The 72,089-nt window shown below is 35.6% G+C and overlaps 2 protein-coding genes across 2 annotated transcripts; one reads left to right on the top strand and one right to left on the bottom strand.

Moving 5' to 3' along the window:
* The first annotated feature begins 28,341 nt into the window (after nucleotides 1-28,341).
* On the top strand, nucleotides 28,342-32,071 carry LOC139890777 (probable protein phosphatase 2C 73). The gene is made up of 6 exons (XM_071873691.1): nucleotides 28,342-28,572; nucleotides 29,189-29,441; nucleotides 30,943-31,251; nucleotides 31,325-31,442; nucleotides 31,553-31,776; nucleotides 31,851-32,071. The coding sequence occupies exons 2-6, from the start codon at nucleotides 29,241-29,243 to the stop codon at nucleotides 32,064-32,066; spliced, it is 1,068 nt and encodes a 355-aa protein (XP_071729792.1). The 5' UTR covers nucleotides 28,342-28,572; nucleotides 29,189-29,240; the 3' UTR covers nucleotides 32,067-32,071.
* Nucleotides 32,072-32,702: 631 nt separating this feature from the next.
* Nucleotides 32,703-37,262, bottom strand: LOC139890776 (conserved oligomeric Golgi complex subunit 6). The gene is made up of 11 exons (XM_071873689.1): nucleotides 36,828-37,262; nucleotides 36,673-36,725; nucleotides 36,295-36,442; nucleotides 36,100-36,207; nucleotides 35,880-35,947; nucleotides 35,618-35,741; nucleotides 35,122-35,268; nucleotides 34,757-35,020; nucleotides 34,143-34,427; nucleotides 33,439-33,585; nucleotides 32,703-33,342 (listed from the first exon to the last, which is right to left on the bottom strand). The coding sequence occupies exons 1-11, from the start codon at nucleotides 37,047-37,049 to the stop codon at nucleotides 32,836-32,838; spliced, it is 2,073 nt and encodes a 690-aa protein (XP_071729790.1). The 5' UTR covers nucleotides 37,050-37,262; the 3' UTR covers nucleotides 32,703-32,835.
* Between the last annotated feature and the right edge of the window lie 34,827 nt (nucleotides 37,263-72,089).

Here is a 72,089-nt window from a genome sequence, read left to right as displayed (position 1 = left end):
TCAAAACATTGTATACGTGTCTATGGTATCTCAAGATTACATAATATACAATACAAGTTGATTAAGTTATGGTTGGAATAGATTTGTTACCAATTTTCACGTAGCTAAAATGAGAAAAATTATCCAATCTTGTTTTACCCATAACTTCTTCATTTTAAATCCGTTTTGAGTGAATCAAATTGCTATGGTTTTATATTGAACTCTATTTTATGAATCTAAACAGAAAAAATATAGGTTTATAGTCAGAAAAATAAGTTACAAGTCATTTTTGTAAAGGTAGTCATTTCAGTCGAAAGAACGACGTCTAGATGACCATTTTAGAAAACATACTTCCACTTTGAGTTTAACCATAATTTTTAGATATAGTTTCATGTTCATAATAAAACTCATTTTCTCAGAATAACAACTTTTAAATCAAAGTTTATCATAGTTTTTAATTAACTAACCCAAAACAGCCCGCGGTGTTACTACGACGGCGTAAATCCGGTTTTACGGTGTTTTTCGTGTTTTCAGGTTTTAAATCATTAAGTTAGAATATCATATAGATATAGAACATGTATTTAGTTGATTTTAAAAGTCAAGTTAGAAGGATTAACTTTTGTTTGCGAACAAGTTTAGAATTAACTAAACTATGTTCTAGTGATTACAAGTTTAAACCTTCGAATAAGATAGCTTTATATGTATGAATTGAATGATGTTATGAACATCATTACTACCTTAAGTTCCTTGGATAAACCTACTGGAAAAGAGAAAAATGGATCTAGCTTCAACGGATCCTTGGATGGCTCGAAGTTCTTGAAGCAGAATCATGACACGAAAACAAGTTCAAGTAAGATCATCACTTGAAATAAGATTGTTATAGTTATAGAAATTGAACCAAAGTTTGAATATGATTATTACCTTGTATTAGAATGATAACCTACTGTAAGAAACAAAGATTTCTTGAGGTTGGATGATCACCTTACAAGATTGGAAGTGAGCTAGCAAACTTGAAAGTATTCTTGATTTTATGTAACTAGAACTTGTAGAATTTATGAAGAACACTTAGAACTTGAAGATAGAACTTGAGAGAGATCAATTAGATGAAGAAAATTGAAGAATGAAAGTGTTTGTAGGTGTTTTTGATCGTTGGTGTATGGATTAGATATAAAGGATATGTAATTTTGTTTTCATGTAAATAAGTCATGAATGATTACTCATATTTTTGTAATTTTATGAGATATTTCATGCTAGTTGCCAAATGATGGTTCCCACATGTGTTAGGTGACTCACATGGGCTGCTAAGAGCTGATCATTGGAGTGTATATACAAATAGTACATACATCTAAAAGCTGTGTATTGTACGAGTACGAATACGGGTGCATACGAGTAGAATTGTTGATGAAACTGAACGATGATGTAATTGTAAGCATTTTTGTTAAGTAGAAGTATTTTGATAAGTGTATTGAAGTCTTTCAAAAGTGTATAAATACATATTAAAACACTACATGTATATACATTTTAACTGAGTCGTTAAGTCATCGTTAGTCGTTACATGTAGGTGTTGTTTTGAAACCTTTAGGTTAACGATCTTGTTAAATGTTGTTAACCCAATGTTTATAATATCAAATGAGATTTTAAATTATTATATTATCATGATATTATCATGTATGAATATCTCTTAATATGATATATATACATTAAATGTATTTACAACAATAATCGTTACATATATGTCTCGTTCAAAAATCATTAAGTTAGTAGTCTTGTTTTTACATATGTAGTTCATTGTTAATATACTTAATGATATGTTTACTTATCATAGTATCATGTTAACTATATATATATCCATATATATGTCATCATATAGTTTTTACAAGTTTTAACGTTCGTGAATCACCGGTCAACTTGGGTGGTCAATTGTCTATATGAAACATATTTCAATTAATCAAGTCTTAACAAGTTTGATTGCTTAACATGTTGGAAACATTTAATCATGTAAATATCAATCTCAATTAATATATATAAACATGGAAAAGTTCGGGTCACTACATAACATATCCTCCAACGTTTGGTTCGTACGCTCGGTTTAACCGTCCGTTTGAGGATGATATGACGTGCTCATTTTCAATTGAGTACCCATATCTTCATGAAACTTATTCCAAAACCGAGACGTGAAACGAGTATTTCGATCCGAAACAATAAATATAGGAACCCCATGTCTCGATATCACCTCCTTGATAAACAACTTGGACAAAGTCTCCGACGATATCGTTTCACGAATGGGAAGAAACAAAGCACTCTTCGTCAATCGATCAACGATCACCCAAATCGTATCATATTGGGTTCTCACCGTCTTTGGTAACTTGGTAATGAAGTCCATGGTAATCTGCTCCCATTTCCATTTCGGGACATCCAATGGTTGTAACTTACCGTACGGCTTTTGGTGTTCGACTTTAACTTGCAAACATGTGACGCATTGTTCAACATACTTAACAACATCACGTTTTATGCTCGGCCACCAATACTCCTTCTTTAAATCAAGGTACATTTTCGTCGCGCCCAGATGAATGGAATACTTTGACTTATGCGCTTCATCAAGTAGCACCCGTCGGTAATCACCCATCTTAGGCACCCACACTCTTCCTTGAAAAGACAACAAATCATGCGGGCCTAATGAAATGTCCCGTTCTTATTGATTAAAAACGTTCCATATTAATTGATTTCGTTGCGAGGTTTTGACCTCTATATGAGACGTTTTTCAAAGACTGCATTCATTTTTAAAACAAACCATAACCTTTATTTCATAAATAAAGGTTTAAAAAGCTTTACGTAGATTATCAAATAATGATAATCTAAAATATCCTGTTTACACATGACCATTACATAATGGTTTACAATACAAATATGTTACATCGAAATCAGTTTCTTGAATGCAGTTTTTACACAATATCATACAAACATGGACTCCAAATCTTGTCCTTATTTTAGTATGCAACAGCGGAAGCTCTTAATATTCACCTGAGAATAAACATGCTTTAAACGTCAACAAAAATGTTGGTGAGTTATAGGTTTAACCTATATATATCAAATCGTAACAATAGACCACAAGATTTCATATTTCAATACACATCCCATACATAGAGATAAAAATCATTCATATGGTGAACACCTGGTAACCGACATTAACAAGATGCATATATAAGAATATCCCCATCATTCCGGGACACCCTTCGGATATGATATAAATTTCGAAGTACTAAAGCATCCGGTACTTTGGATGGGGTTTGTTAGGCCCAATAGATCTATCTTTAGGATTCGCGTCAATTAGGGTGTCTATTCCCTAATTCTTAGATTACCAGACTTAATAAAAAGGGGCATATTCGATTTCGATAATTCAACCATAGAATGTAGTTTCACGTACTTGTGTCTATTTTGTAAATCATTTATAAAACCTGCATGTATTCTCATCCCAAAAATATTAGATTTTAAAAGTGGGACTATAACTCACTTTCACAGATTTTTACTTCGTCGGGAAGTAAGACTTGGCCACTTGTTGATTCACGAACCTATAACAATATATACATATATATCAAAGTATGTTCAAAATATATTTACAACACTTTTAATATATTTTGATGTTTTAAGTTTATTAAGTCAGCTGTCCTCGTTAGTAACCTACAACTAGTTGTCCACAGTTAGATGTACAGAAATAAATTGATAAATATTATCTTGAATCAATCCACGACCCAGTGTATACGTATCTCAGTATTGATCACAACTCAAACTATATATATTTTGGAATCAACCTCAACCCTGTATAGCTAACTCCAACATTCACATATAGAGTGTCTATGGTTGTTCCGAAATATATATAGATGTGTCGACATGATAGGTCGAAACATTGTATACGTGTCTATGGTATCTCAAGATTACATAATATACAATACAAGTTGATTAAGTTATGGTTGGAATAGATTTGTTACCAATTTTCACGTAGCTAAAATGAGAAAAATTATCCAATCTTGTTTTACCCATAACTTCTTCATTTTAAATCCGTTTTGAGTGAATCAAATTGCTATGGTTTCATATTGAACTCTATTTTATGAATCTAAATAGAAAAGTATAGGTTTATAGTCGGAAAAATAAGTTACAAGTCATTTTTGTAAAGGTAGTCATTTCAGTCGAAAGAACGACGTCTAGATGACCATTTTAGAAAACATACTTCCACTTTGAGTTTAATCATAATTTTTGGATATAGTTTCATGTTCATAATAAAAATCATTTTCTCAGAATAACAACTTTAAAATCAAAGTTTATCATAGTTTTTAATTAACTAACCCAAAACAGCCCGCGGTGTTACTACGACGGCGTAAATTCGGTTTTACGGTGTTTTTCGTGTTTCCAGGTTTTAAATCATTAAGTTAGCATATCATATAGATATAGAACATGTGTTTAGTTGATTTTAAAAGTCAAGTTAGAAGGATTAACTTTTGTTTGCGAAAAAGTTTAGAATTAACTAAACTATGTTCTAGTGATTACAAGTTTAAACCTTCGAATAAGATAGCTTTATATGTATGAATCGAATGATGTTATGAACATCATTACTACCTTAAGTTCCTTGGATAAACCTACTGGAAAAGAGAAAAATGGATCTAGCTTCAATGGATCCTTGGATGGCTCGAAGTTCTTGAAGCAGAATCATGACACGAAAACAAGTTCAAGTAAAATCATCACTTGAAATAAGATTGTTATAGTTATAGAAATTGAACCAAAGTTTGAATATGATTATTACCTTGTATTAGAATGATAACCTACTGTAAGAAATAAAGATTTCTTGAGGTTGGATGATCACCTTACAAGATTGGAAGTGAGCTAGCAAACTTGAAAGTATTCTTGATTTTATGAAACTAGAACTTTTGGAATTTATGAAGAACACTTAGAACTTGAAGATAGAACTTGAGAGAGATTAATTAGATGAAGAAAATTGAAGAATGAAAGTGTTTGTAGGTGTTTTTGGTCGTTGGTGTATGGATTAGATATAAAGGATATGTAATTTTGTTTTCATGTAAATAAGTCATGAATGATTACTCATATTTTTGTAATTTTATGAGATATTTCATGCTAGTTGCCAAATGATGGTTCCCACATGTGTTAGGTGACTCACATGGGCTGCTAAGAGCTGATCATTGGAGTGTATATACCAATAGTACATACATCTAAAAGCTGTGTATTGTACGAGTACGAATACGGGTGCATACGAGTAGAATTGTTGATGAAACTGAACGAGGATGTAATTGTAAGCATTTTTGTTAAGTAGAAGTATTTTGATAAGTGTATTGAAGTCTTTCAAAAGTGTATAAATACATATTAAAACACTACATGTATATACATTTTAACTGAGTCGTTAAGTCATCGTTAGTCGTTACATGTAAGTGTTGTTTTGAAACCTTTAGGTTAACGATCTTGTTAAATGTTGTTAACCCAATGTTTATAATATCAAATGAGATTTTAAATTATTATATTATCATGATATTATCATGTATGAATATCTCTTAATATGATATATATACATTAAATGTCTTTACAACGATAATCGTTACATATATGTCTCGTTTAAAAATCATTAAGTTAGTAGTCTTGTTTTTACATATGTAGTTCATTGTTAATATACTTAATGATATGTTTACTTATCATAGTATCATGTTAACTATATATATATCCATATATATGTCATCATATAGTTTTTACAAGTTTTAACGTTCGTAAATCACCGGTCAACTTGGGTGGTCAATTGTCTATATGAAACATATTTCAATTAATCAAGTCTTAACAAGTTTGATTGCTTAACATGTTGGAAACATTTAATCATGTAAATATCAATCTCAATTAATATATATAAACATGGAAAAGTTCGGGTCACTACAGTACCTACCCGTTAAATAAATTTTGTCCCGAAATTTTAAGCTGTTGAAGGTGTTGACGAATCTTCTGGAAATAGATGCGGGTATTTCTTCTTCATCTGATCTTCATGCTCCCAGGTGAACTCAGGTCCTCTACGAGCATTCCATCGAACCTTAACAATTGGTATCTTGTTTTGCTTAAGTCTTTTAACCTCACGATCCATTATTTCGACGGGTTCTTCGATGAATTGAAGTTTTTCGTTGATTTGGATTTCATCTAACGGAATAGTGAGATCTTCTTTAGCAAAATATTTCTTCAAATTCGAGACGTGGAAAGTGTTATGTACAGCCGCGAGTTGTTGAGGTAACTCTAGTCGGTAAGCTACTGGTCCGACACGATCAATAATCTTGAATGGTCCAATATACCTTGGATTTAATTTCCCTCGTTTACCAAATCGAACAACGCCTTTCCATGGTGCAACTTTAAGCATGACCATCTCTCCAATTTCAAATTCTATATCTTTTCTTTTAATGTCAGCGTAGCTCTTTTGTTGACTTTGGGCGGTTTTCAACCGTTGTTGAATTTGGATGATCTTCTCGGTAGTTTCTTGTATAATCTCTGGACCCGTAATCTGTCTATCCCCCACTTCACTCCAAAAAATCGGAGACCTGCACTTTCTACCATAAAGTGCTTCAAACGGCGCCATCTCAATGCTTGAATGATAGCTGTTGTTGTAGGAAAATTCTGCTAACGGTAGATGTCGATCCCAACTGTTTCCGAAATCAATAACACATGCTCGTAGCATGTCTTCAAGCGTTTGTATCGTCCTTTCGCTCTGCCCATCAGTTTGTGGATGATAGGCAGTACTCATGTCTAGACGAGTTCCTAATGCTTGCTGTAATGTCTGCCAGAATCTTGAAATAAATCTGCCATCCCTATCAGAGATAATAGAGATTGGTATTCCATGTCTGGAGATGACTTCCTTCAAATACAGTCGTGCTAACTTCTCCATCTTGTCATCTTCTCTTATTGGCAGGAAGTGTGCTGATTTGGTGAGACGATCAACTATTACCCAAATAGTATCAAAACCACTTGCAGTCCTTGGCAATTTAGTGATGAAATCCATGGTAATGTTTTCCCATTTCCATTCCGGGATTTCGGGTTGTTGAAGTAGACCTGATGGTTTCTGATGCTCAGCTTTGACCTTATAACACGTCAAACATTCTCCAACGTATTTAGCAACATCGGCTTTCATACCCGGCCACCAAAAATGTTTCTTGAGATCCTTGTACATCTTCCCCGTTCCAGGATGTATTGAGTATCTGGTTTTATGAGCTTCTCTAAGTACCATTTCTCTCATATCTCCAAATTTTGGTACCCAAATCCTTTCAGCCCTATACCGGGTTCCGTCTTCCCGAATATTAAGATGCTTCTCCGATCCTTTGGGTATTTCATCCTTTAAATTTCCCTCTTTTAAAACTCCTTGTTGCGCCTCCTTTATTTGAGTAGTAAGGTTATTATGAATCATTATATTCATAGATTTTACTCGAATGGGTTCTCTGTCCTTCCTGCTCAAGGCATCGGCTACCACATTTGCCTTCCTCGGGTGGTAACGAATCTCAAAGTCGTAATCATTCAATAATTCAATCCACCTACGCTGCCTCATATTCAGTTGTTTCTGATTAAATATGTGTTGAAGACTTTTGTGGTCGGTATATATAATACTTTTGACCCCATATAAGTAGTGCCTCCAAGTCTTTAATGCAAAAACAACCGCGCCTAATTCCAAATCATGCGTCGTATAATTTTGTTCGTGAATCTTCAATTATCTAGACGCATAAGCAATCACCTTCGTTCGTTGCATTAATACACAACCAAGACCTTGCTTTGATGCATCACAATAAATCACAAAATCATCATTCCCTTCAGGCAATGACAATATAGGTGCCGTAGTTAGCTTTTTCTTCAATAACTGAAACGCTTTCTCTTGTTCATCATTCCATTCAAATTTCTTCCCTTTATGCGTTAATGCAGTCAAGGGTTTTGCTATTCTGGAAAAGTCTTGGATGAACCTTCTGTAGTAACCAGCTAGTCCTAAAAACTGGCGTATGTGTTTCGGAGTTTTCGGGGTTTCCCACTTTTCAACAGTTTCTATCTTTGCCGGATCCACCTTAATACCTTCTTTGTTCACTATGTGACCGAGGAATTGAACTTCTTCCAACCAAAATGCACACTTTGAAAACTTAGCGTACAATTCTTCCTTCCTCAATACTTCTAACACCTTTCTCAAATGTTCACCGTGTTCTTGGTCATTCTTTGAGTAAATAAGTATGTCATCAATGAAAACAATGACAAACTTGTCAAGGTATGGTCCACACACTCGGTTCATAAGGTCCATGAACACAGCTGGTGCGTTAGTTAAACCAAACGGCATGACCATAAACTCGTAATGACCGTAACGTGTTCTGAAAGCAGTCTTTGGAATATCATCTTCTTTCACCCGCATTTGATGATACCCGGAACGTAAGTCAATCTTTGAATAAACAGACGAGCCTTGTAGTTGATCAAATAAGTCTTCGATTCTCGGTAGTGGATAGCGGTTCTTGATGGTAAGTTTGTTCAACTCTCGGTAGTCGATACACAACCTGAATGTACCATCTTTCTTCTTGACAAACAAAACAGGAGCTCCCCACGGTGATGTGCTTGGTCGAATGAAACCACGCTCTAAAAGTTCTTGTAATTGGCTTTGTAGTTCTTTCATCTCGCTGGGTGCGAGTCTGTAAGGAGCACGAGCTATTGGTGCAGCTCCTGGTACAAGATCTATTTGAAATTCAACGGATCGATGTGGGGGTAATCCCGGTAATTCTTTTGGAAATACATCAGGAAATTCTTTTGCGACGGGAACATCATTGATGCTCTTTTCTTCAGTTTGTACTTTCTCGACGTGTGCTAGAATAGCATAGCAACCTTTTCTTATTAGTTTTTGTGCCTTCAAATTACTAATAAGATGTAGCTTCGTGTTGCCCTTTTCTCCGTACACCATTAAGGGTTTTCCTTTTTCTCGTATAATGCGAATTGCATTTTTGTAACAAACGATCTCCGCTTTCACTTCTTTCAACCAGTCCATACCGATTATCACATCAAAACTCCCTAACTCTACTGGTATCAAATCAATCTTAAATGTTTCGCTAACCAGTTTAATTTCTCGATTCTGACATATATTATCTGCTGAAATTAATTTACCATTTGCTAATTCGAGTAAAAATTTACTATCCAAAGGCGTCAATGGACAACTTAATTTAGCACAAAAATCTCTACTCATATAGCTTCTATCCGCACCCGAATCAAATAAAACGTAAGAAGATTTATTGTCAATAAGAAACGTACCCGTAACAAGCTCCGGGTCTTCCTGTGCCTCTGCCGCATTAATATTGAAAACTCTTCCACGGCCTTGTCCATTCGTGTTCTCCTGGTTCGGGCAATTTCTAATAATGTGGCCCGATTTTCCACATTTATAACAAACTACATTGGCATAACTTGCTCCGACACTACTTGCTCCGCCATTACTCGTTCCGACACCATTTGTTCCTTTCGTTCTATTAACCCCTGGTCCGTAGACCTCACACTTCGCCGCGCTATGACCATTTCTTTTACACTTGTTGCAAAATTTGGTGCAGAACCCCGAGTGATTCTTTTCACACCTTTGGCATAGCTGCTTCTGATTGTTGTTGTTGTTGCGGTTATTATTGTTGTTGGGATGATTGTTGTAGTTGCTGTTGTTGTTGTTGTTGTTGTTGTTGGGCCGTTTGTTGTAGTTGCGATTGATGTTGCGATTGTTGGGATAATTGTTGCGATTATTGTTGTAATTGCTGTTGTTGTTGTATTGGTGATTCTTATCACCGTTTTCCTCCCACTTTCTTTTGACTTGCTTCACATTGGCCTCTTCAGCATTCTGTTCTTTAATTCTTTCTTCAATTTGGTTCACGAGTTTGTGAGCCATTCTACATGCCTGTTGTATGGAGGCGGGCTCGTGTGAACTTATATCTTCTTGGATTCTTTCCGGTAATCCTTTCACAAACGCGTCGATCTTCTCTTCCTCATCTTCGAATGCTCCCGGACACAATAGGCACAATTCTGTGAATCGTCTTTCGTACGTGGTAATATCAAATCCTTGGGTTCGTAACCCTCTAAGTTCTGTCTTGAGCTTATTGATCTCGGTTCTGGGACGGTACTTCTCGTTCATCAAGTGCTTGAATGCTGACCACGGTAGTGCGTAACCATCATCTTGTCCCACTTGCTCTAGATAGGTATTCCACCATGTTAACGCAGAACCTGTGAAGGTATGCGTAGCGTACTTTACTTTGTCCTCTTCAGTACACTTACTTATGGCAAACACCGATTCGACCTTTTCAGTCCACCGTTTCAATCCGATCGGTCCTTCGGTTCCATCAAATTCCAAAGGTTTGCAGGCAGTGAATTCTTTGTAGGTGCATCCTACACGATTTCCTGTACTGCTAGATCCAAGGTTATTGTTGGTATGTAGCGCAGCCTGTACTGCGGCTATGTTTGAAGCTAGAAAAGTACGGAATTCCTCTTCATTCATATTCACGGTGTGTCGAGTAGTCGGTGCCATTTCCTTCAAAATAGTTAAATGGAACAAGTTAATCATACAGAATATTAAGAGTAGTTAATAGTATTTCGTAGCATAATATGAACTCATTTATAAAAGCTTTTTCTTCATATTAGCGTTTTATAAGTTTAAATTCGGGTAGTACCTACCCGTTAAGTTCATACTTAGTAGCTAATATACAATTCAACTACTACAATTCTATATGAAAAACTGATTATAATAATATTTCGCGTTCAAACTTTTATACAATATTTTACAAACTTACAATACCGCTTATTTTACATAAAGCATGAAATATAGCACACAATAACTTTGATACAAGATAGTTGTGAAGATAATTCTAGCTAGTACACAAGTCGTTCAGCAAAGGCAATAAAGACACGTAATTCATACGTCCAGAAACAAGTCATGCATTCTGGTTTTACTAGGACTACTTCCCATCCTTGGTCTTGTGCAACATAACCGTTATGGCCGTTGATAAGACAGCGTGTTGTAACGTCATCAAAGGGACGAGGGTTACGTAATGTCCAACAGTCCCGTAATAATCTAAAAACCTCATTTCTTACCCCAATTACCGACTCCGTCACTTGTGGAAACGTTTTGTTTAATAGTTGTAGCCCGATGTTCTTGTTCTCACTTTGGTGAGAAGCGAACATTACTAATCCGTAAGCATAACATGCTTCTTTATGTTGCATGTTAGCCGCTTTTTTTAAATCACGAAGTCCAATATTCGGATATATTGAGTCAAAATAATTTCTTAACCCGTTGCGTAAAATAGCATTTGGGTTCCCCGCAATATATGCGTCAAAGTAAACACATCGTAACTTATGGGTTTCCCAATGTGATATCCCCCATCTTTCAAACGAAAGTCTCTTATAAACCAAGACATTCTTGGAACGTTCTTCGAATGTCTTACAAACTGATCTCGCCTTAAATAGTTGTGCCGAGGAATTCTGGCCGACTCTAGACAAGATTTCATCAATCATGTCTCCGGGTAGGTCTCTTAAAATATTGGGTTGTCTATCCATTTTGTGTTTTTAAACTGTAAAATAGACAAGAGTTAGATTCATAAAAAAATACTTATTAATACAAGCAATTTTTACATATATCATAAAGCATAAGAACACTATATTACATATATTACACCACACGAATACAACTATCTTATTCCGACTCGCTCGTTTCTTCTTCTTCGGTTTTGGTCCGTTTTGCCAAGTTTCTAGGGATATATGATGTTCCCCTAATACGAGCCGTTGTTATCCACATTGGTTTAGAAAAACCTGGTGGTTTAGAGGTTCCCGGGTCATTGTTACAACTTAAGGACTTCGGGGGTTGACGATACATATAAAGTTCATCGGGGTTGGAATTAGATTTCTCTATTTTTGTGCCCTTTCCCTTATTATTTTCTTTTGCCTTTTTAAATTCAGTTGGGGTAATTTCTACAACATCATCGGAATTCTCGTCGGAATCCGATTCATCGGAGAATTGGTAATCCTCCCAATATTTTGCTTCCTTGGCAGAAACACCATTGACCATAATTAACCTTGGTCGGTTGGTTGAGGATTTTCTTTTACTTAACCGTTTTATTATTTCCCCCACCGGTTCTATTTCTTCATCCGGTTCCGATTCTTCTTCCGGTTCCGATTCTTCTTCCGGTTCCGACTCTTCTTCCGGTTCCTCTTCGGGAACTTGTGAATCAGTCCACGAATCATTCCAATTTACATTTGACTCTTCATTATTATTAGGTGAGTCAATGGGACTTGTTCTAGAGGTAGACATCTATCACATAATATCAAACACGTTAAGAGATTAATATATCACATAATATTCACATGTTAAAAATATATAGTTTCCAACAAAATTTGTTAAGCAATCATTTTTCAAGTAAACACGGTCGAAGTCCAGACTCACTAATGCATCCTAACAAACTCGATAAGACACACTAATGCAAAATTCTGGTTCTCTAAGACCAACGCTCGGATACCAACTGAAATGTCCCGTTCTTATTGATTAAAAACGTTCCATATTAATTGATTTCGTTGCGAGGTTTTGACCTCTATATGAGACGTTTTTCAAAGACTGCATTCATTTTTAAAACAAACCATAACCTTTATTTCATAAATAAAGGTTTAAAAAGCTTTACGTAGATTATCAAATAATGATAATCTAAAATATCCTGTTTACACATGACCATTACATAATGGTTTACAATACAAATATGTTACATCGAAATCAGTTTCTTGAATGCAGTTTTTACACAATATCATACAAACATGGACTCCAAATCTTGTCCTTATTTTAGTATGCAACAGCGGAAGCTCTTAATATTCACCTGAGAATAAACATGCTTTAAACGTCAACAAAAATGTTGGTGAGTTATAGGTTTAACCTATATATATCAAATCGTAACAATAGACCACAAGATTTCATATTTCAATACACATCCCATACATAGAGATAAAAATCATTCATATGGTGAACACCTGGTAACCGACATTAACAAGATGCATATATAAGAATATCCCCATCATTCCGGGACACCCTTCGGATATGATATAAATTTCGAAGTACTAAAGCATCCGGTACTTTGGATGGGGTTTGTTAGGCCCAATAGATCTATCTTTAGGATTCGCGTCAATTAGGGTGTCTATTCCCTAATTCTTAGATTACCAGACTTAATAAAAAGGGGCATATTCGATTTCGATAATTCAACCATAGAATGTAGTTTCACGTACTTGTGTCTATTTTGTAAATCATTTATAAAACCTGCATGTATTCTCATCCCAAAAATATTAGATTTTAAAAGTGGGACTATAACTCACTTTCACAGATTTTTACTTCGTCGGGAAGTAAGACTTGGCCACTGGTTGATTCACGAACCTATAACAATATATACATATATATCAAAGTATGTTCAAAATATATTTACAACACTTTTAATATATTTTGATGTTTTAAGTTTATTAAGTCAGCTGTCCTCGTTAGTAACCTACAACTAGTTGTCCACAGTTAGATGTACAGAAATAAATCGATAAATATTATCTTGAATCAATCCACGACCCAGTGTATACGTATCTCAGTATTGATCACAACTCAAACTATATATATTTTGGAATCAACCTCAACCCTGTATAGCTAACTCCAACATTCACATATAGAGTGTTTATGGTTGTTCCGAAATATATATAGATGTGTCGACATGATAGGTCGAAACATTGTATACGTGTCTATGGTATCTCAAGATTACATAATATACAATACAAGTTGATTAAGTTATGGTTGGAATAGATTTGTTACCAATTTTCACGTAGCTAAAATGAGAAAAATTATCCAATCTTGTTTTACCCATAACTTCTTCATTTTAAATCCGTTTTGAGTGAATCAAATTGCTATGGTTTCATATTGAACTCTATTTTATGAATCTAAATATAAAAGTATAGGTTTATAGTCGGAAAAATAAGTTACAAGTCATTTTTGTAAAGGTAGTCATTTCAGTCGAAAGAACGACGTCTAGATGACCATTTTAGAAAACATACTTCCACTTTGAGTTTAATCATAATTTTTGGATATAGTTTCATGTTCATAATAAAAATCATTTTTCTCAGAATAACAACTTTAAAATCAAAGTTTATCATAGTTTTTAATTCACTAACCCAAAACAGCCCGCGGTGTTGCTATGACGGCGTAAATTCGGTTTTACGGTGTTTTTCGTGTTTCCAGGTTTTAAATCATTAAGTTAGCATATCATATAGATATAGAACATGTGTTTAGTTGATTTTAAAAGTCAAGTTAGAAGGATTAACTTTTGTTTGCGAAAAAGTTTAGAATTAACTAAACTATGTTCTAGTGATTACAAGTTTAAACCTTCGAATAAGATAGCTTTATATGTATGAATCGAATGATGTTATGAACATCATTACTACCTTAAGTTCCTTGGATAAACCTACTGGAAAAGAGAAAAATGGATCTAGCTTCAATGGATCCTTGGATGGCTCGAAGTTCTTGAAGCAGAATCATGACACGAAAACAAGTTCAAGTAAGATCATCACTTGAAATAAGATTGTTATAGTTATAGAAATTGAACCAAAGTTTGAATATGATTATTACCTTGTATTAGAATGATAACCTACTGTAAGAAACAAAGATTTCTTGAGGTTGGATGATCACCTTACAAGATTGGAAGTGAGCTAGCAAACTTGAAAGTATTCTTGATTTTATGAAACTAGAACTTTTGGAATTTATGAAGAACACTTAGAACTTGAAGATAGAACTTGAGAGAGATTAATTAGATGAAGAAAATTGAAGAATGAAAGTGTTTGTAGGTGTTTTTGGTCGTTGGTGTATGGATTAGATATAAAGGATATGTAATTTTGTTTTCATGTAAATAAGTCATGAATGATTACTCATATTTTTGTAATTTTATGAGATATTTCATGCTAGTTGCCAAATGATGGTTCCCACATGTGTTAGGTGACTCACATGGGCTGCTAAGAGCTGATCATTGGAGTGTATATACCAATAGTACATACATCTAAAAGCTGTGTATTGTACGAGTACGAATACGGGTGCATACGAGTAGAATTGTTGATGAAACTGAACGAGGATGTAATTGTAAGCATTTTTGTTAAGTAGAAGTATTTTGATAAGTGTATTGAAGTCTTTCAAAAGTGTATAAATACATATTAAAACACTACATGTATATACATTTTAACTGAGTCGTTAAGTCATCGTTAGTCGTTACATGTAAGTGTTGTTTTGAAACCTTTAGGTTAACGATCTTGTTAAATGTTGTTAACCCAATGTTTATAATATCAAATGAGATTTTAAATTATTATATTATCATGATATTATCATGTATGAATATCTCTTAATATGATATATATATACATTAAATGTCTTTACAACGATAATCGTTACATATATGTCTCGTTTAAAAATCATTAAGTTAGTAGTCTTGTTTTTACATATGTAGTTCATTGTTAATATACTTAATGATATGTTTACTTATCATAGTATCATGTTAACTATATATATATCCATATATATGTCATCATATAGTTTTTACAAGTTTTAACGTTCGTAAATCACCGGTCAACTTGGGTGGTCAATTGTCTATATGAAACATATTTCAATTAATCAAGTCTTAACAAGTTTGATTGCTTAACATGTTGGAAACATTTAATCATGTAAATATCAATCTCAATTAATATATATAAACATGGAAAAGTTCGGGTCACTACACCTAAAGTAATGAACTCCGTTTGCCCCACGATTCGTTCCTCATGCTTGTTGTGAACGTAAGCCTCTATTTGAATCTCATCAAGCTTTACAAGAAAATCATTAGCAATAATCATACGTAACAATCCCAATCGTAACGCCAGATGTTGACTCTTTCGACTTAACATATCCGCGACCACATTCGCCTTACCCGGATGATAAAGTATTTCACAATCATAATCTTTCACCACATCCATCCACCTACGTTGACGATAATTCAAATCTCGTTGAGTAAAAAGATGTTTCAAACTCTTATGATCTGAATAAATCGTACACTTGACACCATACAAGTAGTGGCGCCAAATTTTCAACGCATGAACCACCGCCGCCAATTCAAGATCATGAGTCAGGTATCTCTTTTCGTGTTCCTTTAATTGTCGAGAGGCATAAGCGATGACTTTACCCCTTTGCATGAGAACACACCCGAGCCCATTTAAAGAGGCATCACAATAAACCGTCATGTCTTCTACCCCTTCCGGCAACACTAACACCGGAGTTTGACACAACTTCTCTTTTAACAATTGAAAAGCAATTTCTTGCTCGTCTTCCCAATTGAACCTTACGTTCTTCCTTGTCAACTTCGTCAAAGGAGAAGCAATCTTAGAAAAGTCTTGGATAAACCGACGATAATAATCGGCCAATCCGAGAAAACTTTGGATTTTCGTAGGCGTAGTCGGTCGTCCCCAACTCTTCACCGTTTCTATCTTCCCCGGATCTACTTGAATACCTTCTTTTTTCACAATATGACCAAGGAATTGAACTTCCCTCAGCCAAAATTCACATTTGGAGAATTTAGCATACAACTTCTCCTTCCGCAATGTCTTCAACACTTCACGCAAATGGTATTCATGTTCCTTCATACTCTTAGAATAAACAAGTATGTCGTCAATGAACACAATTACCAACTTATCCAACATAGGTTGGCACACTCAGTTCATAAGATCCATGAATGCCGCCGGTGCATTCGTAAGACCAAAAGGCATAACTACGAACTCAAAATGCCCATAACGCATTCGAAAAGCCATTTTCTCTATGTCTTTCTCACGGACCCGTACTTGATGATAGCCGGACCGTAAGTCAATCTTAGAAAAATGCATTGCACCTTGGAGTTGGTCAAACAAATCGTCAATCCGAGGCAATGGATAACGATTCTTGATCGTCACTTTGTTCAACTCCCTATAATCGATGCACATCCGCATACTACCGTCTTTCTTCTTCACAAATAAAACCGGAGCACCCCATGGCGAGGAGCTCGGTCGAATAAAACCCTTTTCAAGCAACTTTTGGGTTTGATTTAACAACTCTTGCATTTCCGTCGGTGCTAAACGATAAGGAGTTTTAGCAATGGGGGTAGCCCCAGGAACCAACTCAATGCAAAATTCAACTTGTCTTTCCGCCGGGACACTCGGTAACTTATCCGAAAAAATGTATTCAAATTCGTTAACCACTGGAATTTCACGAATGGGTGGTGGCTCGTCACGAGTATCAACTACATGGGCAAGAAAAGCCATGCCACCACTAACAAGAAAGCGATGTGCCCGTGCATAAGTGCATATCGGCACAAGTCTTCTTCGCTTATCACCATGAATAATTAACTCTCCCCCACTAGGGGTCTTCACACGAATGAATTTATCATGGCATGCAATATCGGCTCTATAACGATCGAGCCAATCCATACCAACAAAAATATCGAAATCACCCAAAGTCATCGGAATGAGATCGATCTTAAACGTTTTGGTACCAAACACAACATTATAATCATTACAAACATCAACCCCTAGCACCGTCTTACCATCCGCTATTTCGACTTCTAACGGATGACTTAACTTAGCTAGCGGTTTATTTAACTTAGGCACAAATCTTGGAGACACAAACGACAAGTTAGCACCACTATCAAAAAAGCATACGTGCCGGACTAGAGTTAACCATGAAAGTACCTGAGACAACTTCATTAGATTGCTTGGCTTCGTCATTTGTCATCAAATAATTTTGCCCCCTTGCCGTGCCCGCCGCCTTCTCTAACCTCTTAACATGATCACCCCGTAAATCGGGACACTCTGGCTTCTTATGCCCTTCTTTACCGCAATTAAAACAAGTGAGCTTGGTTGTGGACGATGGTTTCGGGCACTCACGAGCCATGTGCCCCCTTTGCCCACAATTGTAGCAAGCATAAGTAAAATCACCGGAAGCACCCTTCCTCACACTACCAACACTCTCGGAGCCCTTCTTGTGCTTGTTGTTGGAAAAGTTCGAATAACTAGTGGCTTCAAACTTCTTTTTGCCTAAGGTAAAGCCACTCTTTCTCAAGATGAGCGACTCGAAACCTTCGGCCATATCAAACAACTCATCAAAACTCTTCACCACGTTCACACTAATCTTTTCTTGATAATTGTCATTCAAGATTCGGTAAAAGTCTTCCTTTAACATTTTATCATTCCCGACATACTCCGGGCAAAATTGGGTTTTTGACAAGTAAACGGATTTAAGAGTGTTCAAATCCATCGACCCTTGCCTCAAGGAACACAACTCGTCCTTAAGCCTAGTAAGATCGGCCGAATTTTGGTACTCTTGGAAAAACTCCTCCTTAAACTCGTCCCAAGTAAAATCCATGCATTGCTCTTCACCATAAACTTGGATTTTCGCATCCCACCACAACTTAGCATCACCTCTTAACATGCTACTACCATACCTCGCCTTTTTATCAAGAGGGCATTCACAAGTTCAAAAAGCCCCCTCCATATCGGAGATCCACCGGGAACTCTTTAACGGGTCTCTTTCACCCTCAAAAGTAGGAGGTTGAGCATCTTTAAAATTCTTATAGAAAAAGACTCATCTCCTGACATTGTCCCCTTGAAGGACAACTTTAATTTGCTCATTTACTACGTTGACTAATTGCTCGTCAATCGTATCTAGAAACATTTTCTTAACATCTTCAAGGAAAGACGCATGATGACTTTTCAAAATGGCCTCAACTTTGGCCGTGAATTCGGGGTCCTCGCTCGTGCCCCCATTCTTGGTGTCGTGTCCATTTCTCATCTTCATTCTATAAAACAAAAGAGGTTATACAACGAATGAAAAGACATGACACGCATATATATATACACGTATACATCGTACCACCCCATCTTGCTCAACAATCATCGTACATCGCTTGTTTGACACAATTTGCACCCGTAATAATGGTAGCTAGTCATTACTATGCGAGCACATCGCATTAACTCACTAGTACAACGTCTATCTCGCTTGATGATTTCAACTACAACACAAAACAATTAGTGCAAGGTTAGATCACATGAACCTAAGCACTAACAATTCCCGTTCCGACCTGAAGTCCTACAAGTCCCGCATAAAAGCGCATACACAATAAAGTCTAAGTCTAGGTACCTATCTCAAGTCGCCTAAATCCCTTAGACTATGCTCTGATACCACTTGAAACAACCCAACCCGTATTCCATACGATAAATTTTTTTTTAAAAAAATAATACACATTTATGCTCCAATTAAATATGTAAACCATTCCACAAGTTCCATTTAAAACGTACCAAAATTTAAATGTTTACAAAGGCACGAAGGCCATTAATTAAGTTTAATACAAGTTCGACCCACTACAAATGATAGTTTATAATTCAAACGACACTTCGAGCATGGTTTGGGGCTAAACTACCCAAAACGTTAGGCCAACTTCCAAAAGCTCCAACGAAACATTATCAAAGGACACCTAGTGCCCAACAACCCCTTTTCCCTTATCCGAACCTGCATCTAAAAAGATAAACAATGAGAGGGGTAAGCTAATACTTAGTGAGTGCAACAATTATACGATTACATGTACAACCTACTTACTTGCAATCACTTACGCATTTACCGCATACATGCTAGCAATATAAATAATCATACTATCACATGTATAATAATAAACCTTCCACCATACGAGCTAGCATAGCAATAGCATATAGTTTAAACAATATAATATGCTACAATCCACACACAACCATGGTTAACCAATCGAACGAGGGAACGGTGGTTAAAGACCGTCGGAGTTCATAACAACCATTAGTGCACTTAACACTTCGTACACTAACCCCACGGGTGGCATCTTAACACTTCGATACTTCACCTCAGGTGGTGTCTTAACACTTCGACACTTCACCCCGAGTGGTGTCTTAGCACATCGACACTTCACTCGTTACATCTCCCGAAGTGGCATCTTAACACATCGATGCTTCACTCCCGAGTGGTGTCTTAACACATCGACACTTCACTCGCCATGTGAAAAGTGGTGTCTTAACACTTCGACACTTCACAACTCATACTACACAAATAAATACGTCATATATGCACGCATATAATTATTCCACTCACCTTAACACTTCGATGATGATTTAATGCTTCCGTATGCTTCGAGCAAAGTACCTAATACATAAGTACACATTCAATACACAACTAGTGGAATTAACCACACTACTCACTCTTGAGCATTTAATGACCCAATTTGCATTAAATGGCTCAACTACACCAAAACCGCCCATAAATGGCCAAGACTCAACTTTAATCACTAAAGCTAGTGAATTAAAGTCTACTAACCTCAACTAACACAAACTTGGGGTATTTCATACCCATTTCACCCAATTAGGTCAACTAGTACTCATTTGACCCATTTTAAATACTTAGACTCACAATCGAGTCAAACTTACCCATTAACACTTCTTTCATCAATTTAAAGGTGGCTTAGTGACCAACAACACCATTTAACACTTACAACCTCAAATCATAAGACCAAACTCTAGGTTATGGCCATTAGGGTTTACTTTCATCAATCTAACCCAAATCCACCCATATTACCCCCAAATGGGTCTTACAAGTTCCAAATGAACCAAACCCTAGCATAAACTAATTAAAACTCAAAACATAGGGTTAAGACTTACCAACACTATCCACTCGTAGCTAAGAACGAGGAGAACAACTTTAATTCTTGCTCCAAAGATCAACTCTCAATTCTTCACTCACAAATCTCACTTGAATTCAAATGGGTTTTTATGTTTGAGAGTAAAATGGAGAAAGAAAATGGAAAAGAAATGAGGAAAATGGATAAGTGGTGGAGATTAAATGCTCCCATCAGATCTATACACCAAATTACCAATTTGCCCCTTAAAATCACTTAAAATGAGCTAAATCCGGAATCAGTCCAGCAGAACTGCCGCGGCGCGGCTCCATTTGTCGTGGCGCGACACATAAAAGAAAAACTGACCCACCTTAGTATGCCTCCTGACTTCGTTTTGCTTGAGATGTCGCGGCGCGGCAAAGGTCATCGCGGCGCGGCGATTGCCGCCACCTGACCACCTCGCAATAAATTAAACCCACGATGATTTTCACGATTTGTACATTCCGTACTCGCTTCCTATTCACGTTTGGACTTCACCAAATAGTCTCACAAGACTTACCACACTCCTAACCACGCGTATACTTATACATGCATACATTCTTAAGCATATATATATATATATATATATATATATATATATATATATATATATATATATATATATATAATTACACAACAACTAACACTTATGTTTATCTATCACAAACCACGAAATATAAATGTACAAGTGGTTAAACACGTACCTTTAGACATGTATGGGAAAAACGGGATGTTACAAAACTTGAGGTACTAATGATGTTCATTACATCATTCGATTCATATATATAAAACTATCTTATTCGAAGATTATAACTTGTAATCACTATAACATAGTTTAGTTAATTCTAAACTTGTTCGCAAACAAAGTTAATCCTTATAACTTGACTTTTAAAATCAACTAATAACATGTTCTATATCTATATGATATGCTAACTTAATGATTTAAAACCTGGATGCACGAATAATACCGTAAAACCGGACATACGCCGTCGTAGTGAAACCGGGGGCTGTTTTGGGTTAGATAATTAAAAACGATGATAAACTTTGATTTAAAAGTTGTTCTTCTGGGAAAATGATTTTTCTTATGAACTTGAAACTATATCCAAAAATCATGGTTAAACTCAAAGTGGAAGTATGTTTTTCAAAATGGTCATCAAGACGTCGTTCTTTCGACTGAAATGACTACCTCTTACAAAAACGACTTGTAACTTACATTTCAGACTATAAACTTATACTTTGTTCTATTTAGATTCAAAAATTTCAGTTCAATATGAAACCATAGCAACTTGAATCACTCAAAACGGATTTAAAACGAAGAAGTTATGGGTAAAACAAAATTTGATATTTTTACTTGTTGTAGCTACGTGAAATTTGTAACAAATCTATACAAATCATAACTTAACTAACTTATATTGTGTTATACATATAATCTAATATATATTATGTAATCTTGAGATACCATAGACACGTATACAATGTTTTGACATATCATATCGACCCATCTATATATATTATTTGGGAACAACCATAGATACTCTATATGCAGTAATGTTCGAGTTAGCTATACAGGGTTGAGGTTGATTCCAAAATAATGTATATACTTTGAGTTGTGATCTAGCCTGAGACTTGTATACACTGGGTCATGGATTGATTCGAGATAATATATATTGATTTAATTCTGTACATCTAACTGTGGACAACTAGTTGTAAATTACTAACGTTGGACTGCTAACTTAACAAACTTAAATCGTTAAAACGTAATAAAATATATTGTGAATATATTTCGATCATACTTTGATATATATGTATATATTTGTTATAGGTTCGTGAATCGATCAGTGACCAAGTCTAATTCTCAACGAATTAAGAATCTGTGAAAGTGAGTTATAGTCCCACTTTTAAAATCTAATATTTTGGGATGAGAATACATGCAGTTTTATAAATATTTTACAAAATAGACATAAGTATCCGAAACTACATTCTATGGTTGAATTATTATTACCGAATATCACCCTTTTTAGTCTGGTAATCTAAGAATTAGGGAACAGAAACCCTAATTGACGCGAATCCTAAAGATAGATCTATTGGGCCTAACAAACCCCATCCGAGTTACGGATGCTTTAGTACTTCGATTTTATCATGTCCGATGAGAGTCCCGGAATGATGGGGATATTCTAGACGCGTTCTGATAATATCGGTTACCAGGTGTTCACCATGTGAATGATTTTTATCTATGCAGTTTATGCGAAATGCCTAATATGAGATGGATGTTTATGAAAAATGAAATCTTGTGGTCTATTATTACAATTTGATATATATAGGTTAAACCTATAACTCACCAACATTTTTGTTGACGTTTTTAAGCATGTTTATTCTTACGTGATTATTAAGAGCTGATGTGCATAGAGGTGTATACGAAATAGTTATTATTTTTACTGCGAAGTTATTATTTTTACTGCGAAATACTACAAAATATGATACAAATTACACAAGTTTTATTTATTTATTTATGGAATATACCTAAACCTTGCTACAACACTTATAGGCAGTGTACCTAATCGTAGAGTAGTGTAGTTTTTAGTAAGTCCGGTTCGTTCCACAGGGAGCTAGCTGAGTTTAATGCTATATATATTTTAAACTATATTTATATAAATATATATATAAGTAATATTATTATAAAAGGAGGTTTTACCGTTAATGACCGGTTTGTCGATTTTATATTTTAAGCGTAAAGATAAATGATGATAATATAAATGACAGAATTTAAATTGTGATAAAGTAAATTGCATTAATTAAAATGACAGTAAATAAAGGTATGATGAAATATGAATTAAAAGTATTATGCTTATTTAAACTTCCGTAATCATGATGTTTGACGTTTGATTTTAATTTATTACCCTGGGTTAATTGTCCTTTGTCCTGGATTATTTGATACCTATTTGGTTTTTGTCCAAAATAGTCCATCGGTCATAATTATAAAATGCTCGTCAAATTAACCTTATTCCCGAAGTCAAATATTCCAACTAATTAGGGATTCGAACTGTAACAAGGTTTTAATACTTTGTTTAATAATTACACCAGGTTATCGACTGCGCGTAATCCAAGGTTTTAATACTTTATTAACAATTACACCAATTATCCTTGTATGTAATCCACCCCTGTTTTAATGAGATATGAATATTAATTTACCCACTTGATCAGAATGAATAATCAATTACCCAACCCGAATAATTAAATAAATGATCGTAAAAGATGTTGTATAAACGTCACTAAATAGAACATAAATAATCATTTTAATAATTATTAGATTAACTAATTTGAAGATAGGTTCGACAGGTTCCAATGAGTTGTCGCTCAATTAGGCAATACCCTTTATCTATTAATAGTCATAGTCCAATGTCCACAAGTGTCGGTCTTTTGTCCAAACCTTAATTATGGTACAAAATCTAATAACCCCGTCTTTAATATTTTAGCCCAACATCACGATTACTTCAATTTAAATAAGCATAATAATAACTTAGCTATGAGACATTAATTTAAAAAGGTTGAACATAACTTACAATGATTAATAATAGCGTAGCTTTACACGGACAGAATTTCGACTTACACACTTACAACATTCGCTAACATAACCTTATTATTATTAATCTTAAATTAAAATTAAAATTATAAATTATATATATATATATATATATATATATATATATATATATATATATATATATATATATATATATATATATATATATATATATATATATATATCGAGAGATAGAGTGGATAGAAAAAGGTGTGTGATATTCGGCCAAAAACTGCGAAATTTATAGATGTGACCAGACTTTTGGGCTCATGCGATCGCATGAGTTTTCTTCATGCTGTCCATGCGATCGCATGGCTGTCAAATACTGGTCACAATTCATTTAAAACGTGGGCTGCTCGAATTTTAATATATATATATATATATATATATATATATATATATATATATATATATATATATATATATATATATATATATATATAAATATAATATATATATATATATATAATTTTATATAATTAATTATATATTATATTATATTCTTGTACTCCGTGGACTTGTAATTTTAGCTCCGTTGCGTCGCGCGTTGATAGTTGGTTCATATCCCGGTTCCGGATTTTCGAACGTCCTTGCGTACTATTTAATATCTTGTACTTTGCGTTTCGCGTCTTGTACTCTTTTAATTTTGAGACGTTTCTTATCAATAATTTGAACCATTTTGATTGTACTTTGTACTTTTTAGCTTTTTGGTCGTTTGCGTCTTCAAATCGTCGAATCTGTCTTTTGTCTTCACCTTTTATTATTTAAACGAATATCACTTGTAAATAGAACAATTGCAACTAAAAGCTTGTCTTTCTTGAGGGATAATGCTATGAAATATATGTTCGTTATTAGTATTATCAAGAGCTTCCGCTGTTGCATGCTAATTAAGGACAAGAATTGGAGTCATCATGCTTGTAATATATTGTTTAAAAACTGCATTCGGAGATTTAAATCGATGTGTAATATTATTGTAAACCATTATGTAATGGTCGTGTGAAAAATGTTATCTTTTAGATTATCATTACTGGATAATCTACGTTATGATTTTAAAACCTTTAATGATAAAATAAAGGTTATGGTTTGTTTTAAAAACGAATGCAGTCTTTGAAAAACGTCTCATATAGAGGTCAATACCTCGCAAGGAAATCAATTAATATGAAATGTTTATAATCGATATGAACGGGATATTTCAGCGGGTTACACGAAATCACTATTAGGATAAGACTAGTATGAACAATCGTCTTGACCAAAAGATAATTGTTCCTTGCAATTGTAGATTGTATAATCTGTAAATTTTGTGTTGAAAGCAGTGTTGTAAAAAACGGAAAAAACGGGGGTGTAGACGGATTTTGGGGTGCCCCGTCCCGTTTATACATAAAACGTTTGAAAAAACGGAAATCGGCCAAAAAACAGTCAAAAGACGGTCAAACACGGTCCGAGACGGGAAAAAACGGGTTTTTCTGATTTTTTCAAGTTTTTTTTTTTTTTTTTTTATATAAAAAAAATTAAACGCTGTGCTATTACTTAGGGTTTCTTTTTTTATGTTTGAAATGTTGAAGTATTTAAACATGTGTGAAATGCTTATGTTTGGAATAATGTAATGTACAATATATATATATATATATATATATATATATATATATATATATATATATATATATATATATATATATATATATATATATATATATATATATATATATATATATAACATTTTTATTTAAAAGTCAACGTTAGTCAACATCCGTCTAGACCTCCGTCTCGACCCCGTCTCGACCCTTTTAGGACCCGACCGTCTCGACCCCGTCTCGCGTCTTTTGCAACCTTGGTTGAAAGTGTGTTAAACATGTTCAAAATCTGGAACATTGAGTAAAGTGTCTAACCATTCATATGGAAATGAATCCATATATTTATAATGGGTCAAAAGGTGTCTTTGAAGAGTCACATCTTTTCATGTGAACCCACATAATGCTTGGAATGTCACACCCATGTATTTGTGCTTAAATAAGTCCAAATACAAGAAAAAACCGTTCATAAATGTCCTGGAACAACCCCACAACGTTTGGGGTTCAAATGTGCATTTTGGGTTGAAAATGCACCTTTTCAGCGAGTTCAGTGTTAAGCCGCGCCGTGGGTCCAGGAGCCGCGCCGCGGGCTAACAAAGCAAAACACTTCCAAACATGCAAAAAGTCTCGACCTTGAAATCATGCCTTAAGCCGCGCCGCGGGCCCAGGAGCCGCGCCGCGGCTTAAAGCTACTGCACACCAAAATTAAGTTTAAGCTTATTTTCAAGTGTGTTTAGCCTTTCAAGTCGCGTTTCGCATTCTTTCAAGTCACGTTTCGCATTCCTTAAGTTTCAAATGTTATTTCCAAGCTCACTAACATATCCTCAAACCATTTTACACTTTACGAACGTGTACTCCACACTCTTCAAATTCGTGTAGCGTTTTAATGGTTCGAGCACTTTCAACTTAACAATCCAATCAACTAAAATGGCGTTGGATCATGCTAAAATCACCAACAGAAAGTACTGCTGCTAATCCTTGGGTCGGTTACAAAGTGTTTTTCAAGATAATAAAAACACTCGTGCTCTCTACCTTCAATGAAAGTTCTCCACTATTCGTCTTGATGAATTGCAGAAGTTTCAGCCTATTATTGTCAGGAGATTAAAGTTCTTGCCGATCAACTCAAAAACGTTGGTGATAAGGTCACCGATGAACGTATAGATAGATATAATAAAACCCTCATCCTCATCACGAGTGAATTTAATTACATTGTCGTACCGTACCAAATGAACATTTATCTATATCTATATTCTAAATAATAACTAGTACTCACTTTTTTATATTTACTACCATTAAATTTTCATCTGATAATGTGTACGCACTCAAATAAAAACAGATTTGCACATGGAATCTCATTCCACCATTTCTTATAAATAATTTTATTGTGTGTTCTATAATTTTTGGTCATGTGGTTCATATGCACCGCCCATGACTACCCGAAATGAATAAATATTTCTATTCAGGTTTAACTTTATTTAACAATTATGAGTAACGAATTTAAATATTATTAAATTTATTATATCTAATAATACCTATTATCATTATTATTATTATTATTATAAATTAGAATTATAATAATAACATAAAAATAGGATGTAAATTAACGAAAAAGGTTTTATTTTTTCGGAGTATTCAAAGAATGAATATTTCTACTCAAATATATGTAATCTAATTAACGATTTCTCTTGTCATACCGAAATATGATGCTAGTAAGTTTTGAAACTAAATTTTTTATATTAGCACTTCAAGATAGATTGTATTCTAGTAAACTAATATATTGTTCAAATATAGATAATATTGTTACGTTAATATATTATCGTTTGTTAAATACGTGTTAGTAAAGTCAGGGGTTAAATTGTTTAATTACTTTTTATAAGTTTTATAAAATAATAATAATAATAATAATAATAATAATAATAATAATAATAATAATAATAATAATAATAATAATTGGTAATAATAATAATTATCATAATTATAATCGTATATTAAATAATTAATAATCTCGACATTAATAATAATAATAATAATAATGATAATAATATAATAATAATAACGTTAATAATAATAATTGATGATAATAATTATCATCATATCACAATTTAATTATGATTATTATAATTATAATTGTGTATTAAAGAATTAGCAATGGAGTATCTATTAATTTTATAAACGCGTGTATCACATCCAGAGATGCTTTTCGATTTCTTATTTTTATATAGATTTTTTAGGAGACAATATTAAACACAATCTTATAAATAGTTGAAAAATTATTAAACCAACATAAAGAAACTTTACTTTTCTTTGAAATGAAATCAATTCTGATTTCAATTAACATGGAAGCTAAAAGTTAACGGTTACTTCAAGTAATTTTTCTTTTGGCTTTTTTCTTTTTTTTTTTTCTTCTAACCAAACAGAGAAAAGCTTCTTTTTTTTTTAAAGCTAAAACCAATAAACTCTCGGCAAAGATAGCCATAAACAATGATAACCTACGCTGACTTAACTGCTTGACCTGAAAGTCTCACAGTTCAAACAAAACAAAAAATAAGTATCATCATTTTCATCAAATTATTTGTTTTCTTCAACTGTATACAAACACAAATGAATTATGAGTAACAAAATAATTGATGTTCTCGAAAGCTCAGATGCACATGTCGGAACTCCCTCCACCAATCATCTCCGGTGGCGGTGCACCTTTTATCCTTTAGATTAATGGGTATGTACGCCACAGGCAGAACTCAATCAAAGCTTTCGTCTTTCGAAGATCCTTCAACTGATTTCGTTCATTCATAAAATACCCCTTAGACAATGTTTGAGGCTAGTAAAAATATTAAATGTCCGGTTTAGGAATAAAAGCACACCAAGTTTGTATGATGTGCTACATTTTCATTTTGTATTGGCCTTAATAATATGTAGATTAGTCGTTGCACGCCCTTTATACGATTTAATTTTTTTAAGATTTAAATGATAGAAATGCATGTTTATATAGTATTCATAAATTTGATGTAAAAGTTAACATTTTGGGTAATATTTACAGCTGGTTTTGTGTTTGGAAAGTACATATTTCAGTCACAATATTTTGAGGGTAACTTTCTAGTTGGGCCATAAAGTAATGTTAATTTTCAAAAGTTCAAAAGATGCAAGGTTTTGTTAATCATGACAAAATTATATCTGTTATCAAACAAAAGAATCTATGTGGATTGATGGAATTCCATGTCAGACTGTTATATTCTCTGTTTACCATATAGAATGTACAGATTCATTGATCTGAAAGTTCAGATTTAATAATTCAAATCCTACTAAATCTAGTAATTGCATACTTTCATATATAGTTTGACAGATCAACCATATTGCAACTTTTGGGAACAAGATTGTATCACTCAAATGGGGCGTTTTACGTCGATCTTTAATGGAATTGCAAATTCGTTTTCGTCTACAAAGAGAGTAGAAGCCAAGGCAAAATACGCGAAAAAGAATGATATGATCTTGAGATCTTCTGGTACTATTAATGTCAACAATTTTGCTGCAGTTTACTCTAAAAGAGGCGAAAAGGGAGTTAATCAAGATTGTTGTATTGTGTGGGAGGTATGCTTAATGATCTTACAATCTTTATTTGTAACAATCTCTTAAGGGTGTTTGATTGCTTATAATAAAGTGTCATTATCTGCTTAAAAATAAAAACGTATTCCTTAATTATCAGAAAAACAGTTTTCAGAAGAGTTTCATAATGTAGTAAAATGAAAAAGTAGTAGATAAACACGTTCATAGGGATGGCAATGGGCGAAAAAAAATCCGCGACCCGCGGTTACCAGAGCCCATGATGGGGGGGTAAATTAAAAAATCTCTGTCTGCGGGTCCGTTTCGGACCCTTCTCTTTGGTCACCCAAAGATATGCTATGTTCAGTTGCATATCTTCGGGTGACCAGAGAAAATGGTCCAAAACGGTCACGGAATAACTCAATTAGGTTGCATACATCGCCCTTAAGACCATTCGTAACGGTAGGGGGCGTGAGTTGGGGGCGTGAGTTGCTTTTTGATGACTAGGATGTGTGAGTGGTTTGAGTGAAGTAGTGGTGGTGTGGGTTTGTGGTGTGCGTTAGTGGTGTGAGTTAGTGGAAAGCTGATGTGGCATTTTATTTTTATTTTTTCTGTTTTTTTTTTATGTTGTAATCAAAAACTAAAAATTAATAAAACAAAATATTAATACGCTTCAAATTGAAAAAAAAAATACATAATTAGACATTTTTTGTTGTTGTTGTTGTTGAAACATTTGTTGTTGATAAAACAAAAACGCTTGTTGTTGTTCTAAAGTTAACGGAGGTTGATTGAACCCGAATAAGTTTCTACTTATATTTGTAAATTGTTGTGGACTAGGGGTTTGGAGTGGTGGGGATGATAATCCGGGAGTATTGGGCCGACCGAACACCATGAGATTTGATAACGAACCACTTTGATTAAGTGGTGTTTGTGGATCTTCATTATCATCTTGCAAAGTGAAAGGAGTGTTTGGAGTAGACATTTTTTTTTTTTTTAGGAAAGTATGAAATATAGAGAAGTCTGAAGATGTGTAGTTTGTGAAATGGGAATTGTTATATATATATATATATATATATATATATATATATATATATATATATATATATATATATATATATATATATAATTATTATTATTATTATTATTATTATTATTAATTATTAATTATTATTTATTAAATTGCAACGGATATATCAACTACATTTTCAATTTTTTGGTCAACACAAACTGCCACGTGGACCAATCCCACCCCTTCACCTGCGTTTTTGATCCCGTCTCCTGGCCACGAGTGACACCCACGCCCCCTCTCCCCCGCCTCCTCCACGCGCCGCTACCAGCTCCACCAGGGCGTGGCCGGCTACCACCTGGGCTCCCACGGCGTCGCCCCTACCCCGTTACAACTGGTCTAAATGGGTAGCCTAAAACGGGAAAACCTACTCACTTTTAGTAGATAAAGAGGTAAAGAAGCAACACTAAAAGATCCCATTAGCACAATTCGCATTTTAAATGTCGAAACGAGGGAAGAACATATTGTTTGTTTGGATTGCAGGAATTTGGGTGTCAAGAAGACATGTTGTTTTGTGGGGTATTTGATGGTCATGGTCCATGGGGACATTACGTCGCAAAACGAGTTTGTGAAACAATGCCTTCATCGTTGCTATGCAATTGGCAACAGAAGGTAGTTGAAGCCACAGTTGACCCAAATAGTGGGTTCGAGTCTGATAAAAAGCTAGACAGGTTCACTATATGGAAGAATTCGTTCATCAAGACATGTGCCGAGGTTGATCAGGATCTACAACGTTCTCGCAAGTTCGATTCCTTTCATAGTGGAACAACCGGTTTAGCTATCATAAAGCAGGTTACTTCTTGTTCTATTTTAGAAATTAAATATATTTTTTTTTTCATAAACTAATGGTGGTTTTTTTTATTAGGGTGAACTTTTAGTAGTAGCAAATGTTGGAGATTCGCGTGCAGTAATGGCTACGATGAGCGATCATGACTATTTGATACCTGTCCAACTTACTGTTGATTTTAAGCCGAATCTTCCTAGTAAGCATTTTTTTTAGCTTCAAATATATTTTTATAAATAGTTAATATTCGGCTTAATATCTTACTCACATGTAAATGTAATGTAATGAAGAATAATGACTCGTATACAGATGAGGCTGCGCGGATAGTTGGGTCTAAAGGGCGGGTTTTTTGTATGGATGATGAACCCGGTGTGCACCGGGTGTGGCTACCAAACGAGGAGTCACCCGGTTTGGCTATGTCAAGAGCCTTTGGTGATTTTTGTGTTAAAAGTTTTGGACTCATATCTGTGCCTGGTGTAACGCAAAGAAGTATAACCAGCAAAGACCAGTTTATCGTGCTAGCTTCTGATGGGGTATGGTTTTGATGCACACAAAGGTTCCGAATTTCTTGATTGTATTTTAATTTATTATAATTTAATTTTCACAGGTGTGGGATGTTGTTTCAAATGAAGAAGCTGTGGAGATCATTTCATCGACAGTTGACAAGTCAAAGTCAGCAAAACGACTGGTGGAGTGTGCAACACGTGCCTGGAGACGAAAGAGGAAAAACATTGCTACTGATGATATGTCTGCTGTTTGTCTGTTCTTTAATCATGATACCCATTCTTCGCAAAAAGTTCACCTTGTAACGACTTCTAATTAAAACTCAATGAGATTTGCAAGGTTATTTGCTTCTTACTAAGGTGCTTAATGCACTTGAGATGATTTTTATATAACATGTGTGGTTTTAGATAATATGTAAGGGTGGGTAGGGATGTGATCGATATCAAATCGTACCGTACCGAAACTGAAAATGCACAAGAACCAAATATCGAAGCGATTTACGAAAGCTGTACTAGCTGCGGTTTCGGTTTATGTGAAGCTTTCGTTTATTTTTGTTCGTAAACAAAATATCAGTTGTAAGTACATGTGAGCCGGATCAAAAGTCATACACCTTCATTAATCCAGTATCTATGTTCGATTTACCGGTGCCGAAACCGAACTCATCCCAAATCAAGAACTGAACCGAATCTCTAAAAGTTAGGTTTTCGGTGCCATTTCTGTTCGTCTTTCGGGGATTTTTTTTCTTCTAAATTTCGGAATTTTTGTTCATGCCTGAAGGTGGGTGCATTTTTGTGTTTTTATGCGCCATAACAGAGACACTTGACTCATATATTTTACCAACTTGACACATACATAATCAAAATCATATCATATATCATATATTATATTATATAACCAGGTTCAAAGCATATACCTTTAAGATAGTTTATGGCCTGAATTATACAGAACCCACAGAAGCAAATGGTATACTGGTCAATCATTAGTCATGGTGGTAAGGAATATCTTTAAATAAAAAATAAAGTCTCTCTCACTCAGATCTGATTCCATTTTCCAAAAATACGATACGATACAACTTTATACTACTAGACTTAAATCCCTAAAATGGTTCGAATCTGATCTGGTGGGTGCCTGGCTAGAGACTTGGGATCAGCATAACCATTTTTCGGATCCAATATAGCCTTGTAAATAACATCATAAGCTTCTGCTAAAGATCTCGCCACCTTGACCGACGCTTCAGATCGCAACCCTGGAAGCTGCATCTGTTCAAATTCAGGCAGTGAACTCTCACTTCCCAAAATGAGACCAAAGAAAGCCTTGAGACACTCTGAGAGAGAGTCAGGGGAGGTCTCTTCCATCTGAGCTAACGGTGAACCAGCAATTGAGTTAACAGAGTCGTTGAAGAGAGACATTTTGTCTGATAAATTACATCTTGTCAGAATGGCGGTTACTTCTTTCTCTACTAGGTTGTGTATGTGGTTATCAATCATGTTGCCAAGTTTCTTCACGTATTCAGACGCAATATCGTGCCTTAATAATGGTTGTTGAATGGCACATAGGCAATTGATAATAAAGATCCTTGATGGTGTTTCGTTGTTCTGCAATAACCCAAATAGGTCATATGATTGAATGTGATCAAAGGCATCGGTCTAACATAACACTAACGGGTAAAAATAAAGAGTGAGACAAAACACCTTAGAGGAAACTATTTGGTTGTTGCTTGCCAATATGGCATCAACAGATGATCTTCGTGATTGGCTACCGTCAGACCTCGTTCTACTTCTTCTAGATGATTCGATTGATGCTTTCGACTTGTGTGCTTCCATTGCTTGTTCACAAATCTAGATTTTATACACGAACAAATATGAAAACACCGTGGGAAAGCAGAAAAAGACAATCATACAGAAGGGCATTAAAATTATAATAACTGCACACGAGAGATGCACAATGGCTTTTTCATTGGAAAAAATTACATGAGGCGTACCTATGTCCCAAAACTTAATCTTTGACGTATAGGGTCCCCGTACTTTACACTCGTATTACGAGGGGTCCTTGTGGTTTACGGATACAACTTAACGAGTGGATAGTACGGGGACCCTGCACGTTACTCACATGGACCCTTCACTAAACGAGTGTAAATTAAGGGGACCCCGAACGTCAAAGAAATAGTTTAGTGACCCGAATGAAATCTGGGGTAAACCAGATGGACGCCTCATGTAATTTATTCTTAAAATAATTGCAGAAAAGTTGATGTAACGAGATGGCCCATTACAAATGTGTAGTTCGACAAAATTTAACCTTCAAGGACAAAAAACAAAATCTCTTTCAGAAAGGAAGAGTTCGTTCAATTTTACAAAAATTCAAGTTTTGTAAGGCAGCAGCATCAGATGTTAATTACCTGTATTATAGGATCAAGCAAAGCAGATATTACTGGATCAAACATTGGTTTCTTTCCAGATTCAGGAACCATCATGCTGTCATGGATTCCAATTAGCTCAAGCAACAAAGAAACTCCTTCCCTAACTGCCGGTGGCGGGGAAAGATCAACAGCAACTAGTGGAGGATACCGCAGAAGTTTCTCCCCTCGAACTTTCAAAATGTCAAAAAACGTTTTCTGAGCAGCATCCTTAAGTGCCCAAAGTGTATTACAAAGAGCTGTCTCTCTCCCTAGCAGATCGGACACCTGTGAGATTCAATACAGTTTGAAAGAAACACATCAGAGATCAACAGTTTGCACACAGTTCATAATTAGTAGTAGTACGAAAGGGAGGTCAACTGGGATGGAGAACAGATAGGAGTAAGGTTGGGTCAAAACTCGTAATTTTTAGGTACAGGTCAAAAAGGGCACATCAGATTGACCAAATATACTTTGGCAACTTTAGACCCATCCAAATGATTTCATTTCTAGTTGCACTTTTTCACCTGTTATAGGTTGAAAAGTGCACTGACAGATTTATAAGTAGAACTTTGACAACTATGCATAGGTCATTTAGGTCATGATAATGAACTTACAGTGTGGCTGTAGAACTCGAGGGTATTGCTAAGCTTATATGAAATTATAAGATTCGGTTGTGACTGCAACACTTGTTCCACTCTCACTTTAAAGGGTCTGCAAACTCCCTCAAAGATTCTATCCAAAACAAATGTCAAGTCGGGTTCTACCCTTTCTTGATTAGTCTCTAAGCTTTTGGAGAACCGACGGGCAGTCGGTCCAGTATCCACTACTGCATCAGGATCAAGTAACACAAATACAAGTTCTCTTTCAGATGCAAGGGCCTACATTTGAGATAAGAGTTATATATTATATATAACTATATAAAAGACCTAAGATTCAACTTGTGAAAAGAATGCAAGCAAAACAATCAATAAATCTGGACCTGATGCAGCCAACCGAGCATATCACCAACATAGCGTAGTGGATCATGAGCATGTACTTCAATTGGCCTTGGCATTCCACCAGGCCCTCCACGTGTAAGAGCACTTATAAATCTCCTAAAGAGTGCATTGTGCCTCATGTTTGCTACCTATTGATAAGAATATGATTACTTGATATAAACTCAATTACAACATCGAGGTGGAAAAGGAGCAGATTGAGTGGGTTGAAAAACAAATCAAAATGGGTAACTTTAAGACAGCTCAAAACTGAAACCTGAGTACACACTTTTGTCAAAAAAAAAATCTTAAACCTGCATTACCTACATTAAGCTTTTTCGGAAGCTTTCGTAATCCTTTTTCAAAAAAATTTATATGTATCTATTTTGTACCCGTTACAGGTAAGGTATAACCTAGATTGACCCGTTTATAAATGAATCATATTGTCAATTCTAACAATACGTATTGTGAGAAGTAAAGGTGGTAATTCATATATTTTACCTCTTCAGCACAATACTTGAACAGTACTGGTCTTTCTTTGAGACTGCGAACAGCCATTTTCAGAAGTTCACTAACTTCAGGATTGTCAGTGTCACCCAATCTCCTGCACTCTGTCTGAACCCACCTGAATGAACAACAACAGCCACAATGTCGTGTAGGTCCTTTAAGCGACAACAGACTAAATACTTATATATCTAGTGAAATAAGCACATTGAGAAATAAATAATCCTACAAATTTATAACTTTTGTTGATTCGTTTTACCTGCACAGGCGCTCATATGCACCTTCTTGGTAAACAGACATCATATCCATGAGCTCCAAACCTGCACGCTGTTAACTTTAAGAAATGAGATATGATCTAAATAACTTGAATGAATTAAGGGACGGACCACAAACAGCATTTGGAAGGTATATGTTGAAATATCTCATAATCTCGTACAATGTTATGCGTGTCCGTTATTGTGTTATGCTAAAGAGATTACCTGATGATGTGTCCTGAGAAGGACTTTACAATTTGCATGGATCGTTTGTACATGACTCAACGCATTGAAAAAATTCTCATTCAATTCTTCCTCCCTCAATGCATTTATCTACAAAAGTAGTACTGCAAATAAGCACATTCATATTTATTCTACAACACCGAAAGAATCACAATATAGTATCCAACTATCCATCACCTCTTCATTAGAAAGTTGATAATCACGAAGAAAACACGAAGCAATCTCTTGCCTCTGAGTAGTCACTTCAAGTTCCTGTTTTAGCCTTTCAGTTGTAGTAATAATATCTCCTGTAGTCTCAGTACAGTTACTCAAAGCTTTCGCAATTCTGCAACAAAAAGTTTAAACATCACCTATTTGTGCCCCTTGATCTACGTTACCGATCGATTCAAACACGTCACTATTCAAATTTCACAACAACTTGTTAATAAATGACATTAAACTGTTCAATTTACCTAAATGAATGATCTAAATGAATTCTTCTGATTTGATTCTATCTATAAACAGTAAGTGTACAAATTACAAATATAAAAATATCTAATAATAATAAAAACCTACTTGTCACAGCAATCAGCAAGAGAGTTAACCTCTTGTTCGACCCGATCCAAAGCCTAAAACCGAATAAAAATGGAAGATCGGATAAATGAGGATACAAATTACATTTACATACATCATGTCAAACGATTGAAGAATTAAATAATTGTAAAATTAACCTGTTGAGCAGCATCAGAAGCAAGAAGGAAGTCGTGATTAATGGAAAGAGAACGTTTCTCGATGGTTGATCGGAGATTACGGCGAGAGGGAGGGGTATTATCGGTATAAAAAGTGGAGAGAGTATTGAGAGAAGCAAGCAGATCTGGAGAGTCGGTGCGAGTTTCAACAACTTTCTTTAGCTTTCTGGATAGACCTGGAGCCAGTGCAGTCGTCGTCCCCATTTCTTTCCTTTGTAGGTGGTGATGGCTGTTGGCGGATTTGCAGGTGGTGGTGGTGAGTGTAGGAATACGTGGTCGGATTTGAATGAGCGATTTCACAGATCACTGTGTTATTGATTCCGTCAACATCACTCTGTGTGATTTGTTTCTTTAGATCCACTGTGAGGGTGTTCCAAATCTGCAGATTTGGGCTGCTCTGTTTTGGCGAGGGTCTAAGAAATGTATCTCAGTAATAAGTCTTACGTATGTAGAGGTTAATAAAAACATCAGTTTTTGAAAAATCAGTTTTTGAGAGGGGTGACACGTCATTCGATACCAACTGAAATGTCCCGTTCATATTGATTATAAATGTTTCATATTAATTGATTTCGTTGCGAAGTTTTGACCTCTATATGAGACGTTTTTCAAAGGCTGCATTTGATTTTAAAACAAACCATAACTTTTAAAATATTACGACGATTATCAAATAATGATAATCTAAAATATTGCGTTTTCACACGACCATTACATAATGATTTACAATAATATTACACATCAATATATGCCTTCGAATGCAGTTTTTAAACAATATAATACAAGCATGGACTCCAAATCTTGTCCTTAATTTAGTATGCAACAGCGGAAGCTCTTAACAATCACCTAAGAATAAACATGCTTAAAACGTCAACAAAAAAATGTTGGTGAGTTATAGGTTTAACCTATATATTTATCAAATTGTAATAATAGACCACAAGATTTCATTTCTCATAAATACACATCTCGTATCAGGCATTTCGCAAACTGCATAGAGATAAAAATCATTCATATGGTGAACACCTGGTAACCGACCTTAACAAGATGCATATAAAATATCCCCTATCATTCCGGGACTCCCTTCGGACATGATAAATTCGAAGTACTAAAGCATCTGGTACTTTGGATGGGGTTTGTTGAGCCCAATAGATCTATCTTTAGGATTCGCGTCAATTAGGGTGTCTGTTCCCTAATTCTTAGATTACCAGACTAAAAAGGGGCATATTCGGTTTAATAATTCAACCATAGAATGTAGTTTCACGTACTTGTGTCTATTTTGTAAAACATTTATAAAACTGCAGGTATTCTCATCCCAAAAATATTAGATTTAAAAAATGGGACTATAACTCACTTTCACAGATTTTTCCTTCGTTGGAAATAAGACTTGGCCACTGGTCGATTCACGAATCTATAACAAATATGTACATATATATCAAAGTATGATTGAAATATATTCACAACATTTTTTATTACGTTTTTATGATTTAAGTTTGTTAAGTTAGCAGTCCTCGTTAGTAACCTACAACTAGTTGTCCACAGTTAGATGTACAGAAATAAATCAATATATATTATCTTGAATCAATCCACGACCCAGTGTATACACGTCTCAGGCTAGATCACAACTCAAATTATATATATTTTTGGAATCAACCTCAACCATGTATAGCGAACTCGAGCATTACAGCATAGAGAGTGTCTATGGTTGTTCCAAATAATATATATAGATGGGTCGATATGATATGTCAAAACATTGTATACGTGTCTATGGTATCCCAAGATTAGAATACATGTATAATACAATATAAGTTAGCTAGGATATGATTAGTGTAGATTTGTTATAAAATTTTCGTAGCTACAACAAGTAAAATTTTCCAATTTTGTTTTACCCATAACTTCTTCGTTTTAAATCCGTTTTGAGTTATTCGAGTTGCTATGGTTTCATAATGAACTGTAATTTATGAAACTAAACAGAAAAAGTATAAGTTTATAGTCGGAAATACAGGTTACAAGTCATTTACTAAAGAGGTAGTCATTTTCGTCGAAAGAACGACATCTTGATGATCATTTTGAAAAACATACTTCCACTTTTTGTTTAATCATGCTTTTTGGATATAGTATCATGTTCATATGTAATATCATTTTTCCAGAAAACAAACTTCCAATTCAAAGATTAAGATAGTTTTATTTTTCTAACCCAAAACAGTCCCCGGTTTCACTACGACGGCGTATGTACGGTTTTACGGTGTTCTTCATGTTTCCAGGTTTTAAATCATTAAGTTAGAATATCATATAGATATAGAACATGTGTTCAGTTGATTTTAAAAGTCAAGTTAGAAGGATTAACTTTGTTTGCGAACAAGTTTAGAATTAACTAAACTATGTTCTAGTGATTACATGTTCAAATCTTCGAATAAGATAGTTTTATATATATGAATCGAATGATGTTATGAACATCATTACTACCTCAAGTTTAGTAGGTAAACCTACTGGAAGTGACAAAAATTGACCAAGCTTCAAAGGATTCTTGGATGGCTTGAAAGTTCTTGAAGTAAAATCATGACACGAAAACAAGTTCAAGTAAGATTTTCACTCGAAATAAGATTGTTATAGTTATAGAAATTGAATCAAAGTTTGAATATGAGTATTACCTTTTATTAGAAAGATATCTTACTGTAAATAAGAAAGATTTCTTGAGTTTGGATGATCACTTGAAATGGATTTGCAAGATTGGAAGTAAGCTAGTAAACTTGAAAGTGTTATTGAAGTGTTCTTGAGTAGTTGTTTTGTAGGTTGATCAAATGTTGGTTTTAGGAGCTAGATTGATGTAGATTTTGTTGAATATGATGAAGAACACTTAGAACATCGTCATAGAACAAGAGAGAGATCAAATAGATGAAAGAAAATTGAAAAATGCAAGTGTGGGTGATGGTACATAAAAACTTGTATATGCATTCAAATTGTAGTTTGATTTTTAGTGCAATTATTATCCCTAATGGCCAACTTGATCAATCATCTATGCTAGAGAACAAAAGTAGCTGATTAGGAGTCTGATTTTGATGTTTTTCTATTGGTATATACCAATAGTAAATACATCTAGAAGCTGTGTATTGTACGAGTAATAATACGGTTGCATACGAGTAGAATTGTTGATGAAAATTGTAACGACCCGACTTTTTCAACTTGCTTTTGTGCCTTGTGTTTTTGCGAAACTGCGTATTTGTACGTACTGTGCTACTTTATACTCTGGAATCTTTATACACATGGCTTACTTTCATTTATGTGTTAAAATGTGCCTTTAAGTACGTAGGATACTTAATTTGTTCATCGAAAACCTTTATGACCGTTAGTGTCACTTGACGTTACGAACAAACTGCGTACTGCGTACACGTTTAACTTTTGTCTTAATCGGAATATTATGACTACGAAATCTTAATTATTATTTTATAATAATAATTACTTGGGTTTTTTGATGCTTAATTACGCGTAGTAATTTACTTATGCTTACTAGTTAGTCTTGTTGGACTTTCTACCTTGTTGGGCCTTAGCCCACCCTACACTAGTTAGTGGTCTATTTAATTAGCCTAATTATTATTAGCTAGTGACCCATTAATATGTAAGACAAGTGCTCATTTATTAGAGGGAACATACTAGCATTTATGTCAAGTATTATCCTTAATGTTGCATGGGATCCCAACATAAGCACCAACTTTAGACAACCATTAACCAAAAAGCAAACTTTTGTCCCCCTTGTCCCCCCCCCATTTCCAACGGCCACCACCCCCCTCCCCTTACCCCATTCACCTATAAATACTAGCCTTATTTCATCCATTTTACACTTGCTTTCATTTGTAATTCACACACACTCACTCTCTAATTCTCTCTAGTTCTTTCTCTCTCTAAAAGTGTAAGTATTTTGAATTTCTCTTCTTCTTCTCCTTCCCATCATCACGAATTCATCATCACCATCATCATGGGTCTAGCTTTTTAGCTTTTAATCTTGATTACATCTTGTAGATTCAAACATGAATTTGAATCTTTCAAGAACATGGAAGATTCAAGCTTTCTAGCTTTGAATCTTCACCCACTTTGTAGATCTATATTTTTTTTTAACTTTAATCTTGCTATTTTGTTATAAAGATTCAAACTTGTGTTTGTAATCTTCATGTAACTTAAAGATCCAAGCTTTATGCTTCAAGATCTTCAAGAACAACCAAGATGCAAGCTTTCTAACTTGAATCTTCATATCTTTTGATGGATCTAAGTTTTATAACTTATGATCTCATTATTTTGTTATAAAGATCAAAACTTGTGTCTATGGTCTTCATATAACTTAAAGATCTAAGCTTTATGCTTCAAGTTCTTCAAGAACACTAAAGGTTCAAGCTTTTTAGCTTTGTGACCTTATAACTTGTGTGAAAAGGATCCAAGCTCTCTAGCTTAGGGTTCCATCACTTCATTTGACTTATATTATGTTCATACTTGTTTGATTGAGGTAAAGTTTGTAGCTTTAGTTGTAAATGTAACTTGTAATTGTGTTAAGACTAAGGATATGATGTAACCTTGGTTCATCATCCATCTAAGACTCTTAAATGAGTTGTGTTCTTACTTGGTCTTAACATTTTGTATGTTGATGGTAGAATCTTGGTCAATGTGATGCTAACCCATCAACGAGTTGTACACTTGAAGCTACATGCATCAAGGATAAGAACCGTGATGAGCATCAAGCACTAAGAACCCCATCGGAGCACCTTGCTTACTGTTTTAGGGATCTGATCAGACCACCTGGGCTACTGGAAAGTTAATTTTCAGTTAGTTCGGTTCGAGTAGATGATTTACCGTTTAGACCTCGTCTTAATCCGAGTTACGGTTTAGGATTTATGGCCTTCTGAAAGTCATTACACCCTATTAACGTTGTGCTGAAATTTCTGACCTACTCGCACTTAAACCATCACCACGGTCAAACGAAGACGAGTTTGGTTCTGGAAATTGGTCATCAACTAGGGGACTCATATACGGAGCCATAGCCACTGATTACGCGTATTTTCGATTTACGTAGAGGTCGTAGCAGCTGACCGAAGTCAGCCTATTGTTTCGATCTCTATTCTTGTCAAACTTACTTAGCTTTTATGAATGATGATGATGATGACACTTAAACTTATTTTATGCACTATTAAAACTTATGAGGATAACCTACTGACCTAGTAACCTTTGACTTAGGTTGAAGACCTTTCGGACCGACTTACTACTTGCATACTTTCATTATCGACTTTACCGCTCTTATCACTGTGAGTTATAGCATCCCTTTTTACTTTAACTATTTTGGGACTGAGAATACCTGCGCTTTTTACGTTTTACATACTAGGCATGAGTACTTAAACTTTATATATGTGTGGGTTATACAACGGCATAAACTTTCCCCTTAGCTCGGTAACGTTTAGTCATTGGTTTTTGAACCGGTGAACGCGAATCTTAGATATGGATCCATAGGGTTTGACATCCCCACTCAGGCTAGTCGCGCTAGTATTTAATGGATGTTTAATACTTCGTAAACATACGCACTCGCCAAGTGTACTTTTAGGGGGTTATAAACGTTAAGTTAGTTACCAAGTGCCTACAGTTAAACATATACTTTTCATACTGTTTTGAAACGCTGTTTGAATCACTGAAATCTCGTGGCCTACCTTAAATTATTGTTACAACTTAAACTATAGCTCACCAACATTATTGTTGACGTTTTTAAGCATGTTTTCTCAGGTGCTTAGAGGTTTGATGCTTCCGCTGTTTAGACTTGCTGTCTTGGTGTTTAAACTTGCTGTTAAGGACCTGCTGTGCTAGAATTTCCGCTGCATAATCTTAGAGATGTCTCAATCATGGAACTTTTCTTTTGCATTCGTATTTTATGTTATTTTCAAATAATGACTTTGTAACGACCTTTGTGTCACGTTATCTTTTGTAAACGTTATCTTTTATGAATGCAAAACTGGTTTTCAAAAGCATGTAGTATTCGACCGTGTAAATATCCTATTGTTGACGAATCGTACACGATGGTTTTGTACGGGGCGTCACATTTGGTATCAGAGCATTGGTTGTAGGGAATTAGGTTGCATTAGTGAGTCTAGACCGGACCGAGTAGGATTCACTAATAGGACTAATCTACAACTTGCTAGTTTACTTGTTTCTGCGGAACTTACTGCATGATGCTGCTTACTTCTACTGCTATATGACGTATACTGCTACTTGATTTTCACTACTTAATGACATTATCTGCTTTCGAATGCATGATACTTCTGTACGATTTATTGCCATGCTATTTACTGCTATAGATGATCTAGATTGTCGTAGTTATTTTGCCTAATACGTGCTTGCTTTATGACTTACTGACATGGAAAAAGTCATTTTTCCCTGTTCAGATGTCGGATGCCCCGCCCGTTATCATTTTGGAGAGCGACTCAGACTCACCCTCCACCTTGCCTGTCATTGTTGCCGATTCACAAATCCCATCGTCGACACACTCCAGTGACTCTGGCGCTTCGTCCTCCAGAGCCAGTGGCCATGCACCCGACCCAGTGATCACCTCAGACGGACACTAGGATCCACCAGAGATTTCAGCTCCACTCATCACAGGACCCTCAGAGCCACAACACCATTCCAGTGGTGTTGTGATTCTTGGGGAATACGGGGACGTTTCGTTCCGTAATGAGCATAACCATTGGTGTAGACGCCTTCCTGATGGACGTGTCGTGCCGATTCCGCCTTTCAGATATCGGATTATGACTACCGGCCGAGCAGAGCCACCTCCAGCTGTTTTCGATGACTCATCATCCGACGACTCATCCTCTGATGACTCCAGTGACGAGGATTCCAACGAGGACCCTGAGGAGACGCCCGTGCAGCCACCCTCTACCCCGCCGAAGAAGCGGTATCGTTTCGATGGTACCGTTATTCCAGGGGTTAACAGAGGTAGGTCGTTCGTTAGTGCACATGGACTGAGGACTAGGTTCACCGCCAGCAAGCGGGTTGTGCCGTATCCTGCCGATCCATTCGTGCGTAAGGCTTATCGCTACGCACCATCTACTTCTGGCGCTGGACCATCTGCACCACCTGCACCACCTGTACCGACTGCACCGCCTGCCTAACCATCTCCCTCCGTCGAGGAACTTACGAGGGAAGTGGAGATCCTCCGTGCTCGGGTAACCGAGCTCGAGGACCAGATGTCCCACGTAATGGACATCCTTTACCCACCGTCACCATAGGGCATTGTAGTAGATTTCATTATGTAATCTCGTTTGTAGTTTCATGTTTTACTCATGTATTGTACGAACCTATGCGAATGTATGCAACTTATTATTAATGAATGGAACTTAGTGTTGTTTACTTTTTGTACGATGTTCTAATTACGTTACTCTATGATGTTTTTGTGGTATCTGTATCTAGTGCATTGCTTAGTTAACATGTGTTGCATTGGTTCCATGTTGGTTGCCATATACTATATTATTATTTATTAAATGCTGAATTTTGACTTAAGTCAAAATTTCTGTTTAGAGGAGCAATGGCTAACGGAAGAGCAGCACCCAAAACAGCACAAATTGAGGAAATGATTGCGGAAAGAGTAGCCACAGCTATTGCAGAAATTAACCCACAAGCTCTGCCAGTTGACCAGCCCATTCGTAACGAGTGTACATATAAGGAGTTTCAAAGTTGCAAGCCTCACAACTTTAGTGGTACTGAGGGGCCAGTTGGATTGACTAGGTGGTTTGAGAAACTAGAAGCTGTGTTCCGTGTAAGCAACTTCTCAGAGACGAACAAAACCAAGTATGCCTCCTGTACGCTGTTGGACGGAGCCCTAACCTGGTGGAACACACTTGCTCAGGCCAAAGGTATTGACGAGGCTTATGCTACTCCTTGGGAAGAATTTAAGGGAGCCATGATCGAAGAGTACTGCCCCAGAACAGAGATACAGAAAATGGAGGCTGAGTTCTGGGAGTTGAAGGTTGTGGGAAACGATCTTGATGGTCACAACCGTAGGTAGCTAGAATTAGCGCTGATGTGTCCCTCGATGGTTACCCCGGAGTTTAAGAGAATGGAACGATACTTGTGGGGACTTCCCAAGTCCATTCAGGGAAATGTCACCTCTTCGAAGCCACCCAACGTCCCGGAAGCTATACGCATGGTGCACACCCTGATGAACCAGATCACCCGCAAGGAACCTGAGAAATCGAAATCAGAATCGGGGACTAGTCATGAGAAGCGTAAGTGGGATGGAAACAAGGGAAAGGTCTTTGATCAAAACCTAGCTAAGAGGCATGAGGGTTTCAAGGGAAACAACGACTGGAGGAACCCCAACCCGACCCCTAGCTCGAACCCCAACTACAAGGGTACTCTACCGCAGTGCAAAAGGTGCTACAAGTACCATACCGGGTACTGTAATGTGGTCTGTGAAAAGTGCAAAAGGACCGGGCATATGAAATGTCCCGTTCTTATTGATTAAAAACGTTCCATATTAATTGATTTCGTTGCGAGGTTTTGACCTCTATATGAGACGTTTTTTCAAAGACTGCATTCATTTTAAAACAAACCATAACCTTTATTTCATCAATAAAGGTTTAAAAAGCTTTACGTATATTATCAAATAATGATAATCTAAAATATCCTGTTTACACACGACCATTACATAATGGTTTACAATACAAATATGTTACAACAAAATAAGTTTCTTGAATGCAGTTTTTACACAATATCATACAAGCATGGACTCCAAATCTCGTCCTTATTTAAGTATGCGACAGCAGAAGCTCTTAATAATCACCTGAGAATAAACATGCTTAAAACGTCAACAAAAATGTTGGTGAGTTATAGGTTTAACCTATATATATCAAATCGTAACAATAGACCACAAGATTTCATATTTCTATATACATCCCATACATAGAGATAAAAATTATTCATATGGTGAACACCTGGTAATCGACATTAACAAGATGCATATATAAGAATATCCCCATCATTCCGGGATCCTCCTTCGGACATGATATAAATTTCGAAGTACTAAAGCATCCGGTACTTTGGATGGGGCTTGTTAGGCCCAATAGATCTATCTTTAGGATTCGCGTCAATTAGGGTGTCTGTTCCCTAATTCTTAGATTACCAGACTTAATAAAAAGGGGCATATTCGATTTCGATAATTCAACCATAGAATGTAGTTTCACGTACTTGTGTCTATTTTGTAAATCATTTATAAAACCTGCATGTATTCTCATCCCAAGAATATTAGATTTTAAAAGTGGGACTATAACTCACTTTCACGGATTTTTACTTCATCGGGAAGTAAGACTTGGCCACTGGTTGATTCACGAACCTATAACAATATATACATATATATCAAAGTATGTTCAAAATATATTTACAACACTTTTAATATATTTTGATGTTTTAAGTTTATTAAGTCAGCTGTCCTCGTTAGTAACCTACAACTAGTTGTCCACAGTTAGATGTACAGAAATAAATCGATAAATATTATCTTGAATCAATCCACGACCCAGTGTATACGTATCTCAGTATTGATCACAACTCAAACTATATATATTTTGGAATCAACCTCAACCCTGTATAGCTAACTCCAACATTCACATATAGAGTGTCTATGGTTGTTCCGAAATATATATAGATGTGTCGACATGATAGGTCGAAACATTGTATACGTGTCTATGGTATCTCAAGATTACATAATATACAATACAAGTTGATTAAGTTATGGTTGGAATAGATTTGTTACCAATTTTCACGTAGCTAAAATGAGAAAAATTATCCAATCTTGTTTTACCCATAACTTCTTCATTTTAAATCCATTTTGAGTGAATCAAATTGCTATGGTTTCATATTGAACTCTATTTTATGAATCTAAACAGAAAAAATTATAGGTTTATAGTCGGAAAAATAAGTTACAAGTCGTTTTTGTAAAGATAGTCATTTCAGTCGAAAGAACGACGTCTAGATGATCATTTTAGAAAACATACTTCCACTTTGAGTTTAACCATAATTTTTGGATATAGTTTCATGTTCATAATAAAAATCATTTTCTCAGAATAACAACTTTTAAATCAAAGTTTATCATAGTTTTTAATTAACTAACCCAAAACAGCCCGCGGTGTTACTACGACGGCGTAAATCCGGTTTTACGGTGTTTTCGTGTTTCTAGGTTTTAAATCATTAAGTTAGCATATTATATAGATATAGAACATGTGTTTAGTTGATTTTAAAATTCAAGTTAGAAGGATTAACTTTTGTTTGCGAACAAGTTTAGAATTAACTAAACTATGTTCTAGTGATTACAAGTTTAAACCTCCGAATAAGATAGCTTTATATATATGAATCGAATGATGTTATGAACATCATTACTACCTTAAGTTCCTTGGATAAACCTACTGGAAAAGAGAAAAATGGATCTAGCTTCAACGGATCCTTGGATGGCTCGAAGTTCTTGAAGCAGAATCATGACACGAAAACAAGTTCAAGTAAGATCATCACTTGAAATAAGATTGTTATAGTTATAGAAATTGAACCAAAGTTTGAATATGATTATTATCTTGTATTAGAATGATAACCTACTGTAAGAAATAAAGATTTCTTGAGGTTGGATGATCACCTTACAAGATTGGAAGTGAGCTAGCAAACTTGAAAGTATTCTTGATTTTATGTAACTAGAACTTGTAGAATATATGAAGAACACTTAGAACTTGAAGATAGAGCTTGAGAGAGATCAATTAGATGAAGAAAATTGAAGAATGAAAGTGTTTGTAGGTGTTTTTGGTCGTTGGTGTATGGATTAGATATAAAGGATATGTAATTTTGTTTTCATGTAAATAAGTCATGAATGATTACTCATATTTTTGTAATTTTAAGAGATATTTCATGCTAGTTGCCAAATGATGGTTCCCACATGTTTTAGGTGACTCACATGGTCTGCTAAGAGCTGATCATTAGAGTGTATATACCAATAGTACATACATCTAAAAGCTGTGTATTGTACGAGTACGAATACGGGTGCATACGAGTAGAATTGTTGATGAAACTGAACGAGGATGTAATTGTAAGCATTTTTGTTAAGTAGAAGTATTTTGATAAGTGTATTGAAGTCTTTCAAAAGTGTATAAATACATATTAAAACACTACATGTATATACATTTTAACTGAGTCGTTAAGTCATCGTTAGTCGTTACATGTAAGTGTTGTTTTGAAACCTTTAGGTTAACGATCTTGTTAAATGTTGTTAACCCAATGTTTATAATATCAAATGAGATTTTAAATTATTATATTATCATGATATTATCATGTATGAATATCTCTTAATATGATATATATACATTAAATGTCTTTACAACGATAATCGTTACATATATGTCTCGTTTAAAAATCATTAAGTTAGTAGTCTTGTTTTTACATATGTAGTTCATTGTTAATATACTTAATGATATGTTTACTTATCATAATATCATGTTAACTATATATATATATCCATATATATGTCATCATATAGTTTTTACAAGTTTTAACGTTCGTGAATCACCGGTCAACTTGGGTGGTCAATTGTCTATATGAAACCTATTTCAATTAATCAAGCCTTAACAAGTTTGATTGCTTAACATGTTGGAAATATTTAATCATGTAAATATCAATCTCAATTAATATATATAAACATGGAAAAGTTCGGGTCACTACAGTACCTACCCGTTAAATAAATTTCGTCCCGAAATTTTAAGCTGTTGAAGGTGTTGTCGAATCTTCTGGAAATAGATGCGGATATTTATTCTTCATCTGATCTTCATGCTCCCAGGTGAACTCGGGTCCGCTACGAGCATTCCATCGAACCTTAACAATTGGTATCTTATTTTGCTTAAGTCTTTTAACCTCACGATCCATTATTTCGACGGGTTCTTCGATGAAATGAAGTTTTTCGTTGATTCGGATTTCATCTAACGGAATAGTGAGATCTTCTTTAGCAAAACATTTCTTCAAATTCGAGACGTGGAAAGTGTTATGTACAGCCGCGAGTTGTTGAGGTAACTCAAGTCGGTAAGCTACTGGTCCGACACGATCAATAATCTTGAATGGTCCAATATACCTTGGATTTAATTTCTCTCATTTACCAAATCGAACAACGCCTTTCCAAGGTGCAACTTTAAGCATGACCATCTCTCCAATTTCAAATTCTATATCTTTTCTTTTAATGTCAGCGTAGCTCTTTTGTCGACTTTGGGCAGTTTTCAACCGTTGTTGAATTTGGATGATCTTCTCGGTAGTTTCTTGTATAATCTCCGGACCCGTAATCTGTCTATCCCCCACTTCACTCCAACAAATCGGAGACCTGCACTTTCTACCATAAAGTGCTTCAAACGGCGCCATCTCAATGCTTGAATGGTAGCTGTTGTTGTAGGAAAATTCTGCTAATGGTAGATGTCGATCCCAACTGTTTCCGAAATCAATAACACATGCTCGTAGCATGTCTTCAAGTGTTTATATCGTCCTTTAGCTTTGCCCATCAGTTTGTGGATGATAGGCAGTACTCATGTCTAGACGAGTTCCTAATGCTTGCTGTAATGTCTGCCAGAATCTTGAAATAAATCTGCCATCCCTATCAGAGATAATAGAGATTGGTATTCCATGTCTGGAGACAACTTCCTTCAAATACAGTCGTGCTAACTTCTCCATATTGTCATCTTCTCTTATTGGCAGGAAGTGTGCTGATTTGGTGAGACGATCAACTATTACCCAAATAGTATCAAAACCACTTGCAGTCCTTGGCAATTTAGTGATGAAATCCATGGTAATGTTTTCCCATTTCCATTCCGGGATTTTGGGTTGTTGAAGTAGACCTGATGGTTTCTGATGCTCAGCTTTGACCTTAGAACACGTCAAACATTCCCCTACGTATTTAGCAACATCGGCTTTCATACCTGGCCACCAAAAATGTTTCTTGAGATCCTTGTACATCTTCCCCGTTCCAGGATGTATTGAGTATCTGGTTTTATGAGCTTCTCTAAGTACCATTTCTCTCATATCTCCAAATTTTGGTACCCAAATCCTTTCAGCCCTATACCGGGTTCCGTCTTCCCGAATATTTAGATGCTTCTCCGATCCTTTGGGTATTTCATCCTTTAAATTTCCCTCTTTTAAAACTCCTTGTTGCGCCTCCTTTATTTGAGTAGTAAGGTTATTATGAATCATTATATTCATAGATTTTACTCGAATGGGTTCTCTGTCCTTCCTGCTCAAGGCATCGGCTACCACATTTGCCTTCCCCGGGTGGTAACGAATCTCAAAGTCGTAATCATTCAATAATTCAATCCACCTACGCTGCCTCATATTCAGTTGTTTCTGATTAAATATGTGTTGAAGACTTTTGTGGTCGGTATATATAATACTTTTGACCCCATATAAGTGGTGCCTCCAAGTCTTTAATGCAAAAACAACCGCGCCTAATTCCAAATCATGCGTCGTATAATTTTGTTCGTGAATCTTCAATTGTCTAGACGCATAAGCAATCACCTTCATTCGTTGCATTAATACACAACCGAGACCTTGCTTTGATGCGTCACAATAAATCACAAAATCATCATTCCCTTCAGGCAATGACAATATAGGTGCCGTAGTTAGCTTTTTCTTCAATAACTGAAACGCTTTCTCTTGTTCATCATTCCATTCAAATTTCTTTCCTTTATGCGTTAATGCAGTCAAGGGTTTTGCTATTCTGGAAAAGTCTTGGATGAACCTTCTGTAGTAACCAGCTAGTCCTAAAAACTGGCGTATGTGTTTCGAAGTTTTCGGGGTTTCCCACTTTTCAACAGTTTCTATCTTTGCCGGATCCACCTTAATACCTTCTTTGTTCACTATGTGACCAAGGAATTGAACTTCTTCCAACCAAAATGCACACTTTGAAAACTTAGCGTACAATTCTTCCTTCCTCAATACTTCTAACACCTTTCTCAAATGTTCACCGTGTTCTTGGTCATTCTTTGAGCAAATAAGTATGTCATCAATGAAAACAATGACAAACTTGTCAAGGTATGGTCCACACACTCGGTTCATAAGGTCCATGAACACAGTTGGTGTATTAGTTAAACCAAACGGCATGACCATAAACTCATAATGACCGTAACGTGTTCTGAAAGCAGTCTTTGGAATATCATCTTCTTTCACCCGCATTTGATGATACCCGGAACGTAAGTCAATCTTTGAATAAACAGACGAGCCTTGTAGTTGATCAAATAAGTCGTCGATTCTCGGTAGTGGGTAGCGGTTCTTGATGGTAAGTTTGTTCAACTCTCGGTAGTCGATACACAACCTGAATGTACCATCTTTCTTCTTGACAAACAAAACAGGAGCTCCCCACGGTGATGTGCTTGGTCGAATGAAACCACGCTCAAAAAGTTCTTGTAATTGGCTTTGCAGTTCTTTCATCTCGCTGGGTGTGAGTCTGTAAGGAGCACGAGCTATTGGTGCAGCTCCTGGTACAAGATCTATTTGAAATTCAACTGATCGATGTGGGGGTAATCCCGGTAATTCTTTCGGAAATACATCGGGAAATTCTTTTGCAACGGGAACATCATTGATGCTCTTTTCTTCAGTTTGTACTTTCTTGACGTGTGCTAGAACAGCATAGCAACCTTTTCTTATTAGTTTTTGTGCCTTCAAATTACTAATAAGATGTAGCTTCGTGTTGCCCTTTTCTCCGTACACCATTAAGGGTTTTCCTTTTTCTCGTATAATGCGAATTGCATTTTTGTAACAAACGATTTCTGCTTTCACTTCTTTCAATTAGTCCATATCGATTATCACATCAAAACTCCCTAACTCTACTGGTATCAAATCAATCTTAAATGTTTCGCTAACCAGTTTAATTTCTCGATTCCGACATATATTATCTGCTGAAATTAATTTACCATTTACTAATTTGAGTAAAAATTTACTATCCAAAGGCGTCAATGGACAACTTAATTTAGCACAAAAATCTCTACTCATATAGCTTCTATCCGCACCCGAATCAAATAAAACGTAAGCAGATTTATTGTCAATAAGAAACGTACTCGTAACAAGCTCCGGGTCTTCCTGTGCCTCTGCCGCATTAATATTGAAAACTCTTTCGCGGCCTTGTCCATTCGTGTTCTCCTGGTTCGGGCAATTTCTAATAATGTGGCCCGGTTTTCCACATTTATAACAAACTACATTGGCATAACTTGCTCCGACACTACTTGCTCCGCCATTACTCGTTCCGACACCATTTGTTCCTTTCGTTCTATTAACCCCTGGTCCATAGACCTCACACTTCGCCGCGCTATGACCATTTATTTTACACTTGTTGCAAAATTTGGTGCAGAACCCCGAGTGATACTTTTCACACCTTTGGCATAGCTGCTTCTGATTGTAGTTGTTGTTGCGGTTATTATTGTTGTTGGGATGATTGTTGTAGTTGCTGCTGTTGTTGTTGTTGTTGTTGTTGTTGTTGGGCCGTTTGTTGTAGTTGCGATTAATGTTGCGATTGTTGGGATAATTGTTGCGATTATTGTTGTAATTGCTGTTGTTGTTGTATTGGTGATTCTTATCACCGTTTTCCTCCCACTTTCTTTTGACTTGCTTCACATTGGCCTCTTCAGCAGTATGTTCTTTAATTCTTTCTTCAATCTGGTTCACTAGTTTGTGAGCCATTCTACATGCCTGTTGTATGGAGGCGGACTCGTGTGAACTTATATCTTCTTGGATTCTTTCCGGTAATCCTTTCACAAACGCGTCGATCTTCTCTTTCTCATCTTCGAACGCTCCCGGACACAATAGGCACAATTCTGTGAATCGTCTTTCGTACGTGGTAATATCAAATCCTTGGGTTCGTAACCCTCTAAGTTCTGTCTTGAGCTTATTGACCTCGGTTCTGGGACGGATCTTCTAGTTCATCAAGTGCTTGAATGCTGACCACGGTAGTGCGTACGCATCGTCTTGTCCTACTTGCTCTAGATAGGTATTCCACCATGTTAACGCAGAACCTGTGAAGGTATGCGTAGCGTACTTCACTTTGTCCTCTTCAGTACACTTACTTATGGCAAACACCGATTCGACCTTCTCGGTCCACCGTTTCAATCCGATTGGTCCTTCGGTTCCATCAAATTCCAAAGGTTTGCAGGCAGTGAATTCTTTGTAGGTGCATCCTACACGATTTCCTGTACTGCTAGATCCAAGGTTATTGTTGGTATGTAGCGCAGCCTGTACTGCGGCTATGTTTGAAGCTAGAAAAGTACGGAATTCCTCTTCATTCATATTCACGGTGTGTCGAGTAGTCGGTGTCATTTCCTTCAAAATAGTCAAATGGAACAAGTTAATCATACAGAATATTAAGAGTAGTTAATAGTATTTTGTAGCATAATATGAACTCATTTATAAAAGCTTTTTCTTCATATTAGCGTTTTATAAGTTTAAATTCGGGTAGTACCTACCCGTTAAGTTCATACTTAGTAGCTAATATACAATTCAACTACTACAATTCTATATGAAAAACTGATTATAATAATATTTCGCGTTCAAACTTTTACACAATATTTTACAAACTTACAATACCGCTTATTTTACATATAGCATGAAATATAGCACACAATAAATTTGATACAAGGTGGTTGTGAAGATAATTCTAGCTAGTACACAAGTCGTTCAGCAAAGGCAATAAAGACACGTAATTCATACGTCCAGAAACAAGTCATGCATTCTGGTTTTACTAGGACTACTTCCCATCCTTGGTCTTGTGGAACATAACCGTTATGGTAGTTGATAAGACAACGTGTTGTAACGTCGTCAAAGGGACGAGTGTTACGTAATGTCCAACAGTCCCGTAACAATCTAAAAACCTCATTTCTTACCCCAATTACCGACTCCGTCACTTGTGGGAACGTTTTGTTTAATAGTTGTAGCCCGATGTTCTTGTTCTCACTTTGGTGAGAAGCGAACATTACTAATCCGTAAGTATAACATGCTTCTTTATGTTGCATGTTAGCCGCTTTTTCTAAATCACGAAGTCCAATATTCGGATATATTGAGTCAAAATAATTTCTTAACCCATTGCGTAAAATAGCATTTGGGTTCCCCGCAATATATGCGTCAAAGTAAACAAATCGTAACTTATAGATTTCCCAATGTGATATCCCCCGTCTTTCGAACGAAAGCCTTTTATAAACCAAGGCATTCTTGGAACGTTCTTCGAATGTCTTACAAACTGATCTCGCCTTAAATAGTTGTGCCGAAGAATTCTGACCGACTCTAGACAAGATTTCATCAATCATGTCTCCGGGTAGGTCTCTTAAAATATTGGGTTGTCTATCCATTTTGTGTTTTTATACTGTAAAATAAACAAGGGTTAGATTCATAAAAAAAATACTTATTAATACAAGCAATTTTTACATATATCATAAAGCATAAGCACACTATATTACATATATTACACCACACGAATATAACTATCTTATTCCGACTCGCTCGTTTCTTCTTCTTCAGTTTTGGTTCGTTTTGCCAAGTTTCTAGGGATATATGATGTTCCCCTAATACGAGCCGTCGTTTTCCGCATTGGTTTAGAAAAACCTGGTGGTTTAGAGGTTCCCGGGTCATTGTTACAACTTAAGGACTTCGGGGGTTGACGATATAAAGTTCATCGGGGTTGGAATTAGATTTCTCTATTTTTATGCCCTTTCCCTTATTATTTTCTTTTGCCTTTTTAAATTCAGTTGGGGTAATTTCTATAACATCATCGGAATTCTCGTCGGAATCCGATTCATCGGAGAATTGGTAATCCTCCCAATATTTTGCTTCCTTGGCGGAAACACCATTGACCATAATTAACCTTGGTCGGCTGGTTGAGGATTTTCTTTTACTTAACCGTTTTATTATTTCCCCCACCGGTTCTATTTCTTCATCCGGTTCCGATTCTTCTTCCGGTTCCGATTCTTCTTCCGGTTCCGACTCTTCTTCCGGTTCCTCTTCGGAAACTTGTGAATCAGTTCATGAATCATTCCAATTTACATTTGACTCTTCATTATTATTAGGTGAGTCAATGGGACTTGTTCTAGAGGTAGACATCTATCACATAATATCAAACGCGTTAAGAGATTAATATATCACATAATATTCACATGTTAAAAATATATAGTTTCCAACAAAATTTGTTAAGCAATCATTTTTCAAGTAAACACGGTCGAAGTCCAGACTCACTAATGCATCCTAACAAACTCGATAAGACACACTAATGCAAAATTCTGGTTCTCTAAGACTAACACTCGGATACCAACTGAAATGTCCCGTTCTTATTGATTAAAAACGTTCCATATTAATTGATTTCGTTGCGAGGTTTTGACCTCTATATGAGACGTTTTTTCAAAGACTGCATTCATTTTAAAACAAACCATAACCTTTATTTCATCAATAAAGGTTTAAAAAGCTTTACGTAGATTATCAAATAATGATAATCTAAAATATCCTGCTTACACACGACCATTACATAATGGTTTACAATACAAATATGTTACAACAAAATAAGTTTCTTGAATGTAGTTTTTACACAATATCATACAAGCATGGACTCCAAATCTCGTCCTTATTTAAGTATGCGACAGCAGAAGCTCTTAATAATCACCTGAGAATAAACATGCTTAAAACGTCAACAAAAATGTTGGTGAGTTATAGGTTTAACCTATATATATCAAATCGTAAAAATAGACCACAAGATTTCATATTTCAATATACATCCCATACATAGAGATAAAAATTATTCATATGGTGAACACCTGGTAATCGACATTAACAAGATGCATATATAAGAATATCCCCATCATTCCGGGATCCTCCTTCGGACATGATGTAAATTTTGAAGTACTAAAGCATCTGGTACTTTGGATGGGGCTTGTTAGGCCCAATAGATCTATCTTTAGGATTCGCGTCAATTAGGGTGTCTGTTCCCTAATTCTTAGATTACCAGACTTAATAAAAAGGGGCATATTCGATTTCGATAATTCAACCATAGAATGTAGTTTCACGTACTTGTGTCTATTTTGTAAATCATTTATAAAACCTGCATGTATTCTCATCCCAAAAATATTAGATTTTAAAAGTGGGACTATAACTCACTTTCACAGATTTTTACTTCGTCGGGAAGTAAGACTTGGCCACTGGTTGATTCACGAACCTATAACAATGTATACATATATATCAAAGTATGTTCAAAATATATTTACAACACTTTTAATATATTTTGATGTTTTAAGTTTATTAAGTCAGCTGTCCTCGTTAGTAACCTACAACTAGTTGTCCACAGTTAGATGTACAGAAATAAATTGATAAATATTATCTTGAATCAATCCACGACCCAGTGTATACGTATCTCAGTATTGATCACAACTCAAACTATATATATTTTGGAATCAACCTCAACCCTGTATAGCTAACTCCAACATTCACATATAGAGTGTCTATGGTTGTTCTGAAATATATATAGATGTGTCGACATGATAGGTCGAAACATTGTATACGTGTCTATGGTATCTCAAGATTACATAATATACAATACAAGTTGATTAAGTTATGGTTGGAATAGATTTGTTACCAATTTTCACGTAGCTAAAATGAGAAAAATTATCCAATCTTGTTTTACCCATAACTTCTTCATTTGAAATCCGTTTTGAGTGAATCAAATTGCTATGGTTTCATATTGAACTCTATTTTATGAATCTAAACATAAAAACTATAGGTTTATAGTCGAAAAATAAGTTACAAGTCGTTTTTGTAAAGGTAGTCATTTCAGTCGAAAGAACGACGTCTAGATGACCATTTTAGAAAACATACTTCCACTTTGAGTTTAACCATAATTTTTGGATATAGTTTCATGTTCATAATAAAAATTATTTTCTCAGAATAACAACTTTTAAATCAAAGTTTATCATAGTTTTTAATTAACTAACCCAAAACAGCCCGCGGTGTTACTACGACGGCGTAAATCCGGTTTTACGGTGTTTTCGTGTTTCCAGGTTTTAAATCATTAAGTTAGCATATCATATAGATATAGAACATGTGTTTAGTTGATTTTAAAAGTCAAGTTAGAAGGATTAACTTTTGTTTGCGAACAAGTTTAGAATTAACTAAACTATGTTCTAGTGATTACAAGTTTAAACCTTCGAATAAGATAGCTTTATTTATATGAATCGAATGATGTTATGAACATCATTACTACCTTAAGTTCCTTGGATAAACCTACTGGAAAAGAGAAAAATGGATCTAGCTTCAACGGATCCTTGGATGGCTCGAAGTTCTTGAAGCAGAATCATGACACGAAAACAAGTTCAAGTAAGATCATCACTTGAAATAAGATTGTTATAGTTATAGAAATTGAACCAAAGTTTGAATATGATTATTACCTTGTATTAGAATGATAACCTACTGTAAGAAACAAAGATTTCTTGAGGTTGGATGATCACCTTACAAGATTGGAAGTGAGCTAGCAAACTTGAAAGTATTCTTGATTTTATGTAACTAGAACTTGTAGAATATATGAAGAACACTTAGAACTTGAAGATAGAACTTGAGAGAGATCAATTAGATGAAGAAAATTGAAGAATGAAAGTGTTTGTAGGTGTTTTTGGTCGTTGGTGTATGGATTAGATATAAAGGATATGTAATTTTGTTTTCATGTAAATAAGTCATGAATGATTACTCATATTTTTGTAATTTTAAGAGATATTTCATGCTAGTTGCCAAATGATGGTTCCCACATGTGTTAGGTGACTCACATGGGCTGCTAAGAGCTGATCATTGGAGTGTATATACCAATATTACATACATCTAAAAGCTGTGTATTGTACGAGTACGAATACGGGTGCATACGAGTAGAATTGTTGATGAAACTGAACGAGGATGTAATTGTAAGCATTTTTGTTAAGTAGAAGTATTTTGATAAGTGTATTGAAGTCTTTCAAAAGTGTATAAATACATATTAAAACACTACATGTATATACATTTTAACTGAGTCGTTAAGTCATCGTTAGTCGTTACATGTAAGTATTGTTTTGAAACCTTTAGGTTAACGATCTTGTTAAATGTTGTTAACCCAATGTTTATAATATCAAATGAGATTTTAAATTATTATATTATTATGATATTATCATGTATGAATATCTCTTAATATGATATATATACATTAAATGTCTTTACAACGATAATCGTTACATATATGTCTCGTTTAAAAATCATTAAGTTAGTAGTCTTGTTTTTACATATGTAGTTTATTGTTAATATACTTAATGATATGTTTACTTATCATAATATCATGTTAACTATATATATATATATATATATCCATATATATGTCATCATATAGTTTTTACAAGTTTTAACGTTCGTGAATCACTGGTCAACTTGGGTGGTCAATTATCTATATGAAACCTATTTCAATTAATCAAGTCTTAACAAGTTTGATTGCTTAACATGTTGGAAACATTTAATCATGTAAATATCAATCTCAATTAATATATATAAACATGGAAAAGTTCGGGTCACTACAGCATATTGGTAAGGACTGCAAGATTCCCACCTCAACGGTGAAGACAAACCCTACTGGACCAAGGCAGTGCTATGAGTGCAAACAACAGGGCCACTTCAGGAGTGAGTGTCCCAACAAGGGAAAGGACGGCGGACCACCGCGTGGAAGAGCTTTCAATGTAAACGCAAGGGATGCCCGTGAGAAACCCGACTTGGTTACAGGTATATTCACTATCAACAATCTATTACCTTCTGTCCTATTTGATACTGGTGCCGATAGGAGCTATATTTGTAGACACTTTTGCTCTAAGATAGATTGGTTATTAGTTCCTTTAAAGGAGAGTATGCTTGTTGAGGTAGCCAGTGGAAAACTTGAGAAAGTTGACAAATTGGCCGAGGAGCTATTATCAACATAGCTGGTGTGGATTTCGAGATTGATTTGATACCCATCAAATTGGAAAGTTTTGATGTGATTGTCGGTATGGACTGGTTAACTAAAGTAAGGGCCGACATAATCTGTGGAGATAAAGCTCTTCGTATACCCCACGGAGATGATGAGCCACTGATTATTTACGGAGAGAGATGTAGTTCGAAGCTGAACCTCATTAGTTGCATGAAAGCACAAAAGATCATGAAGAAAGGATGTCTTGCTGTTTTAGTACATGTGAAAATGTTAGAAGCCGAGGTGAAGAGTGTGGATGATGTACGAATTGTGAACGAATTTCCTGATGTCTTTTCGGAAGAATTGCCTGGATTACCGCCACCGAGAGTAGTGGAGTTCCAGATCGATCTAGTGCCAGGAGCTACACCCGTAGCTCACGCACCTTATCGATTAGCACCTTCCGAACTGCAAGAGTTGCAGAGTCAACTGCAGGAATTGCCAGACCGTGGATTTATCCAACCGAGTTCATCGCCTTGGGGCGCACCTATTTTATTCGTGAAGAAGAAGAACGGATCTTTCCGCATGTGTATCGATTATCGTGAGCTGAACAAGTTGACGATTAAGAATCGGTATCCCCTTCCCAGATTGACAATCTTTTCGATCAGCTGCAAGGATCCAGTGTTTATTCCAAGATCAATTTGCGGTCCGGTTATCACCAATTGAGGATGAAGGAGAGTGATGTGATGAAAACTGCGTTCAGAACCCGTTATGGTCACTATGAGTTTCTAGTGATGCCATTCGGTTTAACCAACGCACCTGCTGTGTTTATGGATCTCATGAATCGAGTATGCAAGCCATATCTGGATAAGTTCGTTATCGTTTTCATAGATGATATCCTCATCTATTCCCGAAGTGAAGAAGAACATGAACAACATCTTCGACTAGTGTTGGAACTCTTGAGACAAGAGCAACTTTATGCCAAATTCTCCAAGTGTGAATTTTGGTTGAAGGAAGTCCAATTTCTGGGTCATATTGTGAGTAATCAAGGTATCAAAGTTGATCCCGCGAAGATCGAAGCTATCAGCAAGTGAGAAACCCCCACTACTCTGACTCACATCCACCAATTTCTAGGTCTTGCCGGTTACTACCTAAGATTTATTGAAGGTTTCTCTCTGATTTCGCGTCCTTTGACCGCGCTGACTCACAAAGGGAAGAAGTTCGTTTGGGAAAAAGAACACGAATCAGTATTTCAAACCCTGAAGCAGAAATTGACCACCGCACCTATCTTATCTCTTCCTGAAGGTAGTGATGATTTCGTAGTATATTGTGATGCCTCGAAAAATGGTTTTGGTTGCGTATTGATGCAAAGATTGAAGGTTATTGCCTATGCTTCTCGTCAACTAAAGATTCACGAGCAAAACTACACAACGCATGACCTCGAGCTTGGAGTCGTTGTCTTTGCGCTCAAATTGTGGAGACATTATCTTTATGGAACTAAAAGTACCATCTTCACCGACCACAAAAGCCTCCAGCACATATTCGATCAGAAACAACTGAACATGAGGCAACGACGATGGATCGAGACGCTGAACAACTATGATTGTGAACTTCGTTACCATCCTGGAAAGGCAAATATTGTAGCCGATGCCCTGAGCCAAAAGGAGAGGACGGTACCTCTTCGTGTCCGCGCCTTGAACATCATCATTCATTCAAATCTCAATAGTCAGATCCGAGTAGCTTAAGAAGAGGCTCTCAAAGAGGAGAATATTTCTCAAGAACACTTGAACATTCTCGTTTCACGATTTGAGGTTAAGGAGACTGGACTCCGATGCTTTGCCGGAAGGATTTGGGTACCTAGTTATGGAGATCTACGGAGCCTTATACTAGATGAAGCCCACAAGTTGAGATATTCGATTCATCCAGGAGCCGGTAAAATGTACCACGATCTCAAGGAACAGTATTGGTGGCCTAATCTTAAGAAGGATGTTGCAACTTACGTTGGTAAGTGTTTGACTTGCTCGAAAGTTAAGGCCGAACATCAAAGGCCATCTGGATTACTTCAACAACCCGAAATCCCGCAATAGAAGTGGGAAAGGATAACGATGGACTTCATCATAAAGCGACAGCAGACAGTAGGTGGTTATGATACCATCTGGGTTATCGTTGACCGACTTACCAAATCTGCACACTTCTTAGCCATGAAGGAAATGGATACGATGGAGAGACTCACCCAACTATACATCAAAGAGGTTGTATCCCGTCATGGTGTGCCCTTATCGATTATCTCAGATCGCGATACCCGTCTTGCTTCTAGATTTTGGCGTTCTCTGCAAGAAGCCTTGGGAACTCGTCTCGACATGAGTACCGCATATCACCCACAGACCGATGGTCAGAGCGAACGAATGATTCAGACTTTGGAGGACATGTTGCGTGCCTGTGTTATTGACTTCGGAAAGGCTTGGGAGAGACATTTGCCACTAGCTGAGTTCTCTTACAACAACAGTTATCATTCGAGTATTAATGCCGCACCTTTTGAAGCGTTGTATGGCCGTAAGTACTGATCTCCTTTTTGTTGGGCCGAAGTAGGCGAAAAGCAAATCACCGGACCTGAGGTAGTCCATGAAACAACCGAGAAGATTGTCCAAATTCAAGCGAGACTTAAGGCGGCCCGTGATCGCCAAAAGAGTTATGCCGACCTTAAACGTAAAGACTTCGAATTCAACGTGGGTGACCGTGTAATGTTAAAGGTCGCACCTTGGAAAGGTGTAATCCGTTTTGGAAAGCGCAGAAAGTTAAACCCGCGATATATTGGTCCTTTTGAAATCTTGGAGCGTGTTGGACCCGTAGCTTACCGTTTGGATCTTCCGACTCAGTTGAGCGCAGTTCACCCTACTTTTCACGTGTCGAATCTGAAAAAATGTCTTGTCGAACCAGAACTTGTCATCCCTCTCGATGAACTTACGATTGATGACAAAATCCACTTGTGGAAGAACCAGTCGAAATCATGGACCGAGAGGTTAAGACTTTGAAGCACAATAAGATTCTAATTGTTCGAGTCCGATGGAATGCCAAACGTGGACCCGAGTTCACCTAGGAATGAGAGGATCAAATGATGCAGAAGTATCCTCACCTTTTCCCAACTTCAACACCTACCTCAGCTTAAATTTCGGGACGAAATTTCCATTAACAGGTGGGTAATGTAACGACCCGACTTTTTCGACTTGCTTTTGTGCCTTGTGTTTTTGCGAAACTGCGTATTTGTGCGTACTGTGCTACTTTATACTCTAGAATCTTTATACACATGGCTTACTTTCATTTATGTGTTAAAACGTTCCTTTAAGTACGTAGGATACTTAATTTGTTCATCGGAAACCTTTATGACCGTTAGTGTCACTTGACGTTACGAACAAACTGCGTACTGCGTACACGTTTAACTTTTGTTGTAATCAGAATATTATGACTATGAAATCTTAATTATTATTTTATAATAATAATTACTTGGATTTTTGGATGCTTAATTACGCGTAGTAATTTACTTATGCTTACTAGTTAGTCTTGTTGGACTTTCTACCTTGTTGGGCCTTAGCCCACCCTACACTAGTTAGTGGACTATTTAATTAGCCCAATTATTATTAGCTAGTGACCCATTAATATGTAAGATAAATGCCCATTTATTAGAGGAAACATACTATCATTTATGTCAAGTATTATCCTTAATGTTGCATGGGATCCCAACATAAGCACCAACTTTAGACAACCATTAACCAAAAAGCAAACTTTTGTCCCCCTTGTCCCCCCCATTTCCAACGGCCACCCCCCCCCCCCTTACCCCATTCACCTATAAATACTAGCCTTATTTCTTCCATTTTACAGTTGCTTTCATTTGTAATTCACACACACTCACTCTCTAATTCTCTCTAGTTCTTTCTCTCTAAAAGTGTAAGTATTTTGAATTTCTCTTCTTCTTCTCCTTCTCATCATCACCAATTCATCATCACCATCATCATGGGTCTAGCTTTTTAGCTTTTGATCTTGATTACATCTTGTAGATTCAAACATGGATTTGAATCTTTCAAGAACATGGAAGATTCAAGCTTTCTAGCTTTGAATCTTCACCCACTTTGTAGATCTATATTTTTTTTTAACTTTAATCTTGCTATTTTGTTATAAAGATTCAAACTTGTGTTTGTAATCTTCATGTAACTTAAAGATCCAAGCTTTATGCTTCAAGATCTTCAAGAACAACCAAGATGCAAGCTTTCTAGCTTGAATTTTCAAATCTTTTGATGGATCTAAGTTTTCTAACTTATGATCTCTTTATTTTGTTATAAAGATCAAAACTTGTGTTTATGGTCTTCATATAACATAAAGATCTAAGCTTTATGCTTCAAGTTCTTCAAGAACATTAAAGGTTCAAGCTTTCTAGCTTTGTGACCTTATAACTTGTGTGAAAAGGATCCAAGCTCTCTAGCTTAGGGTTCTATCACGACTTAGATTATGTTCATACTTGTTTGATTGAGGTAAAGTTTGTAGCTTTAGTTGTAAATGTAACTTGTAATTGTGTTAAGACTAAGGATATGATGTAACCTTGGTTCATCATCCATCTAAGACTCTTAAATGAGTTGTGTTCTTACTTGGTCTTAACATATTGTATTTTGATGGTAGAATCTTGGTCAAGGTGATGCTAATCCATCAACGAGTTGTACACTTGAAGCTACATGCATCAAGGATGAGAACCGTGATGAGCATCAAGCACTAAGAACCCCAATGGAGCATCTTGCTTACTATTTTTGGCATCTGATCAGACCACCTAGGCTACCGGAAAGTTAATTTTCAGTTAGTTCGGTTCGATTAGATGATTTTCCGTTTAGACCTCGTCTTAATCCGAGTTACGGTTTAGGATTTATGGCCTTCCGAAAGTCATTACACCCTATTAACGTTGTGCTGAAATTTCTGACCTACTAGCACTTAAACCGTCACCATGGTCAAATCAATACGAGTTCGGTTCTGGAAATTGGTCAGCAACTAGGGGACTCATATACGAAGCCATAGCCACTGATTACGCGTCTTTTCGATTTACGTAGAGGTCGTAGCAGCTGACCGAAGTCAGCCTATTGTTTCGATCTCTATTCTTGTCAAACTTACTTAGCTTTTATGAATGATGATGATTATGACACTTAAACTTATTTTATGCACTATTAAAACTTATGAGGATAACCTACTAACCTAGTAACCTTTGACTTAGGTTGACGACCTTTCGGACCGACTTACTACTTGCATACTTTCATTATCGACTTTACCGCTCTTATCACTGTGAGTTATAGCATCCCTTTTTACTTTAACTATTTTGGGACTGAGAATACCTGCGCTTTTTATGTTTTACATACTAGGCACGAGTACTTAAACTTTATACATGTGTGGGTTATACAACGGCATAAACTTTCCCCTTAGCTCGGTAACGTTTAGTCATTGGTTTTTAAACCGGTGAACGCGAATCTTAGATATGGATCCATAGGGTTTGACATCCCACTAGGGCTAGTCTCGCTAGCATTTAACGGGTGTTTAATACTTCGTAAACATACGCACTCGCCAAGTGTACTTTTAGGGGGTTATAAACGTTAAGTTAGTTACCAAGTGCCCACGGTTAAACATATACTTTTCATACTGTTTTGAAACGCTGTTTGAAGCACTGAAATCTCGTGGCCTACCTTACATTATTGTTACAACTTAAACTATAGCTCACCAATATTATTTTTGACATTTTTAAGCATGTTTTCTCAGGTGCTTAGAGGTTTGATGCTTCCGCTGTTTAGACTTGCTGTCTTGGTATTTAAACTTGCTGTTAAGGACCTGCTGTGCTAGAATTTCCGCTGCATAATCTTAGAGATTTCTCAATCATGGAACTTTTCTTTCGCATTTGTAGTTTATGTTATTTTCAAATAATGACTTTGTAACGACCTTTGTGTCACGTTATCTTTTGTAAACGTTATCTTTTATGAATGCAAAACTGGTTTTCAAAAGCATGTAGTATTCGACCGTGTAAAGATCCTATTGTTGACGAATCATACACGATGGTTTTGTACGGGGCATCACAGAGGACGCTGTGTCCCATTAAGGGGGAGGATTGTAACACCCGTGTTACATCCGTCCCACATCGGTTGGAGAGGGGAACGAAGCATGCCTTATAAGGGTGTGGAGACCTTTCCTAGCATGATGCGTTTTGAGACCATAAGTGCAGTAGATCTCATGAGAACTCTGTTAAGCGTGCTCAGATGAGAGCACTACCAGGATGGGTGACCTCCTGGGAAGGTGCTCATCGTGTTTGGTCGCCAAGAAAAATCCGTGCGCCTATGGGCAAAGCGGAAAATATCATGCTACGGGGAACGTGTTACCTGGGATGTTACAAAAATGAACGAGAATGTAATTGTAAGCATTTTTGTTAAGTTGAAGTACTTTGATATATGTCATGAAGTCTTCCAAAAGTGTATTAATACATCTAAATACACTACATGTATATACATTTAACTGAGTCATTAAGTTATCATTAGTCGTTATATGTAAGTGTTGTTTCGGAACCTTTAGGTTAACGATCTTGTTAAATGTAATTGATCCATTGTTATTATACTTAGATGAGATGTTAAATTGTTATGTTAACATGTTAACATGGTGTATTAATATATCTTAATATCATATATATATATATATATATATATATATATATATATATATATATATATATATATATATATATATATATATGTATATGTAAAATACTATTACAACGATAATCGTTATATATATGTATTGTTTAGAAATCCTTAAGTTGGTAATCTCATCTTACTCGTGTAGTTCATTGTTAATACGCTTAATGATATATGTAATTATCATTTCATGATGTTAAACATAGTGTATTAATATCTTAACATGATACATATGTATTTAGTAAGACGTTGTTGTAACGATAGCCGTTATATATATCGTTTCGCGTTTCTTAATTCACTACTTTCATTTTATGTATATAACTCATTGTTAATATACTTGGTGAGATATTTACTCATCATAATATCATGTTATATATATATATATATATATATATATATATATATATATATATATATATATATATATATATATATCTATATACCTATATATATCATGTTGTTTTTACAAGTTTTAACATTCGTGAATCGCCGGTCAACTTGGGTGGTCAATTGTCTACATGAAACTCATTTCAATTAATCAAGTCTTAAAAAGTTTGATTGCTTAACATGTTGGAAACATTTAATCATGCAAATATAGTTTTCATTTAATATATAATCATGGAAAAGTTCGTGTCACTACATTACCTACCCGTTAAATAAATTTCGTCCTGAAATTTTAAGCGGTTGAAGGTGTTGACGCATCTTCTGGAAATAAATGCGGGTATTTCTTCTTTATCTGGTCTTCACGTTCCCAGGTGAACTCGGGTCCTCTACGAGCATTCCAATGAACCTTAACAATTGGTATCTTGTTTTGCTTAAGCACTTTTAACCTCACGATCCATTATTTCGACGGGTTCTTCGATGAATTGAAGTTTTTCATTGATTTTGATTTCGTCTAGCGGAATAGTGAGATCTTCTTTAGCAAAACATTTCTATAAATTCGTGACGTGGAAAGTGTTATGTACATCCACGAGTTGTTGAGGTAACTCTAGTCGGTAAGCTACTGGTCCGACACGATCTATAATCTTGAATGGCCTGATGTATCTTGGATTTAGTTTCCTCCGTTTACCAAATCGAACAACACCTTTCCAAGGCAAAACCTTAAGCATGACCATCTCTCCAATTTCAAATTATATATCTTTTCTTTTAATGTCCGCGTAGCTCTTTTGTCGACTTTGGGCGGTTTTTAACTGTTGTTGAATTTGAATGATCTTCTCGGTAGTTTCTTGAATTATATCCGGGCCCGTAATTTTTCTATCCCCAACTTCACTCCAAAAAATCGGAGACCTGCACTTTCTACCATAAAGTGCCTCAAACGGTGCCATCTCAATACTCGAGTGGTAACTGTTGTTGTAGGAAAACTCTGCTAACGGTAGGTGTCGATCCCAACTGTTTCCAAAATCAATAACACATGCTCGTAGCATGTCTTCAAGTGTTTGTATCATCCTTTCGCTCTGCCCATTAGTCTGTGGATAATAGGCAGTACTCATGTCTAGACGAGTTCCTAATGCTTGTTGTAATGTCTGCCAAAACCTTAAAACAAATCTGCCATCCCTATCAGAGATAATAGAGATTGGTATTCCATGTCTGGAGACAACTTCTTTCAAGTATAATCGCGCCAACTTCTCCATTTTGTCATCTTCTCTCATTGGCAGAAAATGTGCTGATTTGGTGAGACGATCGACTATTACCCAAATAGTATCATAACCACTTGCAGTCTTTGGCAATTTAGTAATGAAATCCATGGTAATGTTTTCTCATTTCCATTCCGGGATTTCAGGTTGTTGAAGTAGACCTGATGGTTTCTGATGTTCAGCTTTGACCTTAGAACACGTCAAACATTCTTCTACATATCTCGCAATATCGGCTTTCATACCCGGCCACCAAAAATGTTTCTTGAGGTCCTTGTACATCTTTCCCGCTCCAGGATGTATTGAGTATCTGGTTTTATGTGCTTCCCCAAGTACCATTTCTCTCACATCTCCAAACTTTGGTACCCAAATTCTTTTGGTTCTATACCGGGTTCCGTCTTCTCGAATATTAAGGGGTTTCTCCGATCCTTTGGGTATTTCATTCTTCAAATTCCCTTCTTCTGCAACACCCTGTTGCGCCTCCTTTATTTGAGTAGTAAGGTTAGTGCGAATAATTATATTCATAGTCCTATCTTTTCCCATGAAATCTGGTAATTTGACAAGTCAGATTGTACTATTACTGTTTCTTTCTTAGAACATTAGTCATGTTCATTCGAAACTCCATACTTATGAATTCTGGACCATTACTTGCGGAGAGAAAGCAAAAGAATGGAACTCCGAAATAAAAATGGGAGTATAAAACGCAGCAAATAAAAGAGAGCATTAACTGTGGAGGATAATGATTATAGAATACAGAAGATGGGACTTCGAAATATAAAGGAAAATATAAAGTCCAATAACAACGCCGAAACTACAAACCGTGTATATCAATGCGTATAGCAATGTAAAGACTCGGGAGAACGAAAAACACTATAAACCCAATAGCATAATAGAAGTAGACAGATTCCTCCGGTGGTAGGTGAAAAAGGGGAATGATTGATATGAAAGTCAGGAATATATCCAGAATTAAAACTGGATGAAGCATATTGACTGATAATTTGGAAATATGAATTAAAGTATAGAAAATGGGAGTGGTGGAAAATAATGGAACGGAAAAAGTTTAATTTATAATGGAAATATCAGACAGAGCAATCGAGACAGATCACCGTATCTAATTATAAAGATCTTAATTTTCCTTATTCGCCGAAGAATAAAATCTTTTAGATTTTGAAGATTTTCTTTAATCCCTTGAATTCCGGAATTCAACCCTGGCTATGTCAAAAGTTAAGACGAATCTCTATTTATTCATTTCACTCTTTTGTGATAGTTTCACTCGTACTCTTCGAGTAATCGAATTATTTTATCCATATTACTCTATGGTAATAAAACTCTATTTATCAACTCATATTCGTCATGAAAACTTTTTTATTGTTAGCTATGACAACCTCGATCAAATTTCGGGACGAAATTTCTTTAACGGGTAGGTACTGTGACAACCCGGAAATTTCCGATCAAATTTAAACTTAATCTTATTATGATTCCGACACGATAAGCAAAATCTTTAATGTTGAGTTCAAAAATTTTTGAACTATTTATATGGATTCAGTTAACCTTTAACTATTCCTGACGATTCACGAACAATTGTGTGCAAATAAATGTGTATTTATATGTGTGTGTATATATATATATATATATATATATATATATATATATATATATATATATAATTATTAAATATTTTCAACATACTTGATATTAATATTAGTATTATTATTTTTAGTATTATTAATAATATTAAAAGTATTATTATTATTAATATATTTATAAATATTAATTATTAATATTAACTATATAAATATATAAAAGAATAAAATTCTGTTTCAAGTTCCAATCAAAATTTTGTTGCTATATGTATGTTCTTATTTCCTTTTCCTGATTCAATGGTCGACACAAGAATCAATTCAGTTGCAAGTCACTTTCTTTTCTTTTTTTCTGTTGTTTTTGTGTGCTCCAATTATTCAATTCAATCTCTGCATTCTTATATAACAAGTTATCACCTTGTGAACTACTGCTCGAACTTATATTTTTTTTATGTAACCCACGTGAATCCCCAACAACAATCGATCACCACCTCATCAACAAGAACTACCACCAAAAACCTTTCAATATTTCAATCAAACCACACCAAACACCATCAAACCATTTTGTTTCCTGTTCGTTTACTAAACCCAAATCGAGAACCACCTTCATTAGAATCAACCATCGTCCACCACCTTTAACCCATTTGTAATACCCACCACAACCACCAACAACACCTTTATCAAACCATCTTTTAAATCCTACTGCTGCTACAAGTGAGTACTACTGCCACGCTGATGTTTTTTTCTGTTTCGGTCTTGTCAGCCTTGACCCGACCCATTTCTAATATAATTACCACAAGTAACAACAATATCCTAGTAATTAAGATCGACACAAAAGATCACCATCGAACAAAAAAATCACCATTTAACCACTTCACCCTTATTATTCAATCAAGCTCCATGGTAAACTACCTTCTAATTCGTTAAACAAAACAACCCTACCTGCTACTATTCGCTATACTTTTATTTTCTTTCTCTTTTTCTATTACACTCAACACCTTCAACCTTGTCTACTACTAGTCGTGATTCTGCTAATGTTATGAGTGATCGAGAACCACCATAGAAGACCACTTAACCACCACTGCAGCTGCTCGTTCCTTTTTGTCACAACAACTCGACAACCCACAAAAGAATTATTGATACTACTGCAATTGTGTTACCTTTATGGCTGCTATAAGCATTTTTATACCATCGACCCATTTTCTTTTTCTGTATCTTCTTCGTTAAAACTTCACCTCAAGACAAAACCACCTTTCCATCATCACCGTTTTACTGCTGCTGTTATGGATCGACAAACCTAAAACCAAGAACACATATTGATTGCTACAGCTGCTCACAGAAAGGGGCTGCTACTACTCGATTAATTTCTGTTTCCTTTCTTTTTGTTCAACACAAGGAAACAAGAAAATGGTTCGTGAATCCGAGGCCAACCCTGCATTGTTCAGTTCCGTCCTATGAATATTTTTACTACAAAATATCGTATAGTGAGTTTCATTTTATCCCTTTTACTCTTTACATTTTTGGGACTGAGAATACATGCGCTACTTTTATAACTGTTTTACGAAATAGACACAAGTAATCGAAACTACATTCTATGGTTGAATTATCGAAATCGAATATGCCCTTTTTATCATGTCTGAAGTTGTCCCTGAATGATGGCGAATTTATCATGTCCGAAGTTGTCCCGGAATGATGGAGAATTTATCATGTCCGAAGTTGTCCCAGAATGATGAGAATATTCTATATGCAACTTGTTAAGGTTGATTACCAGGTGTTCAATCCATATGAATGAATTTTATGCATGATGTTTATGGGAAATGGGAATATTAAATCTTGTGGTCTATTAAAATGATGAATTTTATTGTTTACGATAAACCTATGAACTCACCAACCTTTTGGTTGACACTTTAAAGCATGTTTATTCTCAGGTATGAAAGAAATCTTCCGCTGTGCATTTGCTCATTTTAGAGATATTACTTGGAGTCATTCATGACATATTTCAAAAGATGTTGCATTCGAGTCGTTGAGTTCATCAAGATTATTATTAAGTCAATTATATTTGGAAGTAATATGAAATGGTATGCATGCCGTCAACTTTCTATGTAAAGAAAGTTTGTCTTTTAAAAACGAATGCAATGTTTGTAAAATGTATCATATAGAGGTCAAATACCTCGCGATATAATCAACTATTATGAATCATTTATAATCGATATGGACTTCGTCCAGATGGATTAGGACGGGTCGTCCAACTGAAATGTCCCGTTCATATTGATTATAAACGTTTCATATTAATTGATTTCGTTGCGAAGTTTTGACCTCTATATGAGACGTTTTTCAAAGGCTGCATTCTATTTTAAAACAAACCATAACTTTTAAAATATTACGACGATTATCAAATAATGATAATCTAAAATATAGCATTTTCACACGACCATTACATAATGGTTTACAATAATATTACACATCAATATATACCTTCGAATGCAGTTTTTAAACAATATAATACAAGCATGGATTCCAAATCTTGTCCTTAATTTAGTATGCAACAGCGGAAGCTCTTAACAATCACCTGAGAATAAACATGCTTAAAATGTCAACAAAAAATGTTGGTGAGTTATAGGTATAACCTATATATTTATCAAATTGTAATAATAGACCACAAGATTTCATTTCTCATAAATACACATCTCGTATCAGGCATTTCACAAACTGCATAGAGATAAAAATCATTCATATGGTGAACACCTGGTAACCGACCTTAACAAGATTCATATAGAATATCCCCTATCATTCCGGGACTCCCTTCGGACATGATAAATTCGAAGTACTAAAGCATCCAGTACTTTGGATGGGGTTTGTTGAGCCCAATAGATCTATCTTTAGGATTCGCGTCAATTAGGGTGTCTGTTCCCTAATTCTTAGATTACCAGACTAAAAAGGGGCATATTCGGTTTAATAATTCAACCATAGAATGTAGTTTCACGTACTTGTGTCTATTTTGTAAAACATTTATAAAACTGCATGTATTCGCATCCCAACAATATTAGATTTAAAAAGTAGGACTATAACTCACTTTCACATATTTTTCCTTCGTTGGAAATAAGACTTGGTCACTGGTCGATTCACGAACCTATAACAAATATGTACATATATATCAAAGTATGATTGAAATATATTCACAACATTTTTTATTACGTTTTTATGATTTAAGTTTGTTAAGTTAGCAGTCCTCGTTAGTAACCTACAACTAATTGTCCACAGTCAGATGTACAGAAATAAATCAATATATATTATCTTGAATCAATCCACGACCCAGTGTATACAGGTCTTAGGCTAGATCACAACTCAAAGTATATATATTTTTGGAATCAACCTCAACCCTGTATAGCGAACTCGAGCATTAC

Source organism: Rutidosis leptorrhynchoides, chromosome 2 (assembly GCF_046630445.1).
Source record: "Rutidosis leptorrhynchoides isolate AG116_Rl617_1_P2 chromosome 2, CSIRO_AGI_Rlap_v1, whole genome shotgun sequence".
NCBI classification, from domain to species: domain Eukaryota; kingdom Viridiplantae; phylum Streptophyta; class Magnoliopsida; order Asterales; family Asteraceae; genus Rutidosis; species Rutidosis leptorrhynchoides.
The sequence above is the reverse complement of the archived record's forward strand: the minus strand, read 5'-3'. Positions and strand labels throughout refer to the sequence as shown.

Coding starts and splice junctions, on each gene's coding strand:
- LOC139890777 (XM_071873691.1), top strand. CDS start 29,241: ATGGGGCGTTTTACGTCGATCTTTAATGGAATTGCAAATTCGTTTTCG. Junction 29,442..30,942: donor ATTGTTGTATTGTGTGGGAG/GTATGCTTAATG, acceptor TTTGGATTGCAG/GAATTTGGGTGTCAAGAAGA. Junction 31,777..31,850: donor TCGTGCTAGCTTCTGATGGG/GTATGGTTTTGA, acceptor TAATTTTCACAG/GTGTGGGATGTTGTTTCAAA.
- LOC139890776 (XM_071873689.1), bottom strand. CDS start 37,049: ATGGGGACGACGACTGCACTGGCTCCAGGTCTATCCAGAAAGCTAAAG. Junction 35,948..36,099: donor TTCTCAGGACACATCATCAG/GTAATCTCTTTA, acceptor TAAAGTTAACAG/CGTGCAGGTTTGGAGCTCAT. Junction 35,742..35,879: donor GCATATGAGCGCCTGTGCAG/GTAAAACGAATC, acceptor TTGTTCATTCAG/GTGGGTTCAGACAGAGTGCA.